General features: G+C 40.4%; 3 protein-coding genes and 1 pseudogene across 3 annotated transcripts; 2 read left to right on the top strand and 2 right to left on the bottom strand.

The window, feature by feature from the left end:
• Positions 1 to 12,952: 12,952 nt before the first annotated feature.
• LOC147247586 (elongation factor 1-gamma-like) lies at positions 12,953 to 14,386 on the bottom strand (annotated as a pseudogene).
• Positions 14,387 to 15,013: 627 nt separating this feature from the next.
• tmem72 (transmembrane protein 72) lies at positions 15,014 to 21,347 on the top strand. Its single transcript, XM_086180544.1, has 5 exons — positions 15,014 to 15,296; positions 19,232 to 19,298; positions 19,879 to 19,950; positions 20,226 to 20,365; positions 20,631 to 21,347. The coding sequence occupies exons 1-5, from the start codon at positions 15,221 to 15,223 to the stop codon at positions 21,044 to 21,046; spliced, it is 771 nt and encodes a 256-aa protein (XP_086036670.1). The 5' UTR covers positions 15,014 to 15,220; the 3' UTR covers positions 21,047 to 21,347.
• A 1,730-nt stretch (positions 21,348 to 23,077) lies between these two features.
• Positions 23,078 to 51,588, top strand: rassf4a (Ras association domain family member 4a). The gene is made up of 11 exons (XM_086180825.1): positions 23,078 to 23,156; positions 35,265 to 35,333; positions 35,429 to 35,504; positions 44,003 to 44,109; positions 46,248 to 46,327; positions 47,084 to 47,253; positions 47,655 to 47,756; positions 47,840 to 47,891; positions 47,967 to 48,088; positions 49,066 to 49,163; positions 49,368 to 51,588. The coding sequence occupies exons 2-11, from the start codon at positions 35,281 to 35,283 to the stop codon at positions 49,435 to 49,437; spliced, it is 930 nt and encodes a 309-aa protein (XP_086036951.1). The 5' UTR covers positions 23,078 to 23,156; positions 35,265 to 35,280; the 3' UTR covers positions 49,438 to 51,588.
• Positions 26,658 to 28,370, bottom strand: LOC147247589 (growth-regulated alpha protein-like). Its single transcript, XM_086180453.1, has 4 exons — positions 28,266 to 28,370; positions 27,903 to 28,032; positions 27,675 to 27,758; positions 26,658 to 27,200 (listed from the first exon to the last, which is right to left on the bottom strand). Exons 1-4 carry the CDS (start codon positions 28,330 to 28,332, stop codon positions 27,074 to 27,076), a joined length of 408 nt encoding a protein of 135 aa, XP_086036579.1. The 5' UTR covers positions 28,333 to 28,370; the 3' UTR covers positions 26,658 to 27,073.
• Positions 51,589 to 53,980: the final 2,392 nt, after the last annotated feature.

Here is a 53,980-nt window from a genome sequence, read left to right on the forward strand (position 1 = left end):
CTCCTCTTCGTCTGATATATAAAGCTCTCACTAATCTCCAAATCTCACGAATCTCTCCTGACTTTTCTCAACTCTGTTGCGGCAAAGGAGGAATGAGCTCCCTGCTTCTGTCAGAATGTCTGAGTCACAGTTCACCTTTCAGCGAGGACTAAAGACTCATCAGCTCAGACTACACCATAAATTTCTTCTTTCTTCTGAACGCAAAAACAACAAAAACTCCCTCAACATCGTTGATCTTTAGCGAGATCTTAACTCTAAAAGAATGCACAGCTGGTTCCACTTTTGTAAAAAAAAAAAAACAACAACAAAAAAGGCACTGTTGTAAGTCTGTGGACAAAAGCTTCTGGTAAATAACATAATGACATAATGTATTGTAATAGAACACCACCATACCCCCACCTGCCATCGCAGATCAGCTGAAGCTACCCTCTTGACCTCCATCAAGAGGACAAGCAGTGAATTTTAGAGGACAGATCCTTTGCCTTCACTGGACTCCCTCCCCTCACCTAACAGAAATTCTAAGTCACTCCTAGATTTCAAAAGCAAACTCAAAAACACTACTTTTCAGAGTGGCCTGGCTTACACTGAAACACTTGCTCATGCCGCTCTCACCGACACAGTCTGTTACTTTTTATTTCTGTTGCAAGGCCCCAAGTTTATATGGGTTGTCAAGTTGTTCAGCACTAATAGTTTTCCCTTGGTATTTTTCTTTGTACTTTTATAAACTGTCTTTTAGTTTCATGAAAGAAATGGGAAATAAAGCGTATCATTAGACACATAAAAATGCAAGAATGGTTTATTGTTTCTATTGAAGGTTTTTCCTTTAATTATTAATTACTTAGATTTTTGTGTCCAGAGAACTATGGCTGTAACTGTCTGCCATTGTTTAAGCTGTGGTCAGGCTTGTTTCTATGGTTCCTCAAGGAAACATCTCAGGCTCAATTTGTGGAGCAACTCTGCTGTTTTTCACCTAAAAGAGAATTGTTTTTCTCTCCTTGTATGTTTAGTCTTTTTTGTCAAATGGAGCTGGTGGTAAACGTCAAGCATGCAAGCACAGACAATGCAGGTGCAAATATTCCCTCCACATTTCATTAATCCAGGTAGAAAACCAAGGATTTGTAATCATCCCACATGCAATTTATCAAAAGTTCCTGTGTAAAATCACAGTTTCTCTCATGCCAGTGCCAGTTTGAACTATGACATCAGTTTTACCAGAAAGCCATTATAATTATTATTGACCTAAACTTCAGCTCAACATTCATGCAGTTCTAGATGTCAGATTTCCTTTATCTGAACAAGGCCAGCCTCTGTTTACCATGGTGACATAAAAGAGTGTGCTTATCGTAAACATTTTCTGTCAAGATTTTCATCATTTATTCCGTGCAACGTTAGTCCTACAGCTTTATCTCAAAAAGGGAGTTTATTACATTATGTTATACTTAATTTTATTCTGTTTTTGTCTTGTTATTTTTAATCCCACTAGTGGTTATATTGGATGAGCTCATTTGTTTTTACAAGAGAAACTATGGCCTCCGGTAACAATCGGCCACATTATGGTGCGTGCGCGAGGAGAAATGTAGCTGTGTCTGATGTCTGCGTAGGTGTGTGTCAAAGTAAAAAATGATGACAATGGGACACACTGTGAGAAGAACCTGTTATTTTCCTTTTCCTCCATGTATTTCCTTAATAGTCTACCGCTTTGGATATAAAACTCCGACATTACAGTATTCATGGAAAAAGAAGAAATGCAGTTATCCAAAGTATTTTTCCAAATTGAAATCAAACCCCTGTGGGGATACAGTCAAGGTGAGTTGGCTTATGAGTTTTGACAGCAAACCTCTTCAGGATTTCCTCCCCTCATTCACAGGTTGTGCGCGGTTGCCAGAGGCCAGCAGGTCAATGGTCAGGGCTGTAAGATATATCATTGTGCGACCTCTATCAAATTAAGTGACCATGAAATCTTGACAATGTGCGGTGTCATGCATTGCTGGGCGGATAATTGTTAAGCATTTCATCACGTGTGGTTTGGAGATTGAATGACGAGGTAATCTGTCGGAACTCAGGGGTGAATAACAAGTTTGTTAGCGACTCAGACTTTGATTTGAGTTTGCAGAACAACAAATTAGCTATTAATTACCCGATGTTGCTGCGAATATCAATCGCTGGGAGCACAACAGTTTCCCTGTGGACTGTTTGTGCTATTTGCATAGTTTATCTCTGAATATTGCATTGCGCACATCTTCTTCGATACCATGGTTTTAAGAACCATTTAATGTCACCTGCCTCAGTGTATTATTCTACTGTTTTGCACTTTCTGGTAAGATGTTTAACTGCCTTTTGTTGTGCATCCGCTTTGAGAAATTTCAATAAATCGAATAAATTTAATGTAATTTAATTCAACAATATTTCGGGTATGATGACAACAATACAGAGATACTCTCCAAAAGAAAATACCATATGGCCCACTCAAACCTTGAATAAAATCTCTGATCAAACGGACAAGAGTAAAATTAAGTATTTACCTTGATATATTTTTTTTAATTAATTGTACTGTATGTGGGCCCACTGCAGTGGAGTGCAAACTAATAATCCCTCCACAAACAAGTGACACTTTGAAAAGCAAAAAAATGTGAGAATTCAAATGTAAATAGTTCGTCGTTGTGCCCCAGTCCTGGCCGCCTAATACATCATGATAATGATTTATACATACATTTTCAATTTCAAAACTTCTTATGAACTTTTGGTAACATTGTGCCTCACTTGCGCTACCTAATATACCCCCAGGGGATTGAACATTAGTTTACGTCTTGGTTAGTTCTGATGGATAATCATTTCAGGTTTTATATATCTCTTGGCACATTTATGTTTTCTGGCCTCTCATCAGTTTGACATTTAGTGTAACAGTTGAAAAGGTTCACGGCTCTGCTGGATCACACCTCCCTCTGACCGTCACGCTGCAGGTTGGAAAGCAGACAAACAAGAAACCCATCAGGCGTTCAAGAAAATTCCTTTCAATTTCTGGGCATTTTTCTCTTTTCAGCACAAGTGTAATCCAGAGGTGATGAAATGCGTAATTACAGTAATACTTCACAAGGGAAATTATAACACTTTCTATTGACATAAACCAGGAGAGCTGCACTGAGAACACTGATGGCTTGAATTAAACTGCAAGCTTCCACTTCACCCTGACAAATGATTATGATTATCTACGCACCTGAAACCACTTTTCTTTATTTCAGGTAATGGCATCCTTCCTCAGGGAATAGCGCCAACCAAATTCCTACAATTTAATGGTGACAGTTGCCATCATTACAACCAGTGTTGTCCCAGTAACAGAATCGTGTTCCTATGTTCTTGTAGCCTGAGCAATGAGGACGTGACGTTTTTGTCATGTTTTGTTGCTGTACCTTGTTAAGTATCAAATCACAGTCCGTGCATGAGTTATTACCTTGCTGAGTTTCACCTTGTAGACAAATGATAGCTTTGCTTGAAAGCCACACAGGGATCTCACACTTCATACTTACCCTAAATCTTAGACATGAGAGCTTTGCCTTTTTAGAAAGTGCACCTCATTGACCTCACCATTTACCTTTCATCTTGCCCTTTTTTTCTCTTCAATTTTTTTTTTCATCCTCTGCTGTCCTGCTATTTGCTAATTTTTCCACCAATATTATTTTTGGAATTCAAATCATAGCTCCCTTCCATGAACTCTTGTTGCCATAGTAACAAGCACAGCGAACATGACCCACGATCTTAGGGACGCAGGTGGGGTGTTAAAAATGTCCTTGTACTTACACGTCTTTCAACACTAAAGCAGGAGCAGCAGAGAGGATTTAAGTGTGGCCATGACCCTGCTGATGGAGCGCTTCTGTGTGGTCAAACAGGGTCACAAGTTCATGGAGGTGTGAGGTTATTGGTAGTGACCGGGTGGCACATCCATCCACTACTAGGGCATAACACATCACTCTGGCAGCAGTAACTCTGTCATCCACCTGCTGTCACTGGTTGACTCACTTATTTATCCTTATGGTTCTCTTCATCCACGGTGTATGGTGTATATACAACAGTTTCAGCTCAGTAGCTACATGAAGCCATGCTTAAGATCATAAAGGGGCTGTGAGGAGGATAGAGACATTTAATGACATTAGTTGCTGTTGTACAGTCCAGTTTAAAAACTTTTCACAAATTAGAATTATCAGCCAGCAACAGCAACCACTTTTGCCAGGATTTGACCAAGCACACGAGCCCCATGGTATCATTTCGTCGACCCCTGCCAGGAGCGTTTCAGAAGCCAGATCTATCGATGATGCAATAATTACAAGATCACACAAAATTCTAAACTAGCTCTTGATTTAGTCACAAAACTCTGTGATTTTCCATAAGATGGAAGTCAAATATCTGTTAAAAAGACACCACACACTTTAGCTTTTAGAGGAGCACTAAGCTGGGTCAGATGTTTCTGAAACTCAGTAAAAATGGGAACATCATCCAAATGGCTGCGATCAGACAGACTCAGATGAATTCAGGGGATGCACAAAATCTCATAAAGATTGTTGTATCAGAGGATCATTTCACACATGATTAGCCACAAATATTCACCCATAATCCTCAAAATACAAGAGGAGAGGCAGCTCATCTCCATCTTATCAGCTGCTGAAGGACATCTGCCCATTGTTTATCCTCCAGGAGAATTCCACCCGCGTAGGTGACGCAAATTGCACGCTCTCCCCCCTCCTTCTCGTGCTCCTGACCTCCCCCCAGCCTCTCCACCCTTTCCCCCACCCCATCCCGCCTCTGCCCTCTCCACCTACTCGGGTGGCAGTGCCGACGCCCTGGCTGCGGCCTACCCACCCCCAGGAACGGCGGTGCAGTGCACGCTGCGAGGCCTCACGCACTCTCTCTGCTTCCATTTGAACAACGGACTGCTCAGGTTTACGGTACATACACAATCAAATGTATATGTGCTTTGTTTAATTCTGATGTATCTATTATTATGATCAACCAGTAATAATAGTGGCTATTTGTGATACCTGTATCAGGCAAGTGAGTGTACTAATTTCGCCTTGGGCTCGATCAGTTGCTGACAATAAAGCTATTCTGATTCTGATTTTGATGTAGATACTCTGTGACTTTCTTTCATTTTGTGATTTCAAAATAATGACATTCTATTTTGTTATTATTTTATTCATTTTGATGAAAAACTTCATGATAATACTCCTTTTTATGAAGAATGAATACTTTGTCAGTTCTGTCTTCAAGAAGATGATACAATTTTCCAAATGCAGTTAACATCAAATATATGGAATAAAGTTTGAATTTTGCATCCTTCTTTGTTTTTTTTCCTTCTCTGCATCCTCTGTGTTGCCTCATTATTTCCTGTCAGTCAGTGCAACTGGCCAACTTCAGCGGTTGGTCTCGGAGGGTTGTAAAAGTCAAAAATACATTAAATCCACCTCCTTTTTATTATTTAGATAATAAAACATGACGGTATTTTACTGTCAAGTGTTCCATCTGTTGTCACATGCTTGTTAGCAGGTTCATCTACTGAAACAGTCGTGAGAGAACATTCATCTTGTGCGTTCTTTCGGGAGTCTAAAAAGATTTATGTATGTGACAGGTGTTCAGACAAATATACACACATTTGATGCATGCCATAGCTGTTAGGACCATAACAAAGGGAACTTTTGCTCCCCTCTCATCAGACCAACAAGTGTGTGGCTGCCAAAACAAACCATTTCCGCATTTCTGACATCAAATCTGTCTCTTCTAATATCACTGCGGGGCATTGCCTCTGTTTTGAATTCATTTAAATTCATGTTTTGGGAATTAAAATGCAAGAAAACTCTCAAAGTACTCTGATAGGATTTGATTGAACCTTTGGAGCTGATCCAATAATACAGTGTTTGCAGAATCTGTTGGCACAGGGAAAGATTTTGGGAATATAACTGCAGTATTCTAATTCTATATGAGTAGGACTGGATCTTAATGCAGGTAAGCTGTTACACATTGACTGAAATGCTGTCCAGCACTCTGCAGATTGATTAAAATTGACAAACCACTCTTGCAGCCCCATAAACTTAACAGAAACCCTCTAAATCTAACAAAATATCCATAATTTGCCTGTGTGAATATGTCCACACTGATTTCATGCATATATTCATCTGAAGCAATTTCCCTGCCAGCCTGTCCTTGATGCAACTTCGCAGCATGGAAACACTTAACCAGGCTGAAGATGGCCCTCAACCTGTCAACGGTTCGCTCTCTAGAAACACACAGACATATGTAAAGGATTAGGAGGATGATTACTTCTCTTTTGATATATAGTGAGAGGTCTAATGGCTTACATGGTGTTTATAATGTGTCATGAAATAGGACATGATTACACACTCTGAACCTGGATCTTTAACTTATAACCACGCAATTTAAAAGCTGTCTTTTCACAGAGCATGTAATTGCAAATGTCAGCCATGCAGGAGGCTTGTTTACTGATCAAAGTGGAACAAGCTGGCATAGATGCAGACTTTTTCCCAACATCCAAACAAATCCAAGATGACATGTCAAACAAGAGTGGCACTTTAAAGAAAGAAGAAATTCTTTCCATGCCCTGGCCAAGAATACCAACAGGAATCCTATCATATATGTTGGAGATGGTGGTAGGAAACTACAATTATCATGACTGTTCTGAAGTCGAAAACTCATAGAAAATCTGAGATTTGAATATGACATTCAAATGCATTTAATTTTACAATTCTGACAGCAGCAACCTTTGGAAGGACACCACCATCTGGAGGATGAAGGTTTCCAGCTGTATTTTCTCATGCCTGAATTTCAGTGGCTCTAAATGAAAGCAACGCAAACCATCTGCGTGGGCATCTGATTCTAAATTCTTTAATATTACCCATGAGGATGGGTCAACAGTGGCATTCCACAGAGTGAAGCTCCCTGTGAACAGGTGACAATTATGAGGATGGGGATATCTGGTCTGTTAGGACCAGGAGCAGGCGTGGTGACCAGGGGTTGGACTGTGCAACACCTGTCTCCCACACAGGTAAGGGTCAGGCTCAGTTTAAACAGCAAATGTGTGAGGCATGTGGTACAGCATTCTTAGCTCACCATTAATACACCTGCCAAGTTTGCACCTTATTGAATATATGGCTGTAAGGAACCCCATCTGCAAGTAATCCAAGCAGCTTCTGTGTGATGGTCTCCAAAACCATCCACCAATCCCTTTTTCACCTGTCAAGTTTGAACCTCTTTGCTTGATCGATTTCAAAAGCTGCACTACTCCTTCCTAGATACCCATTAATACACCTGCAAATTTTGAATCAGAATACACGAACGGTTGTCAAGAATTTATCCCTTGTTTGAATATTGAATCCGAACCTGAATCTAAATGTCCTGTGAGTTTTCTGTAAAGATTCTCAAAATTGAGACCAGATTTTTTGGATCTGTGTTGTCCTCATGTTCCAGTCCTATAATTCATAATCATATGTAACCAATAAGACCACAAATTTGGAGAGGGATTTTATTAAAACTTAGAGTTTAAATCTTTAATATGTCATGTTGTTATTTGAGCTACTTTTTTTTAAAGAAAGGTCATCTGTGGATGACATACTGTTGTCAAAGGTATGGGAATCAGCTACCAAATGAGAGGAATGCAAGAACTCTTTCAAATTAGATTTCATTGGGATGAGGAGTCTGGCAGCAAATCTAGGTGTAGAGAAACTGAACTATTTTCTCTTTAGCTCTTTTCTTGTTTCTTTCACTTGATGTTTCCCAATTTTTAATGATGCAGTGCCATTATTGTATTCCTCCCAAATGGACTATAGAGTTATAGCTTTTGCATATAGGGATATATAGAGATAGCCTAATTCATAATACAAGATACAAGACACTTTATTGTCATTATACACGTGTTCAACGAAATGAAGGTGCACAGCCAGGGTCACCGATAAAAAAGAATAAATAGAATGAATAGCTAAAACAATGTACATCACTCATAACCAATCACTGATTCCCACAATATTAAAGCATCACACATTCACAACAATACCAAATATCCAGCCAGTGTGGTAAGCCAGTAAGAAATTGCACGTTTCAAATCCATCAGTCATTCATCCCCAACAATGCTCTTACTGTTTAACAGATTCAAAATCTTCAGGGTGTCTTCCGCCTCAGAAAATCTTTGCACCCACAAAGCTTCTCTCCAACTTCCAAGTTGGAGCTGTGGAGAAATAAGGAGCAGACTTTTATATCTGGGGTTTGGGTGTCATTACAAAGGAAAGCCATCTCTTTTATGAAATGCTTCTTCTGGTTACAATGAAATACTTCATAATCTCAGATGTTATCGAAGTGGGTGGGGTGGGCATTGATGCGTCACAGGTACACATTTAAACGGGAAAATACAATGTGTTTTGTCAAAGTCTCTGGGAATCTTTCATTGATATCCTTACTCGTTTTAGATTTACGTCTCTCTCTCAGACATGAACCCCAGTGCATATAGCAAAGCAGACAGGGATCGTGGAGAGAGCAGTGGGGCCTGTGTTTTTGCTTCTACCCCTTGATTACTTCATCTGCAAAGACTTTGCACTCTAACCACAAAAGAACTGCTCATAGTTCACACGTGTTTGATACAGAGCAAACTAAAGCTAAAAAATGTCTGAAACCCTTAGTGGCAAGGCCAAACTCTAAATGACTCACAGTCTCTTCTTTGTTCATTATCATTGTGCCAATCTGAATGTGTATGCACATGTGTGTCTCCGTCTATGTGGATATTATTTTGCTTTCTGCACAACTTGCCTCTGTCAGACGACAAGGTACAAAGCCCAGTCTTGGAAGTAATGATTAATTCGATGTACTTTGAATATAATATGCAATTTCTGTAATCGTACAATTTATTCCACAAATGATTAAAGTAATAGTCATCTTACCCACCTCAGACTTTAAAAAGACTGCACTAGATACAGACATTTTTTAATTAAGTAGCAGAAGTAATGCAGTACTTTTACTTGTAGTTGAGTAATATTTCAATAGCCTTGGTGAGAACAGTCAAGCTCTGTTTCTGCTCAAAATAGTGGCCTGGATTCAAAATATCATAATCATCTGACAGAATGTCTTTTGTCATCCACTCATTGGCTAGATGAAATCATTTTCTCCTCTGAGCAGCTTTTCAGACAACGTTTGCCAAAATCAAACCAGTTAGTTTGGCCTGTCTGGGAGGAGACGGTGCAGGATCTGGATGATGGGAAAGTGAGGAAACACGGTGCTGGGCCTTAATACTGGGCTTTCATTTTAAGTGAAAACAACGGGATGATCCAACTACACAGTTATTACAAAACCAGTGGATGACCTCAGTTGTATGTGTCGTGTTGCACACAAAACAGATGAGACTTAGATGGAAAGATGTCCGGAGAGAGCTCTGATTTAAGTCAAGTTGAAATAAAACAAAAAAAACCTTTAGTTCAGATGCTTGGTCACATTGTTAAACAATTTATGCAAAACTACAAAGAAAGTTTATTTGCATTTGTAATTGAAATCCAAGTCTTTATCTCTTCCTATAACATAATATGACGCAGACATGTACCAACCATTTTCATCCAATAATATCCTCATATTCACCTGTCAATCAAACTTTTAGCAGCAAATGTTATAAGTCTAGAAGCAAAGATACAAGCTAACAAAATGATTCATCTTCAATTGCCATTCTATTCATCCCCTCAAACCCAGTTTTCTTTAAAATTCTGTAGCAACAGGATGAGATCTCGGTATGAACAGAGGACTTCTGCAGCAACTTCATAGAGCAAAAGATGAGTTTCATCTCTCTCACACTCCCAGATGAATACTGCAATCCTTTCAGGTTTTTATCTTCTGGCTCTTCCTTGACACATGTTGTATATGCTCTCTCGTGACCGCTTCAATTAATTATCTCCTTTTGCCATTTTTCCCGTCATTTAATCTTGATTCACACAGAAATACACCACAGTACAGCGGTTTGACACCCACAGTGCTGCCCCGTCCAAAAACAGAGTTTCATTGACATTTCTAGATTATTTTTGGAATGGAATTTTGACATTGTTTGGGATATTCTTTTTTTTAATATTCATAAGAGAAGTGGCCTCTCGTGATATATGCAGAGATTAATAAACTCTCAACAGTGGTGTGTGTGTGTGTGTGTGTGTGTGTGTGTGTGTGTGTGTGTGTGTGTGTGTGTGTGTGTGTGTGTGTGTGTGTGTGTGTGTGTAAATACACTGGTATGTGAGCGTCAGGTTTGATGGATGTGAACTGGACAGTTATATGTTGTCTTAAACCAGCTCATTTGCATCCAGTGTAGACAAGAGAAGATTTTGCTCACCTCTGAGCCAAGTCACGCTCTGCCAATCAAATTAAACAAATTAAACAAATTAGCACATGCTGTTAAAAAAAAAAAACACGAGCAGATATGTTTTTGCTCCCCTACTGCGTCTGCAATTGCAGGCATAGGAAGCTTCAAGAAATCCCTATTTAAAATGAAATGATGTAAATAATCGTAATAATTTTCTTTGATAAATCATGTAATGCATTGGAAACTGCTTTTCTTGGCTTAATGCAGAGTTTTTTTGTATTTTTCCTTGAATTTGTTATAGTTTTATAAATATGAAAGGGCCAAAATGTTTTTTACTTCATCCAACATCTTTTAAAATGCAGCAGTTACTTATATTGAAACAGATTTTTAGTTTCATACTTTTTTCCTACTATATATTTTATATATTTTACTTTTTTGTTTGTTATTTTAACCTTTTGGAATAAACATAATTTGATTGATGCTTTGTGACCAACACCAGAAGTCTGACCTGATCAGTTCAACGCCCTCTACAGTGTGGGGGGTCTGAAAGCCACTAACTTGTAATGGTGACTAATGACACGAAACAGGCATTATTACTAGTCTGCTCTGTCTTCCCAAAAGCATCTCTATCTGTTACGCCACCACATATTCCTCTCCTCCTTCACATGTCTGTACTTCATCTCTCAGGGCGAGAATCCTGACCTCTCTGTAGTGATATAAATAGACTCGGTGAAAGTGGAGCTGAGAAATTAATTTGTCCTTCATTATCACAGTCATTGCAATGACACATTTTAACCACTAGGTGGGTCCCTACATTTCTAAATCAAAGAGACAGCTTGAGCGGTGTACCACTCAGACTGTGAGCACTGAGCTTTATTTCTTCACATTTTGAGAAGTCATAAACCTTAATGTATTCTGTAGAAATGAATTCAGAGAAGTTTCACAGCCCTCCCCTGGCCTCCACATAAAATAGCCTGTAGGAGGTGATTATGAAGAGACTGTCTGAGCAAAGCGATGGAGCAGAGTAATAAAGCTGTTGGTGTAATTAAGATTAGAGCTGTTTTCACTTTTTCTGACGAGCACCAGACACCCACGCTGCACGAAAGAGGCTGGATGGGGAGTTCAGAGGGAGTCATGTTCAGAGTTCAGAGCCAGTCCTGTGCCCCTGAGCACAGTAAAATGAAGTGTGTGTGTGTGTGTGTGTGTGTGTGTGTGTGTGTGTGTGTGTGTGTCAGCTGAACAGTTTCACCCCAACATGCATCGTGAAATGCTAAACCTAGTAAGTATTGTTATTGTGCATGTGTGAAAAGCAACGATGATGAGGGTGTGGAAGTGTAATGCAGGGATGATTTCATGTTGAGAGGATGTGTGAGCAAATGAGTACAAGAAGATTGTGAGAGGTCAAAGGTCAGGCTGGGTGTTATAGATGTTTCTGTATTTATACTGTAACATTAGATTTACAGACTCAGTCGATGACAATCAGTCACAATTACTGAAACTACTCCAACTTCTGGAGTTGCCTGACAATACAGCCCACAACACACTTTATGTCAACAAAGTCCCCCCTTACAATGCACAGTGTTATAAACTATGTTTTAGGAGGGTTGTTTTCCTGTCATTGTGAGGACCAGCCTTGTCAGATAAACAAACTCAAGGCTCAGTAACCAAGAGCAATACACAGTGAGAAAATCTCTTCAGGTGGGGTTTTTCTCAATTAGTTGGATAACTTGTATTGTACAGATTTCAAGGAACAACCAGAGGCTCAGCTGTTTGTAATCAGATAACTCTTAGACTCCGGCATAATGTCAGAGTCTCTTTTTTTCATCCTCTCCTCTGGAGCGACAGTTGCTGCCAGTCAGGGCATGGTGTAAACAAACAGGATGCAGAGCCGCAGACACTTGAATTTCCATTCATCCATCCATTTTCTCCCGCTTATCCTGTTAAGGGTCGCGGGGGGCTGGAGCCTATCCCAGCAGGCTTCTGGAGTGAGGCAGGATTCACCCTGGACAGGTTGCCAGTCCATCACAGGACCAACACATAGAGACAGACAACCATTCACACTCACATTCATACCTACGGTCAATTTAGAGTATCAATCAGCCTCGTCCCCTCTTGATGTCTTTGGACTGTGGGAGGAAGCTGGAGTACCAGAGAGAACCCACACAGGAACAGGGAGAACATGCAAATTCCACACAGAAGAATCCCGTGCCCGAACCGGGGCTTGAACCTGAAACCTTCTTGCTGTGAGGCAACAGTGCCAACCACTGCACCACCGTGCACCATGTCACCCCTTTTGAATTTCACTTTCACTTTTTTTGGCCATGTTATGATTTCAGTCTGACTAACACACTAAACCAATTTTTCTAACATCATGTAAACATGCACTGTGGCATAACGAAGCACATGCAGGCAGAGCCAGTAGTGATGCCACTTAAAAGTCAGTGAGGTGCCTCTCTTTATTTCACTAGGAATGTCCAGCTGGGATTAAGAATCTTTTTTCAAGGTGGTCCTGTTCAAGTTACACACAGAATACCAAAAAAATCGAATTAAGCACAATAAGTGTAAGATGCTACAAATTGAGAGCAAAGTCAACTCAGCTTTAGACATGTTGTTCGCATTGAGGAAAATGCTTTATTTGATGGGTCGCAGAACAAAAAAAGTTTTCTGAAATACTTCTTGAAGTTTCATAAGTGGGCTGAGGCTGAAAATGTAGCAGAGGCAGAGGATGTCTTCTCGGACTGGTCCAGTGTTATGGCAGAGGTGACAGATTTTACCCACATGCTTGAAGTCTCCCTTCCAAACAAAGTATATTTCACATTTGGGGTCCAGGTTGTGGCAGATATATGATTCATTGTCTCCTTTCCATTCCTCAGATAGGGTGATGGCTACATCCTGGCCTCAAGCTCCAGATTCCAGAGATGCTGCTGTTGTTCAAAGTGCCAAACAAGATGACACTGGAAAAGGGATTCTTTCAGGCTTTGTGCAGGCGCTAAGATAAGGTTGCTGTTTTTAAAGGTATTTGTACTGGCTGTACCACATGGAGTACCTCTAAAAGTGCTTCCAAATAAAGCACTTTTAAGATGTCTATTTTTAAGTACTTCCTCTTGAAAATATCCAGGAAAAATTTACTCATTGGCAGGCAGACAAAGGGATCCTCAGGCAGTAGCCAGAACAGTCTCACAGTCATACTTTTCCCCTTGAGCTATAGTTCCTTGTACACTTTCTCCATGTCCTTGTTCTCTGGTATCTTTTTTCCTCTCCCATGTCCTCCTCAGGGTCCATTTGCTTTTTTGTCTTGATCGGAAGCATTTTTTGCTGATCAAACAGAGCTATTGTCATTGTCTGGCATACTTCGACCTCCTAAAAGCTGGCCTTAAAATGAGGTAGGTCTAGGCACATCAAAAACAAGCAGGTCACATTAAAATAAGGCTGGTGAAATACAGGCTCCAGAACCTGCTTATTCAGGCCCAGCATGGAGCAGACCACAGTAATGTCAGCAACAGTGATACTCTCTCCCACCAGAAATTTTGGGGTTTTCAGATGCTGGTTTATCACTGCAAGGACCATCTCAACATCCCAATGCCTCCTAATTGTTGAACTGTGTGATTCCCCGTGTGGAATCGTTCTATTCCTATTCCTTGAAATAGATAAATATATAATCTAAAAATCTAATATGTGGATATTCAACTCCTCCATAATTTCAGCTAGGGAATATTTTGAATTTCCACGCTTTCCCTCTATAAAACAAAACAAAATTAAATGAAAAATATCATCTCTATAATCACTCTGGTGAGACTCTTGAATGAGTGCACAATCAGCACAAGGCAGTTGGCTGACTGGTTCCAATGAAAGAGAAAATCTGGATTATTCCACAAAATGTAAGCATGACAGTTTGTAAATATACATTTTCAGCTAGTTTAGATGTTGTTTGTAGCTGGTGGCTATGGGGGACCATTAGTTTCAAACTAATTATATGCTGCATTCCTTACAACTCAGAACTGGGAACTTCCAGGTTGAAAATTCCAACTTCCGACCTCCAAACACTCCAGGTTCTTCCTGGTGCATGTAATAAAAAAGGAACCGATTTGTTTGCGGCAAGTGGTAAGAAAACATGAGAACTGAAGCCTTCTCGCCTATGTTCACCAAACAAGGACAGAATATAGACGCAGAGGTTTTTGACATTGGACTGAGATCGATCTGATTATCAGGGAGGTTTTGTAATGTCACACAACCCTTGAACCTGCCTGTCAAACCAGGGGCACAATCAAGTCTGTGAGACTTTCAATACCATCCAGTGTCTGGATGCAATATGGACAGTGACATGACACTGACATTGCTCCATTTGTCATAACATGTCTGGCATTAATTGAACAGCTGATACACCCTCATTTATGTCTCTACAATGTAAATGCCACAACTAACCTGAATTCTGAGCCGGAAACATGTTGAACTGGTACAAATACACAAGTGTGTCTTTGTTGGAAACTTTAAGGAGATTTACGTAGCTTACTTTGGCCCCTACCAGGAGGTTAGTCAGAGTCAGGAGTGTATTTGTGTGTGTGTGTGTGTGTGTGTGTGTGTGTGTGTGTGTGTGTGTGTGTGCATGAGAGAGAGAGAGAGAGAGAGAGAGAGCAAGAGCAAGAGCAAGAGAGTGAGAGACTGATTAGCAACAGGGACATTGAGTCACATACCTTTCTGAGGTGAACTCTCAACATTTTCACATCATGGCACTCAGTCATTACTTGACTGTTTTTTCCACACATCAATCCTGACAATCACTGATGTGCCCAGAAGGTTACTTTAGTTGCTACTTAATCAACAACTATTTCATAGAGCATCCAAGAAGAGGGAGTGATACATTTGTCAAAGGTGAAGGTGACGGAAAAAATATTTGCAGTCATGGCAGTCTTGGAGAAAGTTTGGTGGATTGTGGTTGAGATTGCCTGCAGGATACTTGGTGTTTCTACTGCAACAGGTAAGATTAAAAACAAAAACAAAAAAGGAACTTTTTGTATAAAGTTTAATTTTTTGAATACAAAAAAAAATTCTGGGACATGATATCAAACATAAAATACATGTAGTAATAGAAGTTGTAGAAAAGACTTGTTAGATCAGTGTTGCAACATGTTTAAAGCTGTGATGTGATTCCCTTCTGACACAGCTCATCCACAAACAAGGCCGCCACTCAAATGGAATCTTTTTTTAGATTTCAGAACTTCCGTTGATGTCTCCCTGAATAATGTTTTAAAAAAAGGAACTATCCTGTTTAAAATAATACTTTAGAAAAAGTAAAATAACATCTGGCATCTGCACTTTAATGAAATATTCAGAATCTGTGACTATGCAATCATTCTCCATTTCAGAATTTTGAAGTTGAGCTGAAATGGAGAAATGTTTTTTTTTAGTTTTGATCCCTCATATTGTAAAACTTTTTAAACAACAACCAATCCCCCCCCCCAAAAAAAGTATTTTCATTTTAAGAAAAGGGAGGCTTTATTTTCATTGTACATATGACAGATTTTTTTCCTCTGCATCTGACATATCCTCTACAGAGCACTGACCACATCTACCAGTGCCTTGGTCAGGAGCACTGACCACAGAATCCTTAACCTAACATACAGGGCTGGGAGAAACTGGGAGAAAGAGGAAACCCACACAGACATAGGGGGAACATGCAGACTCCACACAGAAAGGAGATTGGATAGCTAGAACTCAAACCCTGGTCCCTAATATCATGACAGCCACCTGTCAAACAATCTTTACCTTTCAGCAGTATGTCTTGTCTGCATGGGCTAGGCTACATAAGCTTCCTCCAAAAAAATGATTTGGCTCATGCCTTCACGGACACGCGGGCTCAAATGTATTCATGCTGAGGGATGTGTGATGCGTGACATCAGACATGCCTTGGACACCACCATTTTTCAGAAGTCCAATCAGAAATTTCATTTCTGTTTCAGTCAGAAATGTGTGAAAATACAGCAATTACACACTTTTTAAACATTGTTTCAGCTGGACTTTAAATATTGCGAGCAATTTGGTTTTTAGCCTTGGTAAAGTCCATTCTCAGTGCAATTGAGGCTTCATGTTTCCACGTTACATTAGTTGAATACTGGTCCAGGATTGTCCTCCAACTACTATTAATGTCGCATCATGACTCAGATTTAATGTGAACTCAGATTTAACATCTTCCTCGAGTAAATGAATATACATCAAATTAACAGGAATAAATATAGGCTTTAAGAGGAATGGAACTTTAAGTGTTCAGTTGTTATTCTGACACACCAAACAATCCCTCGCTGATGTATACTGTAACCTTACCATTTTCTTCCTCCTATTGTATCCCATCACATGGTCAGGTTGTATGCAGTTGTCTCAGTAATGTGACATGATCTTGAGGGCGACTAGTTCGAGAGTTGCCGCCTGCTTCAAAAAGTATGGGAGCCTCTCCTCTGAAATACAGACACTATTCACTAACCGACATGTGCCTCACATCACATCAAAAGTAATTTTCTGTCCCACTGGGTTAACAAGCTGATGTGATCACAAGCTTTCACACCTTTATGAGCTTCCTGTGCATTTTTCTTGATCTACATTTATGGTGTCTGTGTGTCTGCCTGTGTCCCAACATCTGCCACTGTGTGTGTTCTAGACAGACGGACATGTGAGGCGCAAATATGCAAATATCCAGCTCGTCTATATACAGTGTTATAATTCATTTTACACTCTATAGACTACCAGAAACTATTTAGCGACCCTCCCCTGATTCCCGCTAGTGCTGATCCTATCTCTTGATCTCGGCTAAGCCAGCCATACAAACTGCTTCCATGTGTGTTGTGGTGATCATCACTTCACCACACTCTCATACCGCCAAGGAAAAAGACTTTGTTGTGAAAACATGACATTTCTGTCATTTCATTTATCTTTCTCTACAACATGGTGGTTTTCAGTTTATGTATCTTCCAATGTATTTAAACAAACATTATGCGACTATTTTTCCATGAAAAAAGATTTCAAAAGCACTTAGATGGTACACTGACTTCTGACTAGAAAGTAATAATCAGTGCTACCATGTTTTCTCAACCCTAACCAGACGTTAAATATGCCTAAGCCTAACCAAACCTCAAGCATACTGATCACACATCTTCAAAACATTCCCATTTTAGATTTATTTTGGCAAAAACTTTTACAATGACCTCAGATGTTATGATGGGAAGTAAAGATACACATCCAATACTGATGCAGCAGGGGTACTGAGAGTCTGTAGTATAGCACAACACAGTCATCTAGCATTTGATGAGTTGAGAACAAAACTATGTTGCCTGTAAGCATAATACAGCCAGAATCAAGTGATTAAAGGAATTTTTTTCTCAGCAACCCTGAAATTACAGTCAATCCTCCCCAGCAGATTGAGCATATACTATATGAGTGGTGAAAACATCCACGATTTAAAGGACATACGGCATCTAGTGACCCGAGTAATTATGATCACAGGTGCTCCTGCACGGGATCTTTCTGTGTGGAGTCTCCATGTTCTCCCCGTGTCTCTGTGGGTTCTCTCCAGGTACTCTGGATTCCTCCCATAGTCCAAAGACATCAAGAGGGGACGAGGCTGATTGATACTCTAAATTGACTGTAGGTGTGACTGTGAGTGTGAATGGTTGTCTGTCTGTCTATATGTGCTGGCCCTGTGATGGACTGGTGAGCTGTCCAGGGTGAACCCCGCCTTACGCCCGAAAGCTGCTGGGGTAGGCTCCAGCCCCCCCGCAACCCTTATCAGGATAAGCGGAAGAAAATGAATGGATGGATGGATGGATGGATGGATGGATAATCCATATGAGGAAATGGGGGGAGTGATTGATAAGCAGCTACTCTGCTGTTCTGAGTCTGTTTTGACAGTTTCTTTGGTTTTTTGCTGTTTCATGGCTGTTTTGACAGATATGTGTATTGATAGGTGGATAAATAAGTAAATACCATACAGGCGCAACAGGAGGTGGCTGTTGACTTTGAGTCTCCAGTGGTGTGTTGTCTGCCCATTGTCATCAAAACAGTGCTCATTTGACACGAACCAAACTTTTTTCCGAGGTCTGAATGTTTTTCTGACTAAACTTAACAACACTTGCATCAGAGGTTTATAGCGACTGACAATATACAGTCTATCTGTCTGGGTTGGGGGACTTGTTGTGTAACTACACAACAACCATTTGTAATCATTTGTAGCAGCAGCCCCATGTTATGTGATAAAAGTGCACATTTGAGAGCATCCAAGTCCAAGTCCAGTCCAAGACTGACATGATTTTAACACACTTATGATCAACATTTGTCAGAATTTGTCTGTATTTTAAAAAATTATTCAAATTTTTTTTGTATTTGAACTCGTGATAAATAAAAGTTGCTGCATTTATAATTTTGTTGAACATAATTAAATTCCAGAACCTTTTTCTGTCTGTCAGTATCATGCTAGAAATGTTGTGGAACAGAATCTCAGCACATTATTTCCAACAACTAGGCCATTTAGCTGTTGGACTGTCACTATAAATTCTAGAACCTTTTTGTTCATTATGAAGCAATGTATTTTGGGAGCTAACAAGTACTTTTGAGTATTTGTAATTTAGTTGATTACTTTGTAGTGGGTGTACTTTTATCCTTATTTTATTTACTACTTGTGCCTCAATGTACAATCTACAATATACTGTATTCGACTCACATCACTCTTCACTATTACATTTACAAAAATGTGAAATTATTCACTCTTACTTGCAGTGGAAGCTTTAGGCAGTTAGTCTCGGCTGCATCTGTGGTTTGAACCGAATAAGCAAATCCTGTACTGAGTGTGACATCTGGTGGACAAAACCTGTAACACCCAGAATGGAATTCAAGCTACTTTTGCATTTCTTTCTTCCTTCCTTTTAGTACTGTGTGCGGTGGGAGTGGAAACCCTACAAATAGGAGAGTTCAACAGCCTTGGCATCTACCTTCTGTAAGTGCTTAAGACTTTCAGCTGATGTGAAATATTCTAACTGTGCCAAAGAAGCCATGGCTCCAAGATTAAATGGTAGGACTTTAATATGGCAAAGAAATGTGTGACCTTTAATAAAACACGAGAAAACTGCCTTCATATATGCTGTTATATACATATGTGTACTTGCAGGGATGTTAGGAAACTATCAGGAGATGACCTGAGGTACAGAGAAAGGCGACTTCTCTGCATCTTCTCAAATTTTTTTGTGGCTCCCAGCCAAACTCCCACAAAGCCACTGGAAAGTTTCTCCCAGTGGAGGGCTGCAATTGAGTGTTTATTCTATCTGCATACCCAAGTTCAGATGCATGTTAGCAGAGGGCCATTTTTCTGATTCACTAGAGGATAAGATGGTTATCAGACTTTGCATAGGGGCATTTACCTCCGCCTCACACCCACGCCTTTGGCTTTTTTTCTAAAAATTTGAATATATGCAGAACCAGGTATGTCTCCCATATTTAGAACTGTAGTTTACATACTTTAATTATTTAGTCACAAGGTTTGGGTGATTGCCATGTAGTTAAATGTTTTCTCCCACCAGAGTGTCTTCTTTTGGCATCATGATGTTTGAACTGGCTTATTTCCTGGACGCTGTCCTGGTCATGTGTCTGCCGTGAGTACACAGTTCTCAGTATTTAACATAAATGCAACATTAGGAAACCACATACACTGGATAATTGTCAGAGACCCTATTTAGGTGTCACTTTGTCAGGTCAAAGCAGGTGCAGAGGTCTTAATCCAAAAATGTACTCTCTATTTTCCATTATGTCTGCCTGCAATATCAGCATTCATTCATTTTTCCTTCCAGTAGTACATCACTGCTCTATGTTTGCCGGATGATTGCAGGAGCCAGTTTTGGTGCTTCTCCTCTCTCATCTCTCTCTGTAGCTTTCCTCCAGACTGGCAGCTGTTCATGCTGTGGGGGAAGATGGCACGCATTGGCGGCTTCCATAAGTTCCTCTACTACTCCATCATGTCTGTGGTCTGTTTCTTGCACCCTGTGTTGGTGTGGCACGCAATCATCCCAGGTAAATAAATACCTTTCTCCTCCAATTTTCATTAAAATCCCTCCATTCGTTTTTTAGATCAAAATGAGAGAAAACGAACTCACAAACTGGTGGTCATATTGCCACTTTGGAAGAGGAAATAAGATTAACTGTTTCTGTTCCTGACAGTGAGGCAGCATACACATATATCAGCTTCATTTTCTTCTACCCCTGCATGGTGCTAATTGTCAGAATATGTCATATGAACAAGGTCCGTTGAAATATGGTATTATCTTCTTCATTACAGGAACAATGCTCCTGATAACTGCTCTGTTCAACTTCATACTGAGCAAGAAGACAAAGACCAGATCCCCCAAAAGACCACAGGAGAGCCACAGCGACCAAGGCCTGACCACAGTGTGTGTGACCGAGAGAGCAGTTTCAGACGACTCTTTCTCATTCTTCCACATGGTAACAGGAAGGAGAGGGGTGGGACCTACAGCTTCCATAACCAGGGACTGCTGCCATAGTGAGAGAGGAGAGAGCGTCCAAGCCATGCTGGAGCTGGAGCAGACATCAGAACCGAAAGAAAGGAGGTGGAAGGAGAGGATATGCTTCAGAGGGAGGGAGGAGCCTGCGGAGAGAGAGATGCAGGAGATAGGAGCGTGCTGTGAGCCAGAGCCAGACACAACCTCAGACACTGCACCTATGATCACCGGCTAAGTGTCCCTCTGCGATCACTGAGCTCCTCACAATGGAAACACAATTCATGCGTTCATACTGAGTGCAAGCTGGTGCTACACTGTGGCAGAATTTTAGCTTAGAATTAACAGTCAAAATATGACTTTAAAGTAATTTGTGATGAGATACTATGTATTTATATGACCACAAGAACCAAAATATGAATTTTTATTTGATGTTTCTTGGATATGTGTTTTTTACTTTAAAACGCCATTCTTTTCTCATGAAAATCGGGATTGGATTTGAGCTTCAAATGTACAGATTCAGAGACATTAAAGCATTTGGACCAATATTTACGCATGGGTGGTCTTTGTTTGTAAAGCCTGCACTGATTTAAAGGAACACGCAATTCAATCCTGTTAGTGTAGCATACATTATTCATAGGTACATAAATTAGATCAGCTGTTTCAGTCATTCAACATCAGACAGAAATATGTGACAGCAGAGAAGCTGGCAGATGCATTGGTTAACCATTTTCAAGACTCCTCATTGTGTGTTTGTCATGTGTGAGCTGTGACCATGGCGACGGAGCTCTGGAAGGAGCACTGATGTTATTATGATAATGAGAAAAACATTGGATCACCCTCTCCAACACAAATGTCTCACCAAAACTAATATTCATTGCAAAAACTAAATGTATTCATGCATTCATAAAAATGTTGATCATATTAATGAGGGGATCGACACAATGACGAAAAAAAATGAACATTGATGAACACTTCACGTGTTTCTTTTGTTTTATCACACTATCCACACAGACCATCCTCTTTTGTTCAGGTAAAAAATCAATACGTTTTTGTTATGTCAAAGCACACACACTCACACACACATTTACACGCTGTACACTCCAGCTCTTTGTTCACTCAACTGTCAGTATGTACCTGTAAGAGGAGCACTTCTGCAGCATCAAAGCTGTGGCAAGAATCAATAAGAATAGAGAACCTAATTCATTTGGAAGTGCATTACTGTGACCGGGGACCAGACAGCAGACACTTGCAGCGTAAATACCCTGAAGGTCACTTCCCCCAACAGCAACATGGTGTCAGACACTCTTTAACCCTTTCGTTTTTCTAAATTCACCAAAGCTGTGACATGTGAGTCAAGTCAGGGGGGATGAGATGGTGTTTTACAGAGAAAACAGGGAGCCTTTGTCCGGAGCTCATGGATGCCGTCACTGGCCCACAGTCAGGGCCACATTCACACTCGTCAATTAGCAGCTGAGTGACCCATAAAAGAGGAGAGGAAACTTATGTCAGTATTTCCAGTTCACTTCCCAAAAAAATGTTGCCACATTTGATATGAGCTGTTGAGGGAAGTTATTCAGCTGCTGGAACAACTCACTTCCTCTGAATATATTCAGTCATAAATTCCCTTCAGAGAGAGAGGGAGAGAGAGAGAGAGAGAGAGAGAGAGAGAGAGAGAGAGAGAGAGAGAGAGAGAGAGAGAGAGCAGGAGACTTCCTTCAGTTGGGGTTCCCACCCTAGGATGGTTTAGATGGCAGATCCAGGTTCAAAAACAGGAAGGGGAAAAATAAATCTTAACAGGTCACAGTAACCTCCTCCTTTACTCCTCAGATGGAAAAAACAGGAGAGGTGCTCTTGTGCAAATGGAATTGGACTGTCTGTGGTGGCATCTGAGAGGACAGAAAATAAGGAGATTCTGATTAATTTGAGAAGAAATCGTTCAGTCTAATTGATTTGCTGGTGAAAAATCAAATTACTTTTTGAAATTTTACTCTGATTATTGATTAGAACAATATAAATAGCAAACAGAATTCAATTTGCTGGTCTCCAGGGCTGTTTTCCCCTTATTTGCATAATAAAGACCAGTATTTAAAACAGTTGTGACTGATGAGTGGCAAAACGCCCCGAGGAACCTTGATAAAGAGGAGAGAAATATGCAGCCCTGACTCTGTCCGCCCCGCCCATCTTGAATGCTAATTGGCTGAGGCTTATCAGCGCGGACTCTGATTGGATCATCATGCTGCCATTTTAATCGTCCAGCTCTGAATGCCGCACGGCCAAGAGGCGTGAAGACAGAGAGAGATAAGCGGGATAAAACGCTGGTGGATGTACGGAAGAACACTGATGTGGTAAGACCCAAACCGATAATAATTTATAACACGATATTTAACAGGAAAAAAAACAACACGGAACCAATAATTATAACATTATTGCTTTATTTAAACCCAGAAACAGCAGCGTGCCTTCATAACAACAGATGTTATTAAGTTGGATGCAGGATTGTGAGTAAATTCAGGTTTGTGTATGTGGGAATATGAAAGAAATGGTGGTTGATATGAAAAACTTCCCTTTTGTTTGCTCTCATCTCGTCTCATTCATTCATATTACTCGTTCATGCTGTAGAGGAGGAATTTGTCTCAGACAAGTGGTTTACTGATAAATAAATAACGTCTCTCTCCAGTCATTCTATGTCTCGGCTCGGACTTTTGTTGCCAGGCTTCGTTTCAGTGCGCTTTATTTGGAGCTCCCCTGGATATTTTACGCATGGGAATTAAGGGCTTGTCTTCGGGCGCATCTGCCAGTGAGGGTGCGATAATTGGATGCTGCTCTCGCGATGATTGACCCAATTAGCAGACCTGCTATGAAGGTTTCTTTGTCCACCGAGAGAAGAGAAGAGAAGAGAAGAGAAGAGAAGAGAAGAGAAGAGAGGAGACATAATTTAGTTTATTCTTGAAGCATTAGAGTGACCCCCTAATCTTCACCCTTTGGTCTTTCTCCTGTGTAGCCGTAGCTGAATTATTCATAATAATGGTGACAGACTGCAATCTTTTAAGTTATGGAATATTTATACATCCATTATTATGTATAAATATGGATGAGAGATTGACTGACTGGCCATCCCATCATTATGCACAGATGTTAGATAGTTTCCCTGGATGACATCAGAGGTCATAAAGTGGCAGGGGGCAATTCCTAGCTGGAGTAACAGGCTGTAATTTTTCTGTTGATGAATGGGACGTCTTCTACAGATAGGGATTTTTATGGTAGTTCTCCGGCTGCTTGAGGATAAGAAGGGGAACAGCAGTAAAATGTAGATGTTGTGTCTCCATTTTTTTTAGCTGAACTTGCACCTCACTCCAGATCTCACTTCCTACTCAGACAGTGGTGTGGTCAATGCCAGGAAGTCTGTTTCCTGGTTTTTGTGGCAGCTATCTCTGCTTATGCAAGCATTTTGGTTTTTTTGTTGTTGTTGTTTTTTTGGTTGTTTTTTTCAAGATGACTTCTGTTTCAGCTGCAGGATATACAAATCACTGCTTCCTTCCTGTGCCCTGTTTGTTTGGGACAGATGTACCATATTTTGGCATGAAGAACTTGGATACACACTTGGATTGGAATTGAATAGAAACATGACTTAAAAATAATAATTTCTTTACACAGATTGAACTCCCCTCCTCATGTGGTGTGGTGTACTGCAATACTGCTGGGGAAGTGAGTGGATCATGGAAGCTTTGTCTATTTGTGTACGTCCTGCTGTAAACACTAGGTAGCAGCATTGTACTGGATAGTTCTGAATTGAAGGCCAACAGTTCATCTGACAGTAAAATGTGCACTGCTCTCATTTGCAACAAAGTACTTTCTACCTCAATTTAGGTCAGAGAAAGTCTTACTTTATAGATATTTTAAGACAATCACACCTCCATATCCCAGGTTTTTGATAGTGACTGTGTCTCCCATTTATTATTATTCTATTCAAGTACTGCAATGATAGGGTGTTACAGTGGTGCGGTGGTTAGCACTGTTGCCTCACAGCAAGAAAGATCGGGGCTCAAGCCCCAGCTTGAGCACAGGGTGCAGTTTGTGTGTTCTCTCTGTGCCTGCGCACTGGGTACTCCAGATAGGCGTACCTGGAGAGGCACTAGGCTGATTGATTCTCTAAATTGACCGTAGGTGTGGCTGTGAGTATGAATGGTTGGCTGTCTACATGTGTTGGCCCTGCGATGGACTGGTGACCCCTCCAGGGTGAACCCTGCCTCTCCCCTCCCATAACAGGATAAGCAGTAAGAAAATGGATGGATGGACTACAATGATTTTCACTAACATATTTTAATCATCTCAAAAACCCCAAATGATATTAAGAGGGGATAAAGGTAAAAGGATTGCCTGTCAGTCAGCCAATCTGCTGCCAGAAATATGCAACCACAGGACTACACCAAAATAAATGCACAGTGTCGTCCTCCTAATCAGCACAAAATTTACAATCATTATCATCTGTTATTTTTCTTTTTTTCTTTTTTTTTAGCTTTTTTAGATTGATCTTTGCAATAAGACATGTTTGTTGTACATTTCGGAAAAGCCACATCTGCTGCATGTGTGACATACATTAGTTAAAGAGAATCTTATAGCTGAATAAATGGAATTAGAAAATTGAATCGGATCTTAATTGCATTTTTAACAGAGGTGGACAAAATACAAATTCCTTCAAAAAAGTAAAACAAAAAACAAAAACACCTGTACTCAGAGAAATGGCTCAACTTCAGTAAAAGTAGATACGTATTTGATATTGATATGATGTTCGTTTACTGCAATGTGTGTTCCAGTTGCGCTGCTCCGGTTTTGTCCCTTTAAGGTTTTCAGGCTTCTCAGTACCACTTTACAATTTACATCGTGTTGAGGAATAAAACTACAAAATCCTCAAAAATGCAAACATTGAAGTAAAACAGAGATACCTCGACATTGTACTTAGCGTATCCAACACTTGTAGAGGTAAATAATGTTTGGATGTTAATAAGTAGCAAAACCACAGAGAGGTCCAGCATGGAACCTCTAGTAAATCTATACTTATGGTTCCAGAAACCAGAAATATACCCAAGCTAGTATATGTACTTTTAGGTTAATTGTCATTTTAATGTAAAAGTAAAGCTGAAGCTAAGCGTTGACTGTAAACCAACATGAATCACGTCACGCAAAGTAACTTTAGCTGCCACTTAAGAGCAGCAGTATAAAAAGATCACAGCCTGTATTTGAGGACATGATCTTAATAGACTTGATAATGGCTTTGTGGGGGTTGATCTTGTCGTTTGTATTTATCCGCAACTTTGAAGTAATAAAGTCCTGACCCCTCTAAAGCTATGACAAAAGGACTCTTGTTAAAAAGTTAACTTTCACTTTCCTTATGATGCGAGCTGTCTTGTAATGAGCCATTAAGGTTCACACGCCAGTTTCGCAACAATCCATTTCAACCCAATGTGCATTGAAGTGAATAATGACATGTTAGCACATGTCTCCTCATTCTCCGCTAACCTCATACATGTCGAATCATCTGTAACGGTGGAACATTTTAGTGTGATATTGTCACAACTGATGTTTTTTTTCCATTCAAAATACTTGCAGATAATTATAATAAAATGTCCTACTGAACTTTCAAATGTTCCTGCTTTAATATCAGGGCCTCTTGTTATAAGTTTGATTATTTGCAGATATTTTGAGTGTTATATGTTTGTGTTGTGCCTGCTGCTGACTCACATTCTGTCATTTATTAACTACAGCTGAGGTTGAGGGTCACATCCTACCAAGGAAGAAATTGTTGCTCCCATTGTTCAGTTTTACAGGAAGCCAAGAGCATAAATAATAGATAGTCACAATCAAACCGTTGTTCTGATACCTTTATTTTAAACCATTAAGCTGAAATATTTCCACGTTCATATAAAATAAATAGCCAACAAAAACTCTGCATATATACAGAACTAAACCTAAAATTTCCTTTAAACAGTGCTCTAAAGCTGTTTATGTTACTAAGCCTCCAGGGCTTAGTTATCAACATCAGTCATCTGCATAGAGGAATAAAGTCCCCCACCACTGGCCTGGAGAAAAGTTCAGTTTTCAGCTCAGACAACGTTGTCTGAACCGCTTGACATTCATAGAGTTGAGAAAATATAGTAGTGTTCTGTTTTTTGTAACGACGACTGTGTCCTGGATATCAGCAGTCCACATGAGGCAAGAACCAGCATGTACAAATTTCTCTCCTCACAGTAGCTTGATAGCTGTGTTAGTTAGAGGGTGAGGCTCCCCGGTGCTGGCCGTGGCTCCTCTTGCGAGAACGCTGGCGCTGACCTCTGCCCCTCCTCCTCTTCCTCCTCAGGCACAGCTTCACATTACGTCCCAACGAGTGAGCTCTGGATAACACAAATGCAGAATATGACTTGGTTTGACTGAGTTGAGGGTCAGAGTACAAGAATCTCTCAGCTGCTGAATTCACTGTCCGGGTAGTGCCTTATTAAAATAATTTGTGAATGTATGATGACTGTAACAGGAATAATCACGGCTCTGTATCAAGCTGTGTTGATAAGATTGCTTTCCTGCCAGAAGGTGTGTTGAAAAGATCACGAAAGGTAATAAGTTGGCTTGTTATTACAGTAAGTGTTTTGGCAACACTGTGATTTACGGGAAATATGAATGGGTGGATACCCAACCTCTATCCCGCACTTAAACAGTTAATGAAGTTTTGTTTGGTTAAGTTTAGGATTACAAAACCTTGTGTGTGTGTGTGTGTGTGTGTGCGTGTGTGTGTGCGTGTGTGTGTGTGTGTGTGTGTGTGTGTGTGTGTGTGTGTGCATATGTGTGCGTGTGTGTCAGATAAAGGATCTCACCTTTTCCAGCAGCGAACTAGCTGTTTACCCAACTGTGCATCTGGATCCAGACAGACATCCCTATTGTTACTCTTCAGTGTCACTCTGAAAAACATGTATAAACCACACACTTAGTCACCCTCCACTGGGTGTGTGTGTGTGTGTGTGTGTGTGTGTGTGTGTGTGTGTGTGTGTGTGTGTGTGTGTGTGTGTGTGTGTGTGTGTCTTCAGGATATGGTTAGTACTCACATCACAGTGACGTTGTTGCAACTGGGGCTCTTTGGGTAGACTTTGAGGTCCTGCAGCTGCCCTCTTACACCAGCTTGTGTTTGTGGACACAAACATCTTCCCGGGACGTACGTGCTGTCTAACTCTTTCACTGCACAGACACAGTAACAGGATTAGATGTTAATACAGTGCAACAGAGATTAAGTTACCATAAGATCTCTCTCACACACACACACACACATACACACACACACACACACACACACACACACACACATGCATCACAGTTCAGCCTGAACAAAACACATCTTCACTGTTTTCCAGATGTTAATCATTTACATATACAGATACAGTACATGTGGAGAACAAGGCTGTGATTCCTACCTGTAATCAGCACACCACAGATGCCCAGAAAAGCAAGCTGACAGACTGATGCAGGATAAAGCGTCATACTGGAGACTAAGTGAGTGCTAAAACTGAGCCCCTGAACCACATGGTACTGTTTTATACTCTCGCTCCTCCCACACACGCTCAGACCCGGGCTTTCCACGCCCGGAAATTCCCAAGAGCACTTTCCCTTCTCTACAGAGGATGTAGGAATCAGGGACACCATTCCTCTGCATTTGTCAGAACATAACAGAACCCCGAAGGACACAGTAACAGTTGTCCTGTGTTTGTCATGATGCTGACATTATTCTGACATTATGTTGTCCATCAACATATCTATGTTTGAGGTCCAACAATAACACAAGGTCAAATAGAAGTTAGATTGATGGAAATGTCAACTGAGTGTTTCAAACTGTGTCAAACATCACAGACATCAGAGAAGTGGTCAGCTGACCTGAATCAACTACCATTTCCTCCATGTCTTTTAGTCAAGTCAGTTTTATTTGTATAGCACTAAATCATAAGAAAAGTTATCTCATGATACTTTGCAAATACAGTAGGTTTAGCACCATACACCGGTACTCCAGACCCAGGCGCAATGGGAACGGCCATCTGCTTTGACTGTTTGGGGGAAAAGAGACTAGAAAAACAGGGGCAGAGACAAACACTGATAAGGGAAAGTGAAAGAGGCAGAAAAGAAAGACAGCGGGACAGAGTCAGAAAGGAAAGGGGGGGGGACAAATGGGTAATGAGCAAGAAATAAGGAGAAAGACAAGCAGAGAGAAAAGACAGAGGCAAGGGGGACCGGGAGACTTAAGACACACAAAAAAACAATAACAGAATTGTAAAATAGCTACCAATAATAACATGTAATGGCTACTTAAGCAATCAACTTCAGCATAATAGGAGCATGGACACAACACTGATGTTAATGTTAGTACAATATTTAGAATACTTATATAAATACTACTTGTACTAACATTAAATCTGATGTGAAGGATGGCAGCTTGAGCGTCTTAAGGTCTGTAGCCCCCCTGTGAGGCGAAAAAGCACAAAAACTCCAGGGAAGAAGTCAAGTTAAAAACACGAACAACGACCGGGAGGAGTTGAGAGGAGTTCAGTGCATCGTGGGAGATCCCCAGCAGTCTAAGCTTATAGCAGTATATCTAAGGGTTTTCTGGGTCCAACATAATAACTTCAGTTTTGTCAGAATTTAGTGGGAGGGGATTGCAGGTCATCCATGTTTTTATGTCCTTTAGACAGGCCTGAGGTTCAGTAAGCAGGAAAGACAAGACACCGTACTGGTTTGTGCTGTCAAACATGAGAAAAATATCAACCTGGGACAGATGGAGGAAATGATGGTGGACCTGCGGATCACTAAGGATATGTCGGTGCATTGGAGAAAACTTCTAGACCAATACTGGCCACTCCGGAACAGCTTCATGTTAAAAATATCAAGACCAGAGTCTGGGACCCAGGCACCCTCTGTGTGTGGATCGACAATGAACCTGTGAAGTTGGGGAGCTTAGAGACGCTCTGAAAGCTAAATTTCCCAATCTGAAATACGCTGTATGGCTATTAATTGTCATTTGGGGTAGGTGGCAAGTAGCACTGCTTCCCCATTACTTTTGTTTTTCTGTCTTGCCTTTATCTATTTCTATTTTTTCCCTCTTTCACTTTGAGAAACGGAGATTTGGGACCTCAAAGATGGATTTGGTTAATTGCTGTATGAGATTCACAGAGATTTGTCTATTTCATCAAATGGTAGTTGTACACCCCTATGGAAATTAGTTGATTGTCCAGATGTTGTCATGGTTGGCTTGTTTTTTGGTGTGGCTTTTGTTTTTTTGTTTGATTTGTTTTACCCTCGCTTTACTTTCGTTAGTGGCCTGTATAAGGGAATATTGCTTTTTCTATGGATTAACAGGCTGTATGGATAGATTGCCTCAAAGTAAGGGATTGATGTTCTCTATCTGATTTTTCTCCCCCTTGGAGTCTTGTTAAAAGGACTGGGATGGGAGGGTTAGGGTAGGCTCTTCAGGGTACGTGGTTGCAATGTCTTCCCAATATCCATCTCCTGCTTAGTATTGTTTAATTCTTTCTTGCGGGGGGGGTGTGTGTGTGTGTGTGTGTGTGTGTGTGTGTGTGTGTGTGTGTGTGTGTGTGTGTGTATACACGTACGTGCACAAACTCAGCCAGAAACCTGGGTGTCATGATTGATGACCAGCTGACCTTTAAGGTTCATGTGGCCTCAGTTTCTCGGTCTTGCCGTTATGCCCTCTACAACATCAGGAAGATCAGCCCCTCACTGACCCAACAGACCACACAGATTCTGGTTCAGGCTCTTGTCATCTCACGCATTGACTACTGCAACTCTCTTCTGGCAGGCCTCCCTGCATGCTCATTCAAGCCTCTGCAGATGATCCAGAATGCAGCAGCACGTCTGGTCTTCAACCAGCCCAAAAGGGCACATGTCACCCCGCTGCTGGTTTCTCTTCACTGGCTTCCAGTGGCAGCCAGGATCAAATTCAAGGCACTTCTCTTGGCTTACAAAACAATCACAAGAACGGCTCCAGCCTACCTGGAATCCCTGATCCAGGTCTACTCTCCTTCTCGCCCACTACGCTCTGCATGCGAAAGACGCCTGGTGCTTCCAGCCCAGCGCTGCTCCAAATCTCTAGCCAGACTCTTCTCTTCTGTTGTTCCCAAATGGTGGAACGAACTACCGAACTCTGTGCGTTCTGCTGAGTCCCTTTCTACTTTTAAGAGACAATTGAAGACTCAATTGTTCAGAGAGCACCTAGGCACTTAACCTGACTCTTCTCCTCTTTGGGGTAGAATAAGTCAGAGGGTCCAAGACCCAGCACTTAGTGATTATGTAGCACTAACTGTGTTGTGTGATGTTGTATGTCTGTTATATAAAAAAAAAATTTAAAAAGAAAAAAAAAAGGGTGGGGGGGCAACACTTCTTCTGCCACTAGATGGCAGTACCTGTGACCAAATCACAACTGAAGCACTTTTGCACTTCCTATGGACTTTTCCTTAATTAGGTCTAAATTCTTGCTTGTGTTGTACGTCGCTTTGGACAAAAGCGTCTGCTAAATTAAATTGTAGAATTGTAGAATTGTAGGGATATGTGTGTGTGTGTGTGTGTGTGTGTGTGTGTGTGTGTGTGTGTGTGTGTGTGTGTGTGTGTGTGTGTGTGTGTGTGTGTGTATGCATGTGGGGGGACAAGGTTGGGGGGGTATTCAGTCGCTGCTTTGTATGGGTTGTGGGCGCGTGCATGTAGTGTTTGTGCGTATTTGGTTGTGTTGTTTTGTGTATGCTTGTTGCTTACATGTACAGTATGTGAAGGGGGGTACAGGTCTTGCTCTGTCTTCTCAGTGTTGTGTTATATACAACTCATCCTTTATCCTATATACCACCAAGTCTATTTGAATGACTAGATTAACCGTTTTTTTTTTTTCTTTTAACGCACATCGCCTTCATTTGCCCAATAAACGCACTAATTTTCTGGATGTATCAAGAAAGGAGGGAGTGGACATCGCCATGGACAGCAAATCCCACTTGCTTCAAAAGGATGTCCATAAACTGCTGAATAAATATTACTGTGTAAAGGCAAACCCTTCTGCTCTGAATAAAACAAAAGAGTATTAATTGTGGTACGCCATAATTTCAGTTCACCATCTTAGGTGTTGGGAGTGATTTACGGTGAGGGTTAGGGTTTGCCAGTGAAGATTTTGCACACATACCTTCCCTTAACCCTAGGATGCATGACCTACTTATACCCACACTCTTCCATGGGTGGGGTCAAAAATGACTGTAGTTGAAATAAATGCGTTTTTGCAATAAACTTGGGACATTTCTTTCATTTTGGTTAGAGATTAAATATTTTGTTCAACAAAAGAGTAGTTTCAGTTTTGATATGTTCTTTCTTCACTTTTTATTCAAATTTTATACAGTAAAATCAATGAAAAAGTTATCAGAATACATTTATTCATCCTCCATATCGACAGAGGGACAGAGTACAGTCGCTAGGTCACCGTCCAGTGTTCAGACACAAACATGCCTCTTCTCACTCTGTGCAGCTTTCACAGACTGTTTTCTTCTGGCTATGACCACTGCAAACAGAAGTATTGCATTCACAGCAGTAATTGGTGGCTTTGCGGTCTTTGCTTCTGAGGCAAAGGTGGCAACTCTTTCTTTTCTGCTGGCCCTGTGTGCTTCTCTCTCCTGTGGCTGGATTTGAGCAGTTTTTGTGACTCCACACCCTGCCATTGCTTCGGTGATGAAGGTTGGTAGGTTTGGGTTACCTTCCAGGCGACTCTTCATGTGTGGAGTCACAAGCTCCATAGAGAGCTCTGTGAGGAAGTGTCGTCGTCCATCGCTGATACCTTTGTAAAATTCAGGGTGCTGAGCCCTGAAAAATGTGTAGGCATTCAGAGTGGCGATATCAATCATGTAGTACCAAAGCACCATGGGCCACCTCTGTGTCTGGTGCTTGCAGGTGTAGCTGCCAACCATCTGGTCCACAGTATCTACTCCTCCTTTGGTCTGGTTGTAGAAAAGGATCGCTTCTGTTTTTTTCTTTTGGCTGTTTTCATCCACCATCTTGCTGTGGTGCATTGTGCTAAGGAGAATAACCACCTTCCCTTTTTTCTCACATAGCTGATCATGGTCATGCTGTCATTGAACCCAAATTCTGTGCTGTGGACCTCCCTGGACCTGGAAGCCTTCATGACTGGAGGGATGTCTGGCTTGTTCTGTCGCAAAGTTCCCACAATAGTCAGACCCTTCTCCAGGAGATGCTCTGCAAGAGGCACGCTGGTGAAGAAGTTGTCAGTGGTGATGTTGCAACCTGTGTGTCTGAATCCACTGCACAACTGACGAACAGTGTTTTCCCCCAGATTCTTCTGGATCTCTTCTCCTGGTTGTCTCCCTAGGTACACGATCCCATCAATTGCATATGGTCTGCGTGCATCACAAACCCGGAAGATCTTTATGCCATACTTGGCATACTTGCTCGGCATATACTGCAGAAACCGGGTCCTCCCTCTGAATGGCACAAGTTGTTCATCCACTGTGACACAATCACTGGGGCTGAATTTCTGCCTGCAGTTGATAAGGAACAGGTCCTATACGTAGTGGAAAGCTGCCATGTGGTCTGTTTGCAGGCAGTAGGCCCTGGTCCTCTTGTCATCGAATCGTGAGAAACGGCAAATATCTTCAAACCTTGCAATTGACATAGTGGCCTTGCACATTGGGTTATGCAGAGGACTCCCAAAAAGCGTATGGATTGGTACATCCATGTTCTTCTCACTTCCTGCAAGAATGGTCAAGCCAATGAAGGCCATGAGCTCATGTTTGGTGACATTTTTCCACTCTTCTCCTCTGTCTGTGGCTACTCCTTGTCCTTCCATATTTGTGCATGTCAGTACCTCTTCTATTATATCATCAGACATGACCAGCTTCCATGCATCTATCGGGGAGACGGTACTAAACCCAGGTGCAGGCCCTAGCCGACTTCTTAGAATATTGTGGCTTGGTGTTTTAGCCTGGCTAGGAGGGATCTCTGCCCAGTAAGAGCCCTCGCGGCTCATTCTGTTGGACACAATGTGCATTTCCTCTTCGGAGGACTCATCAGAGGACTCCTCTGTGTCTGACTGAGCTTTTTCAGTGGGGGGAGGATGAATTCCAGGCAGCCTGACATCTCCAGGTGGCCAATAGTCTGGATCCTCAACATCGGAGATCCTCAGATCCTGACTCAATCCCTCCGATGGGCTCTTCATCCCATCTGTCCGTGATCAATTCTAGGGCCAGGTCCACAGGCATCCTAGCTGGCCTCCTTGCAGCCATGTTCCCTTAGGTTGGAAGAAAAAAAATACTTTAGAAAAGATGATGTTTGAATGGCACACAGAACATTAAATCATATATATATATATATATATATATATATATATATATATATATATATATATATATATATATACACACCTCTTCATACCTGGTTTAATCTGGAGGCACAGGTAGCCTGGTGTTCTTTAGAGGAAAATCTAGTGAGACCACATAGGCTTCAGGATGAAATTTACTCTAACATCCCTCTTAGAAGATATAAATCCAAGTTTGGCTCTTTAAACTCGCATCTTTGTTGCCACATGGAGAACATGGAGTCCCACTCCAACATTCATTTGACATTCCAGCCTCACCTTCCTTTATTTCATAATTTTGCCTTTGCAAGTTGTCTATTGGTGTATATGTGTAACTATTTCCTGTTTGAATCACAAAATACAAGAAAAAAATGATCACGAAAAAAAACATCAACTTGGAAGGTTCCCTTCTGAAAATCCAGAAGACAAGAGGCTCCTCTTGACCCTTGGAGGATACTAGAGCTTGTTGCTATGATATCGATCGAAGACAAATATGCCCTCATCACATTATGGTGGAAAATAATGTGTTGAGTGGAATTCGTGGCTGTGAGGACAGAAATTTATGAGGACAGAATAACTCCTTATCCTTCTCTATAGCCTCTGAACATTTCATCTGTCACACATTGTCAACCGAAGCAAAAATAATTTAGGTTATCCAAACTACAATTTAGATCTGCCTGGAATTCATTGGTTTAATCCCACAAACAGACAAACAGATGAGTGGAAGTAATAAAGCAGTAGCAGGTGTCTTCCGTCCATGAGACAGACAACAGTGTCCTCTGGGATTTGTTGACAATTGTTGCAACATGTTTCCTCTGTATTGGTCTGTTGGCTCTTTGTCAGAAGCACCATGTGATTTATCTTAATTCCCTTGTCTCTTTATTTTAACACAACAGCCATTAGTTTAACAGGATGTTATTAAAATACATCCAGAACTACATAAACTGAACCCCAAAATAAAAACATTTTTTTCTTTTCTGATATAGAGATATATCTGTTAATCCAATGTGTTTTTATTCTTAACTATTCCCTGTTGTTGTAAATGTCAATTATATTTTATTTCCTGTAGCTGACCTGAAGTCAGAATGGGTGAGCGCCAAATGTTCGTGAAGCTCAGTGAGGAGAAACTGATACCAAAGTGAGTACTTTATTTCATACTTGGTTAGTAATTCATTGTTGCTTACACTAAATAGCCGCTAATCTCACTGTTTATGGTTTTGTGTTCATATTCAGGTCTGACATATTGTCCCTGCTTCGGACCTACAACTGTTACCATGAAGGCAAAAACTTTCAGCTAAGGACTCGGGAGGTAAGAGATGGATCACCCACCAGGAAAAATAGCAAACAGGGAGACTTGTGAAAAGAGCTTACTGGTATGTTTGAATGTGCTCCAGTGTATTTGCAGGACAAACAGCCCTTTGAAATTAGTTGCACTCATATAAAAAGTAAAACCAATTAAACCAGCATTGGCAGGACAAGAAAATGGGGCCCATGCAGGCACCATGGACTTCTGAGCACAAACCTGAGATTCCTGGGTTTCTTTCCAACATGGCAAAAAGCTGACAGACCACAAAAATCCCCTATCCTACTACAGAACATAGAAATTGAGAGGACGGACTCTTGAGTCTTACCAACCGCTTAGCAAAGTGTTTTCATGGTAAAGTTCTTGTTGTTGCGGTGTGTCAGAGCAGATGTTTGTGTAAGTGTGGTTATTTGTTTGATAATTGTTCTGCGGGGCCCATGGTCAGGAGTTCCCCTTTGTGTTGACCAGTTTACACATTGTAGAGACTTGCACCCCTGTGGTGGGCTAAAAAAAAAAGTCCCTTAACCAAAGAGTGCAACTGCTATCGCCTCCATTTAGTCTTTGTGTGTGTGTGTGTGTGTGTGTGTGTGTGTGTGTGTGTGTGAGTGAGTGTGTGTGTGTGTGTGTGTGTGTGTGTGTGTGTGTGTGTGTGTGTGTGTGTGTGTGTGTGTGTGAGTGAGTGTGTGATGAGGGCAGGGCTTTTCAATCCCCCTTCAAAGGTACTCACTGATCTCATTCTGGGAAAAACCCCCTCTGCCCAGACCAAGTGCAGCATATTCAACATGTCCGGTATTATAGACGGATAAAATGTCATTATGAGCTAATTTTAACCAAAAATAAGGATGCAGCGGCCTTAACCCAGAAATTTGTTCATAAAGCCACATCATTGAAATTTGTGCCATTTTTTTGTGCCATTTTTTCCAGCACCATAGCTTTGTAACATTTAACACTTTACTCTAGGTCACAGTATGACACCATCAAATCAGTTTATTCAGAACCAAAACCTATTTCACTCAAACAGATTTAGCACAAACTTGTGGAAGCACAGTGTGTAAGAGCATTCTCTCGTGTGTGTGTGTGTGTGTGTGTGTGTGTGTGTGTGTGTGTGTGTGTGAGAGAGAGAGAGAGAGAGAGAGAGAGAGAGAGAGGTTTTAAAATAGTGTGTAAGAGCATTTTCAGTCGTGCGTGTGTGTGTGTGTGTGTGTGCGTGAGAGATGTTTTCAGTATAGTGCGTAAGAGCATTTTCACTTGGGTGAATGTGTGAGGTTTTCAGTGCAGTGTGGAAGAGGTAATCCTGAGTAATATCTCAGATGACTCCTTCATGAGGATGTTAATGCTCAAGTTTTATTGAATATATTGAGAAAAATGTTGATTTCTTTAGTTGGTGATCAACTGTAATTTGCGGTGATGTCCCGGGTCATGCTGAGAGTTGTTCCTCATATAGTCACCCTCCATCTACATGTGATGAATGAAAATTTTGAAGCGTAATGAATGTAAAAAAGGCAGCTACTTATGTTGTTATGATTTTATGTCGCTCTGTGTGCTTTTACTCAAGCCACTTAATGTTTTAGAAAAGTCAAAGACTGGCAGACACAGAGGAAGGGTGACAATGTGTGACCGTGACTGACTCATTAGAGCTCGTCTCAGAACAGCACCCTCACAAGTTAGTGGTTTAACAAGGTCATAGTTTGTAGTCAGAGTGACAAATTGAAACGGAAAAAAAAAATCAAACTACGTTTTTCAAATTAAAAAGAAATTCATTCTTCATTTCTGTAAGATCCCGCATCATAACATCATCAATCTGGACTTGGTAACACTGAAGGGAATACCTTGATAGGGAGTGCATTACTCAATCCCACTGCGAAAGCAATTCATTTTTGATGAGCTGCACAAAGGCAAACAATTATTTTCCAGAGCTGCACCTTTAAATATCTGAAATATTTTCAACTGGCTCTTGATGAATAGACCCACTGCTTGGAGAGGGAAAAAATACAATTTTTCACAAGTTTATTCTTGCTCCACTGTTCAGTGCTTACTATGAATATTTTCTTTGCGTAAAATGAGAGCGAAACAGCTGTACAGTTTTGGTGAGAATAAAGAAGCTCCAACCATTACTCTCTAAAATATAACTGAAAAAAATAAACTGTCATCTGAAACCACATACATTTTTTGGGGGGCAATTTATGATTTTATCAGATGCATAGGGGTGATAATAGCTTTCCTACAAAATCATGCCATGGTCTTAAAAATAGCGTGTATGTAACACATAATATTTTTGATGTTGTTTGAATAATTCATGTAAGTACTGTGTTAAAGTACAATTGGTGTGTGATCATCATGACTTCCAATCAGTTACTCGTCTATGGTGACAATATATTGTTTTGTTTTAGCTCAGCACACTTATATTTGAACTTTTTTACCTTTATTTTTGAAGGAGTATTATAAAGTGTGGTTTTTGCTGCGATAATGTACCATGTGATGAACTTGAGAATAAAGGAAGAACAGTAACTCCTCTTGTTCTAATAATTCATTCTTAACGTACTCTCAAATATTGGCAATGTAAGAATTTAAGCCAAATGTTACAACCTATCAGATCACATCTGTTGTCATTTGTCACCATCGCTCATATTTTTGCTGGCATGCGGGCAAAACATTACTCAGGAGCTTGGTTTTAGAAGATGGTCGATGAGCATCATTGGGGAAACTCCTAAAATGAATTTGAGGTGGATTATGGTGAGTGAGTGGACAGATTTGAAGACATGTGACATTTCTAGACATTTGTTTGTACAAACGATTATCCAGACTAATGCAAACAGTGAAATGAGGCCAGAGTGGGTGGAAGAGACTGTATAAGGTTTTGTAAATGTTGTTCTAAAGTGACATCAGGATCACGCTTCTAAAGTCTAGTCAGGTGATGTGTGTTAGTCATGTCGTGGGAAAACAAGTCAAGTGGTTTGACCTGAAGGCTCAGTTTCATTCACTGTAAACAATCCCAGGAAGTTTTTCAAGAAGGAAACAAGATCTAACATGTATATGCTTGCTAAGAGTTCGACTGTATAACTTCCAACAATGAAAATGATATGATTTTGCTCAGGAGCACTTCAGCAGCGTGATTATCAGTTCATATCCCTGTAAACTGTTCTAGAGATTCAGTAACTCACTTCAAACACACACTTCAAATATTTGGGAAAACACTCATTTTAACTTTCTGTTTTTCTATATAAAACTTATCAGATATTGGCTGGTAATTGAATTAATTTGCCGTCTTCATTTGGATTGATGCTAAGAATAAGAATAAGAATACTTTATTAATCCTCAAATAGCCCACAACATTACCTCGTCTTACCCAAATGACGTCCCACTGTCTCCATCTAGTGGTTGTATCAAGCCATTTTAATTGTAGTAGACCACCAGCTGTAGCACTTTTTCTCAGCACTAGATGGCAGCACAATGACGCACTTCATAATTTATCCCAGGGGTGGCGTGGTTCAGAGATAGAGTGGCCGTCTAAAAACCGAGAGGTCGTTGGTTCGAGCCCCACTTCCCCCAGTTACCATGTCCAAGTATCTTTGAACAAGATACGGAACCCCTAATTGCTCCTGATGGCCCTGAGATGGACTGGCGACACATCCAGGGTGAACCCTGCCTCTCACCCAATGTCAGCTGGGATACACTCCAGCCCCCCCCCCCCCCCTCCCCCAAGGGATAAGCAGTATAGAATGGATGGATAATTGATCCCCAATATCAATACTAGTGACTAGTGGAGGGAGATAGTGTTTCATATTTGAATTTATTATATATATGTATATATATATATACACACATATATATATTTATATATATATATATATATATATATATTGTTTGTTTGTTTGTTTGAAGTCAGATATGATACAATAGCTCAAGAGTTGATTGTTCTGTCCATGTAAATTTTAACCGCTTTTGCCCAAATTATTTTGTCGTGCGTGTGGGTGTGCATGTGGGTGTGCATGTGGGTGCGTGTGTGTGCCTACTTTTGTGCCTGCTTGTGTGGGTGTGCCACGTTTTACTCTCTTTTTTTTTTAATCAACTTCATGTTTTCATTTTTTAAAATATTTTTACTATGTTCCTAATTATTCTGTTGTCAATTTTTGTAGTAACTACAAATTATTCTACTCATTCGAAAAAAAAATGGATGGATGGATGGGTGGGTGGTTTCTGAGTCTTGATTTAATCTCTAATTTTAACTGGATTTGGAATGCAGTGACGTGTTGTGTAAAGTAAACTCCAGAGAAACAATATTTACACATTTCATTATTTTAATAGTTGTATCGTATACATCTTTAAAAAAAAAACTTAAACAATGTAAACATGGAAATGAGTCCTCAGTGCATATAAATAAATAACATTGACTTGTTCAACCATCATTCATTGTGTTGTTTGAACAAACAGGTTCTCAGCCTGAGTTGTTCATGAGACACTCCTCCAGGGATCCCCTCAACAACATGTCTCCTCAAGACCTGATCTGGCCAAACAGCCAGTCTACAGGGTCTCTGCCCCTGCAGTCTCCTTCTCTTGATATTTTGACAGAAAATTCCTCTGAAGTGTTAAGAGTGGAGGGTCTGGTAGTCCTGAGAGAGCGGGGAGACCCCCGAGGCAGTGAAGCTGAAACAGAGTGCTTCATTTGAGCTTTTGGGAATTGTCTTATCCTGGGTGATCTCTGGAGCCTGACAGGGCCGCAGCTTGGGGCCTCCACAGGACGGGCAAGAGCCTGGATACTGGTCATGTAGTCCTCTAGAGACTGGGAGGTCTGGGTAGACTGGCAGGCTGAGGGGTGGATAGATGAGTCCTCAAGTGTTTCAATGATGGTGGGTAAGAGAGGCAGGGAGAGTAACAACCGCCTGCGTTTCATTCTGTTGGGTAACAAAACAAAGCTAGTTAGTCATTTGTCTGTAATTACACGGACAAATCTATTCGTCAAAAATATATTATATTAATTCAATTTAATTTATAATGAATGTGACTCCTGATACCGTTTTGACTGCTTTTCTATTTATTTGTTTCAGATAAGCTAACAGCTGGACATGTCCTTCCTTATTTATGTATATAGCTTGATTATTAAGAAACCCGTTGCTGTTAAATTATAGACCTGGTTTGTTATTTGTGAATCTGTGTGACATCTCTAGAATTACTTTGTTAAAATTGTTGGCTCGTTAGCCCTGTGCAATGAAGAATAGAGTTAAATGATGAAGACAAAAGAAGTTTGCTCACCTTTGGTGCCTTAAGTCTGGGGCGTGGAGTGAAGCAGAGCGATGTGAATCTAGTCGTCTGAGTTGAGAATGACTGGTCTGCTGCTTTTCTCCAGCCTTTATAGAGCCACAGCGCAACAAAGTGATTAACCGCTGCTGCTAAATATAACTCTGTGCTGACCTTACTGTCGTTTGCACGCGCGCACGCGCGCGCGCGTGTGTGTGTGTGTGTGTGTGTGTATGTGTGTGTGTGTGTGTGTGTGTGTGTGTGTGTGTATGGGTGTGTGTGTGTGTGTGTGTGTGTGTGTGTATGGGTGGGTGTGTTCATGCCTGTTCAGGAAACTTTGCTGCTGGGGGTTAGCGAGGTCGATTGGTCCAGTCTCACTCAATGTTTATATTCCAGTAACAATGCAGCCATTGGGGCAGTTTGCCTCACCTTCTTACTTCTGTAGCACTTCAAAACCATTTTTCTTTTTTTGATCGCATCACTGTGAAACACTGACATGCAGATTAAAAGCAAGATGGCAGATTATTCATGCATTTCAACAGTTTCTACTCCTAGACATTGTGGAGAGTAGAATTCTGTTGTCTGTTTGAGTCTCTGACTTTCTATAAATACCATTTACACCCAACTAAACAGTACAACCTACATGCCCTTGTATTACTACATCCTGTTTGTCAGTTAGGATTTTGATACTCTCTCTGTCAGTCAGACAGTTCAAGAACAATTTTTACTTTAATTGACATGAAACCTAAGATGACTGGAATGTAAGGTTTTATTAACTGGAAAAGTCTTGTTTTTGTTTAATTTTTTTAATGATGACATTTACATCTTTGGACAAATGTCAAATTTAACAGAAAAAACAATATGACATGTGGTAGTAAAGTCAAATAATTAATCTTTTGACAACTGTATTGTGTTCTCGTTCATTAAATTGGTCAAACATTTTGGCTGTAACTAATAATCCAGTTATTAACCTTGAGAAAATACATGCAATTAGTGCTACAGTGTTGCACTTATGTTGACAAATACGTACGTCATACTTCCAATTGTTAATGCCATTTTTGAAAAACAGTGGATGAATTATTTACAACATTACACAACCTGTGACATGACTCAGCTAACTGTAGCACTAATATCTGGTGTGCATGCACTTCCCAGCATCCTCTCTGGCTGGCACAGGATTGTAGCCACAGACTCCATCAACTGTGCTATTAACTGCTGGGGATGAGTTTCAAGAGCATTATGAGAACTTGTTTAGTCAGGGCTTTAATTTAAGTGACATTGATCTATATGTAAAAGCACTACCAAATAGATTGAAATTTTAAGTTTCAACTTTTTGCGGGGGGGGGGGGGGGCGGCATGTCTCAGAGGTAGAGTCGCCTCCTGGCAACCAAAGGGTTGCTGGTTTGATCCTCATTTCCCCTGGTGACCATGGCAAAGTATCCTTGAGCAAGATATTGAATCCCTAATTGCTCCTCATGGCCCTGCAAAAAGACTGGAGACCCATCCAGGGTGAACCCTACCTCTCGCCCGATGTCAGCTGGGATAGGCTCCCATGACCCTTAACAGACAAGCTGTCTGGAAAATGGATGGATGAAACTTTTTGAGGTTCAGCTGTAGACCCGTGACCAGTTACCACCAGCTTCAGTGTTTGTTTCTTGTCAATATGGCCTCTTTTACAAAGAGATTCCACAATGACACTTAACTTGTCAACACAGAGCGGAGCTAGTGTGTTAGAGACACAACATGTTATACAGACAAATAAAAGCATAATATTCCTGTCATGAAAGCACTGTGTGTGTCTACAATGGAGGGATAGGCACCATTCATCCAGATATTCCCTGGAGTTCCTTTGATGGTGATAATAGTGGAGACACAATGGTCCATAATCTTCTAGTTATTCAACAGGGAGTAGGTCTGGTGACTGTGAAAGCCACATGATATTCATATTTATCTAACCACTCAGTGACCCTCGTGGCCTCTGGGTACTGCTTCTCCATGTGGCTATTTAACTTAAACACAGAATACTATCGACCACAGGGCTCAAATAAGGTCAAGTCTACTTCTGTGTTACAAGTTAGTCTAACATTTTAGAGCCATTTAATTAATTTGGGATTTGGCCCAACATGCTGCAGGGTAATCACAGCTTTCCAGGCTCAGTGCCAGCTGATCACACCGACAAAGGAGAATGTAGCTCTGGCTTTACACAACTGTAGTCAAAAATTGTTATATATTCTAAGCTTCTCTCCTTGTTGTGTTCAGTACGTAGCTCCAGACTCCAACTGCATGGTCAGCTTCTTGTTAACTGTAATGAACATGAGTAGTAAGACAAGCAAACTGTCTCAAAAGTCATCCAAAAAAGTCTTTACTGCATTAAATGAACCAGGTTTGTGCTCAATATTTAATTAGAGATGTTGCTTTTATTAGGTATCTACTCAGAACTACCTCAACTCAGCCTCACATCACAAAGCCTGAAGTTCCCCCTTTCTTGTATATACCAGTTTAAATAGATCAGGGTCAGGGGCTCATTTTGTCAAGACATAATCTTCCTCATCCTCTTTTAAAAAGCCAGCCATGATTAGTAACAGTACCTCTTCTCATCCTCAAAAAATGTTTAGTTTTGTTGATTGCAGGAAAGAGGGCTTTTGAGGTGCTGCATCAAATCGCTGCCCCAGTCAGGACAGTAGTTTGGAGTATGTATCTGACTCTAAAATCACAACCTGTCATAATTTTTTTTTACATTTTTTGGAGAAGAGTTGATGACTTTAGAGAGAGCTTTCTCTGCTGCCCCTCTGCCAGCGTTTCTTTGGAGCTAAGTTAACTAGCTTTCAGGTGTCTACCTACTTTTCTGGCAATGAAAATGATGGACGATAATGATGTATTTCCCAAAAAGTTTGCATGTTCCTGTAATATTATGGGCAAGTAACAGCCTTTTTCTTTATTGAAGAGGCCACACCATTTTCCTCTAAATTTAGAACTTTTGTGAAATCAAACAGCCTCCCCTCGCCCTGACATGTACGTGACCCAAAGCAGCATGTTTCTGTTGTCATTATTGCCTCCTTCTCAGACATGACTTCGCCTTTGTACTGTGTAAAAAGGGTGGGGTCAAGCTTGATGGGGTTTCTCCAAGATGACAGTGTTCACCCTGGAGTGGGGAGCGACTCTTCTGCACGTACACCTGATATTGAGCTGCTATGGCGGGGAGCCAGCAGGATATCCCCTCTGAGCTGGAGTGCTGGAAATAATTGTTGTATGTGTGTCTTGGTGAACAGGAGGACGGAACACTCATCCTTGAGGGGTTGCTGAACATCTACTGGGGTCTGCGCCGACCAATCAGACTCCAGATGTATGATGACAACGAAAGACTTCGTCTGAACCGGTACAGCAGCCAACACACCTTCATGGGCTGAGCAAACAATTGTGGATCTCACACAATACCATAGAAAGCACCCCTTACCCTGGTTTGTAGTTACTGGGAAACTCCTCTTACCTCACTTAAACAAAATGCTGATGTCATGAAGACTGGCTGCTGCTATCAGAAATGAAAGCTTACAGTCCAAAAAGAGTTGAAAGAGAAAATGATATCTAGATTAATTAATATATGTCCCAACATTTACTGGATCCAGTTTCCCACATTTTAGGGTTTATTTCTTTGTCTGATGGTAAATGAATATTTTAGTATTTGGGTTTTGGTTTGTCAAGAAAAAAATAGCAATTTGAACACATCACTTCAGAAATAGTATTATCTATCATCAGAAATGTTAATTATAATTTATAAGCATTAATAACGTTGGTTATTGTAGTAATAATTAATGTTCTCAGTTATTTCTGCAGTGGAATTAAATGTACTTTAGGCACATAAGGGAGACAAGAATATTCTCTTTTGCTTTAGATGAAATTATAGACAAGTGAGGTACCTTAAACTTTTCCTAGGAAACCAGATGATGCATATTCATTGATTAATATTCATTTGAGGTTGAAACTAAAACCCAAAGACAATTTGGGGGAGTGCGTTTTTTTTTAATGTCTTAACAATCATGAACCTCACTACTATTGTACTGAGTTTTAGCTGAAAGATTTCTAATTAGTTAAGCATAAAAAAATCAGTGAGGAAGCAGAGAGAAGGAGTTTTCTCTAAAGGAACGCAAACATGTCAATTAGCAAGTTAGCTTCCAAGCTAGCAAATTAGCTCGTAGTAGTTTAATTTCTTCCAGAAATGATATAGCTCTCAACTAACCCAGCAAAAAGCCCTATTTCCTAACCTCTCAGACCTCTTAAAAAACAAGAAAGATGTCAAGGCACTCCTCTTATAATTTAAATCCCTTTAATGAAAAAGCTAGTTCATGATCCAACTTAAAAACAATGCCAACATGTTTTGGCCACCATCTTCCTCAGGGTAAGAGTGACAGTGCTAGAGACAAGATTCAAAGACACATCAGTCAATCAGCTAAAGGAACATGATCCATCCCTAAAGCAGAAAAAGAAGCCAGATTATCCATGTGTACTTCCTTAAAATGTTTGACCGCGGCATAATCACAATAACTATCTAACTTTAGCTGCATATCTATGCTCAGCAAATCGATCCTGAAGGCAGCGTTTCGTCTGCCCTACATAGAAAGCAACGCAAAGAGAACACTTCAAGATGAAAATCCCTTACACTGTCTTACAGTTTATGAAATGTTTTATGGTGTAGTTTTGTTTTGTAACTGGGTAAGTAAACCCTTTTTCCTTGGTCAAAATATCACAGTTCTTACAGTGGCTAGGGCGATTAAGAACTATGGGTAACCAGGTAGTCTGTTGTCTGGCTGGAAGATGACTACCCGCCTATCCCCCAGTGTAGGGGCTCTTTTGAAAGAGAACACTGGTGGTCCCTCAAAAATGAGGAAAGTCTCATCACATTGAAAAAGATCCCAATTATCTTCAGTATGCCTTCAGCCTCTCTTGATTGTTTGAACTCGTTACCTAATTGAAGCCTGTGAGACTACATGGGTTGACTCCACCTCCTTCACCTGGAGTGGATCAGCTGATTGACTGATGTGTCTTTGAATCTGGTCTGTAGCATTGATTGTTACTCTTACCCTGATGAAAGTTTGGTCATGAACTAGCCTATTTATTAAACCGGTTTTAATTATAAGAACAGTGCCCTGGCGTCTTGCTTGTTTTTTGAGATTTCTGCCTTTTTTTTCTTTTTTTTTTGCTAAAGAGCACCATCAAATTATTCTTTTTACTATTTGAACGCCACAGCCCTCCAGTCCTTTCCTCTTCGTTCTGTTAGACATCTTCTTTTCCTTAAGTTCCGCCTGCAAGCTTTTCTAGGCCTTAAGCAGAATCTAATGGATTTATTCTCAACAGTTGAAAGCTCTGAAAAAGCTAGTGAGTGAATCTGAGGTTGTGCCCACACATGCGCGCACACACACATATATATGTGTGCGTGTGTATGTGTGTGTGTGTGTGTGTGTGTGAGGGAGAGAGAGAGAGAGCTCTCACAAGCACAAACTTCTCTGTGTCTTTCCACAGGAACAATAAATGTAGTGGACCAAAGCAACTCTCAGCTGAGTCAAACAATAACTCACAGGGCAGAGAAAATGGACCAGCTAGTGAGTAACACACACGTGCAGTTATTATCTCTGACACGAACACACACACTTGCTCACTCGCTAGATTACTGTTGAACCGATTATAGCTCAGCAAGTGCCTCACTCAGCATTTCCAGAGAAGAGTTTAGCTCACGTGTAGTGCCGGTGATCGTGCCCTCTGGATCAGGTCCCTATAAATAACATGGGAGAGACTGTTAGACACCGGCCTGACAATGGCCTCCTGTTGCAGCTCCGATCTCACAGAACTTGAGATGTAAACAATTGAATTTTCTTAGTATAATTGTCATTTATCCACTGCAAATTTCACTTTGAAGTTTTGTCATTTGATGTTTTACTACCTTTGAAGTGAATAATGTTATCTTACTTACGTGGTAGTTGTGCTTTAAAAGTAAGTTGCTTTAAACGTGAGTTGCTTTAAAAGTGAGTTTTTGACCTTGTGTCTATTGTTAGGTGATTAGCTTGGGAGAGTTATAATTCCGTCCATATTTTAATTCCACGTTTTAAGATTGTATGGGTCAATGATCGCATCCAGAGGAACTAAGTGATATTGTAAAACAAGCCATGTTTACACTAAAAATGCCCGGACTGAAATTATTTTTTAAATTATTTTTGTGGATTCTTTTTTGGTGTCATCTTGCAGGACACTGTGTCCTACTTTCCTGACTGCAACACATCTTTGCTGACAATACAAGAACATCTGGTACAGGAGTTTAGGGCGGTGTGTGTGTCTGTGTTTATTTTGTGTGTATCCCTTAGGTGGTGAGATGGGTGTTCAGGAGGAAGAGGAGTCTCCTCAGCTGCTTCGGACAAGGAGTGATGCTTCCTTCATGCATGTTCAGAGGAGGTCAAAAACACACACTGCCAGAGACTTGCAACGCTTGCGCACACACAGGTTCTCCATCAACGGACACTTCTACAACCACAAGGTACAATAAACAGAACACACACATGTGAGCCCATTAATGTATCCCGTCTATGACACATGTGCAGGTGCAGAGGGGCAGAGGCTTCCTGGACGGGTGTTCCTGAGCTCTTTCACAATAGCCGGCTGTGCGCTGATTTCATTAATGTGCCACAGGCTAAAAGACTACACTTCATCAGTTTCTCCTGATTGCAGTGTGTGTGTGTGTGTGTGTGTGTGTTTTGTTGTTGAACAGTTTCCAGCTGCCGACTCAGGGACTTCCTTTCTCTCTTAGGTTTCCTGTTCAAAATGTTCAAGGTGTTCAGTTCAGTACTCAAATCCAGGAATTAAAAGTGTTACTGGAGAAAAGTTCCCAATATTTGATGAATATTCCCAGTCACAGATTTGTGTTTGCATTCCGTTCAGACATCTGTGTTTACTCCTGCCTACGGTTCAGTCACTAATGTACGAGTGAACAGCTCCATGACCACTGTACAAGTCCTCAACCTGCTGCTACACAAGTTCAGGGTAAAAAGTGGAATATTTACTACATATAATCTAGTGTAAAACTTCAAAGCTATTAAATCATCCATATTTGTATCTTTTTAAAGGTGGAAAATAAAGCAGAGGATTTTGTTTTTTATATGGTTCATGAGTCTGGCGGTAAGTCCTAGCATTCATAATGTTTTGTTTTTGTGTACATGTGTGGGTGCTGAGTTGTGTTCTCTGACCTTCCAGAGAGGGCCCAGCTGAGGGACTGCGAGTACCCGCTGGTAACTCGGGTGCTTTACGGACCCTGTGAGAAAATCGCCAAAATCTTCATTATGGAGGCCGACCTGGGAGAGGAAGTTACTTATGATGTGAGTGTAGGCCTCCTGCCAACACTCTCCCTGTTATCTTTTCTTGTTTGTGATGAGTGACCCCTTTTAATTTGTTGTGTAGTTCTAACAGAAATTCACAAGGATACAATGGACTAATGATAGACATTTGAGTTAAATTTAGTTGGGAATATCCTGCTTTCAGACAGTTGTAACAATGGGCTGAAATGTTGTGACTGTACTGAGTGATGTGAATGAAAGTGGATTGTTGCTGGAGACAATTTTTCCATTCAGTTCTAGAATAGCCGCTGTTTGATGGTTGCTCACAAGAATCAGACTCGCTCAATTATTCCCTATAGAGAGCAGCAAAGGAGCAGGACACACATGTATATCCAGCTCAAGCACTCCCAAATTGTGCTTTCAAATATATGTACATAAATACTGCCAGAAATAAAGCTTACATGTCCTCACAGTGACTTTTCTTTATAATTAATTTGAAATGAAGGTCCTTTCAGAAAACTGTGTTACACAAAAATGTGAAATCTTGTGTTAGTTTTTTAGATTTTTTTTCCCACTTACCTCCTCTGTTAAAATAAATGAAGCAGACCACTTAGAGAGTCTTGGGTAATAATGAGAATAACTATGAAATAAAATTCTTCGCATAATTCAAATCCATCTAACCTAAAAAAACAACTCAGCTATGCATTTGAAATCAACTGGCAGTAAAAACAGAAGTGATTAATAAGAAAAATGGATATTCACTTCAACCAAATTTAGCGTAAACTACTTGCATGAGGTGTGTCACTCTTTAAAATCCAAAGAGAGAGATTACCACAGTTGGGCCTGGGGTTGTGTTACTCCAAGAAAGCAAGGTGTTACACATTACTACTTTTATTTACTTTTATTTTGAAAACACTGCAAATCACCTGTTGTACACAATTTAACTTTAAACGGTGCATATTCCAGCATTTCAACAAAAAGTTGTTGTGTAACCTTCTTGTTGTGTAACCCTCTTCTAGGTTGCCCAGTACATAAAGTTTGAGATTCCTGTTTTGGACAGCTTTGTAGAGAAACTTAAAGAGGAGGAGGAACGTGAGATAAACAAACTGACAAAGAAGTAAGTCAGATCTCTTGCCTGCAGCCCTTCAGTGAGGAAAGTGTTGTTGAGAGAATCGTCAGTGAAAGAATCTGTAATCATGTGACATGTGTCACAGTACTTTGGAGAAACACACACACCACACATAGACACATTTATCTAAGATACAGCCTGAAAGTATTTGTCTATCTTTTCACTTAATCGTGTGTTTTCTCTCCTGTTTAGGTACCTCACTTTACGGTCAATGATTCTTCATCAGCTAGAGGGTCGACCTCACCCTAGTGATGAAGTGTGAGTGCGTGTGTGTGAGTGCATGCGTGTGTGTGTGTGTGTGTGTGTGTGTGTGTGTGTGTGTGTGTGTGTGTGTGTTTGAAAGGGGAGCTATTATACAAATTTTTGGGTCTTTGTTTATGATTCCAGACTCCTATATATGCAGCTTTACATCACCGACTGCAGAGAACCCTTGATAGATCATCTGAGCGCTATGCCTCTTGCTGTCTCTCTTCCTGTTTTTTTTTCTGCATTTCATGAAAACAATTTGTGTAACTGTCCTCTCCCGGTTGCCCTCCTTCACGTATGCCTCCCACTGTACCTCATCATTTCGAGGACTTTTCTAAGGTTTGCAAGCACTGTTGAGCATACCCTCCTCATTTTACCTGTGCAGGAGTTAACAGTAAATAGAGAATGTTATTTACAACTCCTACCATCTAAATTGTGACTCAAAATAATAGAGCCAGGACACTAAAATGTCACTTACAACTTAGGCTTCTGACTCTTTCACGCAACCAGGTAATGAAGGAACCTCACCTTCCTTTAGCATTAGGTTAGCTGCTGACACGGCTACATACTGGCACAGGTAATGAAAATTGTTCAGAATGAAGCTCATCATGAGTAAACAGCACATTGATACATTTCTTTTGCTACAACTCTATCGACTTTACCTGATGTTTGCCTCTTTAGGAAAGCTAAACAAAGTTAATTTTCGCTCACACACAGAAGCATTCCACAATGTTCCACTGTGAAGTGAGCAGTTTGAAGCGGTAAAATTTCTGAAGTCAAATGGGGGGAAGGAGCAGGTATAGGTGCTGTGAACCAACATGGAGCATACCGATAAATGGGAGTCTAGGACACCTTAACATCAGTGGTAAAACACTTTTGAAAAGTGTGCAAAGACATCTGAAACAGCCTGCAGGGCTTACTTCAAAATAAATGTACCTCATTATGTGATCCTTTGTTACCGTTTAACATAAGCATCTGACTTTCTAGCAACATTTATTGGTCGCAAAAGACAAAAAAAAGCATAATAGCTCCCCTATAACATAACCTGTATTATGTAAGTGTGCGTAAGAGAGTGGTTGCAACACTTTTATAGTTTTCCTTTTACTAATTTCACATTTTGTATGACCTGTTCTTACTGCAATTATGGATATTTATACAAGTGGTTTTTTGGTAACGTTTTCTCTAATGAGGACCTTTTAATGTAATAAAACAATGTTTAGCGTGGCCTTAATGCTGCTGGATCTCTGCTGACACCAAACCACGGTGAAAACAAGCCTCTTTATTATTTCCTGCACTTCCACCATGACTGGAGCACATGCTAGCATTGTTCTAGTGAGTGACCCTGTTTGCCAGCTAGTTCCCATGACCAGTGTGTGTGCGTGCGTGTGTGTGTGTGTGTGTGTGTGTGTGTGTGTGTGTGTGTGCGTGCATGTGTGTGCATGTGTGTGTGTGCGTGCGTGTGTGCGTGCGTGTGCGCCTATCAACATTACACAATGGGGTATCCTGAGAGAGAAGGGTTGTTCCTTTTTTCCCACAGTTTAACAAACAGCAAGACTGTTGTATTTTCCAACCTTGACCTGACCTACAGTTGTCAGATGACTGTTAGTGTATCACTGTCGTTTTTATGGTTGCACCAGAAATGACAATGGTACAAAAAGCTGCTATTCAACATACTGAGGCATCATCATCAGACTGCAAAATTATATAAAAAGGAACTGATTCATTATTGGTATACAATTAATCTTTTGTTGTAAAATCACTTATACATCACGAACAAACTGTGTTAAATAATCTGGGAACATGCACAAAAATTGATGTGCTGGTAAGTCAGATGAATATTCATCATTAATAATACAAATTAAAAGCAATAAGGATCAACATCATTTTTTTCAAATTATCAATAGCTGCCTTATTTTTTTTTTACTCAATGTCTTAAAAGTCTGTAGAATGTGATTTAGCAACTTTAATTTTTCACTCAGTTCAATTTAAGCCTGGTAGGAATTCATGATACTTTAAGGTTCATGCAAAAAAAAAAAAAAAGAGTACGGTTTAGGGAATTATCTTATTAACATTTCTTTTCAGTATGTTCAAACGTTATACTTGATGCACTTTTTAAAAAATGTATTGGTCAATAAATTGTTCATAAAGAAATTTTCCATTAAATACATGTTAATTTAAAGGCAGCCTTGTGTTGGGGTTTTTATGGTTGTAAATTGTGAAATGGAAATTTTAACATTCGCAGCAACTGAATATTGAATATTTCTTGGTTATCTGCCTCCCTGACTAAATAATAACCCTATCAGGTTATTAGCACCAGTCACACTTCACTCATGTGATGAGCAGTTTTTTTCTGTTCACTTCATGTTCACTGCCATTGACAGTGACATTGATGACAACCAAAACAAAAACAAAAAAAGGTCCATGGACTATTCTTCCCATGGATGGATCACAGTAATGCACTTCTGTCAGGTCAACCAAAAAGAACCTCATCCTCATCAACTGCACCTTCAAAAGCCTCACACTCCTTACAGTCTTACCATTGCCCTCTGTTCCAGTTCCCTTTACTTATCTCAGGACAATGGCAGACAGAACCTTCTGTTCCCACGCCAATGGAACTCCCACCCAGAGCCTCCCAGAATGGCTCCTTCTCCACTGAGTATTATTATAACCTGCAGATTTTGTAGATCAGAACATTGATAATGATTATATGGTACAGAAATCCAAGAACTGTAACCTAAAGCAGGGACATGATACAAAATACATTTATAAATCCCGAGTTTGATATTCTTCTTTTTTCAAATAGATCATCAAAATCTCTCTGTGAATTGAGAACATTGTTTAATCCTGATTTGTAAAACTAATGGGAAGAGGTCTTCAGGTTGGCTAGGCACTCTCCTCTTTGTCCTCAGGGGTCGAATTAGTCTGAAGGTTCAAGATCCAGCACTTAGTCAATACTTAGCGCTGTTAATGTTGAGTATTGAATGTTTTGAATGTTGAAAGATATTGCTGATGTTAAATTATTGGTTGTGGTCACTGATAAATAATAAGTAATAAGTAATAAAATATATATTTTAAAAACTGTTACTTCCAGTGACACTAGATGGCAGCACCTGCAGCTAATCAAACTTGAAGCACTTGAGGCTTAAATTCGTGCTTGTGTTGTGCGTTGCTTTGGACAAAAGCATCTGCCAAATGAAATTGTAGAACTGTAGAATTATGGTGATCATCTTTTAAACGGGAAGGGGAAGATCCATGAAAACAGCAGTGTATACCCTCTTCATGGCCTGGTCAAGCGTGTGCTGCAGTTCCCAGCTTGTAAGTATGTCAATAAAGCACATTCACTGATCTTATAATCTTTGCAGCTCTGTCAGTTTTTTCCTACTAATACAGGATTAAAATTTCTTGTTCTTTTAATATAACCTCATTCACAAGTATCATCCCACTGTATCTTAGCTATACCATGATGGTGTACTGTTACTGGTGACTTTTAGTCATACCAACTGATGACATCACTGAGCTAAGAGAGGAGCGTTGAGTCCTGAGATAACCCCATGGTCTTTTCTGTGGTGCCACCTTCTGGCTAAATTATCCATGTTTGTTGTAATTATATTTAAGAATTGTGGAGTTGCCTTTTTTAATCTTTTGGCTGTACAATTGAAATTTCTAATTAACAGTGTGTTTGTCGGAGTAGTCTTTCTGCATATAATATGATCCATAACTAGTCTTTATGTCCATCAGTGTTTAAACACCTAAACATAAGAATTGCATTTTTGTTAAATTAGAAGGAGTCTTTCCTAACTACATGAGGAAGGGCAGACCTTACATGGGGCCTGACATGTTTATCTGTGGCCCTTAATGGACAAAACTGCTGCTAAAAGCTGCTAAAATCATATTTGAGCTGCATCCTCTCTCTCAAAAAAAAAAAAGAACTAGTAAAGATAATTCTTCTACACAGTTACACTGTTGTTTTAGTTTTCCTGAATGCATAATGACAACAGCTGACTGATGCAACTGACCAACCTGCCCATCATGGCTCTGACAGCAGTGAAGATTGCAGCAGAATTCACAAGGACATGAGGAAACCTGCATCCTAATGCCAAACTCCAGTCAGGCAACAAGCATTTTAAAGGAAAATTGCCTCCCATTTAGACTCGACAAAGCATGAATTCACTAGTGGCTGCTTCCTAACAAGTGTCTTAATGTAGTTATTTCAAATTCATTTTTAATCAATTTATTACAAGTAAATTACAGCAAAAACTAAGTTGGAAGCAACAGTCTTGGCTCCTGTTAAAGTAAGCCAGTTTGGTGCGACTCCAAAATTTTAAAAGGTTTTTAAAATTTTTTTTTTTTTACAGCAAATGGAATTTCAAACATCATTATTTCATATACAGAAATGGCATCCAAAAAAATGACCAGAGAGGTGTTTGTCAGAACAATAATGACACAATGAATTTGACCTTTGACCTTTTGGAAAGAGAAATCATCTATAGATAGAAAGTCTCTTCTGATTTTTTTTTTTTTTTTTTTATTTTCTGAACGGCGGCATGGTAGTGCAGGGG

Source organism: Aulostomus chinensis, chromosome 16, assembly GCF_037954235.1.
Source record: "Aulostomus chinensis isolate RoL2024-O1b breed Wild chromosome 16, RoL_Achi_v1.0, whole genome shotgun sequence".
Taxonomy (NCBI): Eukaryota; Metazoa; Chordata; class Actinopteri; order Syngnathiformes; family Aulostomidae; genus Aulostomus; species Aulostomus chinensis.

What these genes read in the sequence shown, in the direction of transcription:
- rassf4a (XM_086180825.1), top strand. Translation starts at nt 35,281, where the DNA reads ATGGGTGAGCGCCAAATGTTCGTGAAGCTCAGTGAGGAGAAACTGATA. An exon ending in GAGGAGAAACTGATACCAAA is followed by an intron (nt 35,334 to 35,428) that starts GTGAGTACTTTA and finishes GTTCATATTCAG; the next exon opens with GTCTGACATATTGTCCCTGC. An exon ending in GACACTTCTACAACCACAAG is followed by an intron (nt 47,254 to 47,654) that starts GTACAATAAACA and finishes CATTCCGTTCAG; the next exon opens with ACATCTGTGTTTACTCCTGC.
- tmem72 (XM_086180544.1), top strand. Translation starts at nt 15,221, where the DNA reads ATGGCAGTCTTGGAGAAAGTTTGGTGGATTGTGGTTGAGATTGCCTGC. An exon ending in TGGTGTTTCTACTGCAACAG is followed by an intron (nt 15,297 to 19,231) that starts GTAAGATTAAAA and finishes CCTTCCTTTTAG; the next exon opens with TACTGTGTGCGGTGGGAGTG. An exon ending in AGCCTTGGCATCTACCTTCT is followed by an intron (nt 19,299 to 19,878) that starts GTAAGTGCTTAA and finishes TTCTCCCACCAG; the next exon opens with AGTGTCTTCTTTTGGCATCA.
- LOC147247589 (XM_086180453.1), bottom strand. Translation starts at nt 28,332, where the DNA reads ATGACGCTTTATCCTGCATCAGTCTGTCAGCTTGCTTTTCTGGGCATC. An exon ending in CTGTGGTGTGCTGATTACAG is followed by an intron (nt 28,033 to 28,265) that starts GTAGGAATCACA and finishes GTGTCTGTGCAG; the next exon opens with TGAAAGAGTTAGACAGCACG. An exon ending in CTAGTTCGCTGCTGGAAAAG is followed by an intron (nt 27,201 to 27,674) that starts GTGAGATCCTTT and finishes TGTGTTATCCAG; the next exon opens with AGCTCACTCGTTGGGACGTA.